The 69464-nt window shown below is 41.6% G+C and overlaps 3 protein-coding genes across 4 annotated transcripts in view; 2 read left to right on the top strand and 1 right to left on the bottom strand.

Moving 5' to 3' along the window:
• Window positions 1-51273: 51273 nt before the first annotated feature.
• On the top strand, window positions 51274-56067 carry LOC142350814 (serine beta-lactamase-like protein LACTB, mitochondrial). 2 transcript variants are annotated; one of them, XM_075402772.1, is made up of 4 exons: window positions 51274-51421; window positions 52957-53350; window positions 54027-54518; window positions 55529-56067. In XM_075402772.1, exons 1-4 carry the CDS (start codon window positions 51278-51280, stop codon window positions 55717-55719), a joined length of 1221 nt encoding a protein of 406 aa, XP_075258887.1. In that variant the 5' UTR covers window positions 51274-51277; the 3' UTR covers window positions 55720-56067. The 2 variants fall into 2 exon arrangements, with proteins under 2 accessions (XP_075258887.1, XP_075258886.1); XM_075402771.1 differs by lacking the exon at window positions 51274-51421 and adding an exon at window positions 52064-52572.
• An 83-nt stretch (window positions 56068-56150) lies between these two features.
• LOC142350818 (putative dimethyladenosine transferase) lies at window positions 56151-61265 on the top strand. The gene is made up of 3 exons (XM_075402776.1): window positions 56151-56352; window positions 60133-60367; window positions 60708-61265. The coding sequence occupies exons 1-3, from the start codon at window positions 56155-56157 to the stop codon at window positions 61235-61237; spliced, it is 963 nt and encodes a 320-aa protein (XP_075258891.1). The 5' UTR covers window positions 56151-56154; the 3' UTR covers window positions 61238-61265.
• A 7873-nt stretch (window positions 61266-69138) lies between these two features.
• The window catches only part of LOC142350813 (uncharacterized), an 8237-nt gene continuing 7911 nt past the window's right edge, over window positions 69139-69464 (bottom strand). The window contains exon 3 of the mRNA XM_075402770.1: window positions 69139-69464. This exon is cut by the window's right edge and continues 340 nt beyond it. Within this exon, the coding sequence (XP_075258885.1) occupies window positions 69220-69464 (245 nt within the window). The 3' untranslated portion in view covers window positions 69139-69219.

The raw sequence follows: 69464 nt of genomic DNA, 5'->3' as shown, positions 1-69464 counted from the left end.
ACTTTTTGATTGCATTGCTTAGCTAATTGTACGGCTAATTGTCTAGTAATATTGATAAGCGCAAGCAAATGACGAATCATATCACGCTAACCCGATATTTTCGGGTGTTAAAGTTTTTCATTTCTGCAATCTGATGCCCTTCAGTTTTTCACTAGCTGAAAGAATATCGATCAAAATCAATGACGACATTTTTAAATTTTTATCATCAAATTTTTTAAAGTGCAAACCCATATTTATGCGGTCCAAAAGTTTGCATCCAAAAAGTTTGATTAATTTTTCTCTATTGTTTCTACTGAAAAGTTGAAAATGTTCAGACACGGATAGTTACGTAGGGTTAGATTTTTAGATTTTGAGTGATTGCATATCTCTTTACAATTTTTTTGGAACATTTTGCCTAAAATGCTAATAAGCTGATTTAAATTACTATTTATTTGAACCTAAACTGATGTTCTTGCTGATAATTTACAATTTCCATTTGATGAGCAAGACCACCCAGGTCGAGGTGGCCAGGCTGAATTGAGCTCTGATTAGATCATTTTTGAGCGCAATTATGTTCTCGGTGCCCTTTAATTTACATGGTTTGAAAAAAGCTTCGAGAGCACTTTTGTCTGGACATTTGTCTGGAAATTGTCTGATCAGGGGTAGTTTCAAGTGGACACTATTCTGATCAGAAACAGATTCTAGCGCACAATAGTCTGATCAGAGGCCACAACGAGTGATTTCTTTTCAAGTTTATTTTACTGACAGATTCTGTCTCTGTTACAAACTAAATAAAGTTAAGGTAAATTTAGCTTAACAGATTTAAGATAAGCCGGTGATACGGTAAAGTTAACGTAAAATTTACCTTAACTTTGCCTTAACTTGCAGAAAGTTTGTGGTGAGAACAGGTGTTGTTCAGGCAAGTTTAACTGAACTTCATTTCGTAAAAGTCAATAATACAGCAGCGCTTTGATTGGAACCTCCGTTGAAAGTCTGATGGAGTTGATCGAAACCCAGGGGCCCAGTGGATAGAAACTACCAGACTCCTCATGAAAAAATTTGGAATCACTATAGGTCAAGACGTTTTTATGCAAGGCTGTCTAAGTTTATTTATTCAGCTTAAAACATGATATAATGGTGTCTCAGTGATTTTTCTGCACATGGGTTTTCTTCTCATAAGCAATACTTTCAAAACCAGTTTTTCTTTAGTAGAATATACCATTCAAAACATCAATATTGATTAAATGAACGTATTATAGCGACATTGCGAGATTTGTTATTTCCTGATCAGATTATTTTGAAGGCATTTTAGTCTAATAAGAGACAACTTGTGGCGCACTTGAGTCCGATGAGAGGCAATGTCGAATACACATTAGTCTGATCATAGGCAATTTCGAGCTCACTTCAGCCTGATCAGAGGCGAATTCGAGCAAACAATAGTCTGATCAGTGGAAGTTTCTGAGTGCACTTTAAGCGCACACAGAGCTTCGAGTGCACGATAGTCAAATCAAAAGAAAATTCAGTCTGGGTCAGTCTAATCAGAGGTCGCGTTTGTCTCTGACGGTCTGATCAGAGGCCATTTCGGTCTGGACCTACAATTGGCTGCCCAGAACCGGTCTTGTTAAAAATGTCTGCTTGTTTCCCTGACCCTGTGACAGCCACAGATATTTGTCATGTGAACGGTTTTTACAGCTTGTTTCTCTTAATGTTTCCAATTTACCTTAAGTAATCGTCAATACAGGCCAAAAATTTTCAAAAATCTTGTTTTTTTTAGTTCTATTTACAGCTTGAGAAATCCTAAGCTCTCCATTTTCTCTTGAGCTAACTTCCTGTTTCATTGTTTTATTTGCTAAATTTGACAGTTCAAAGTTTCCATTAGTTCTACTTGCATTTTCATGAGAATGAAGTTTTTTTATGTTGTGCATTCTCTCTTATTCCACTCTGCAATAACGGAAAACAGTTTGTTTGCAGAACATGGTCAACGACAGCAGATTTATTATCAATTATTTTTGTATGGCTTGTCTTTCAATTCCTGCGGCGGGCATGCGTTTTACTCATTTTTCACATTTTTTGGAGATAGGGTACATTTTGTATCAGTACTGTAAAACAGGAGAAATCGATCATTAAAACAAGCAAGAGCAGGAACTTAAGATATGCAGTCAAATTTTATTCGACGCATGGAATATACACTTTGTTTATGTTCTGTCGAAGAAGGTTTATTGTTTACATCTGCTCTCAAAAAATTTTTGTTGTATTTATCAACATGATTTTTTGCCCTAACTGATTAATTGCTTTATTAAAAGAAATAGATCCCTAAAAGAAACAGTTTTATTAAAAGAAATAGTTTTGTTTGTTTTCAGTCTGCATCTAAATGCACACAAATCTCTAACTACCCGGGTCGAATGTCCTCCCTAAAATCCTCCTATTTTGTTGTAAGAGTGGGGGGTTAATTTGTCTATGGGGGTAAATTGATGTAAGAGTGTGGGGGTAATTTGTTCAGAAGGGGTAAAATGATGTAAGAGTTGGGCTGCAATGGGAGGAGTTTTGAGGAATTACCCCTGACTGAAATTGCCATGTAAGAGTGGGCTGCAATGAGCTGCAATGGAAGGACTTATGAGGAATTACCCCCCTGACTAAAATTGCCATGTAAGAGTGGGCTGCAATGGGAGGACTTTTGAGGAATTACCCCCACCCCCCTGACTGTAATTGCCATTTAAGAGTGGGCTGCCAAAGGGGTGTAAAACGGTTTAACAGTGGGGGGTAATTTGTCCAGAGGGGGGTAAAATGAGCTGAGAGTTGAGCAGGCAAGGGGGGTAAATTGGAGTAAGAGTGGGAGCAATTTGTTCAGAGGGGGTAAAATGATGTAAGAGTTGGGCTGCCAAGGGGGGTAAAATGGTGTAAGAGTGAGGGGGTAATTTGATCAGAGAGGATAAAATGATGTAAGAGTTAGGCTGCCAAGGGGGGTAAAATCGTGTAAGAGTGAGGGGGTAATTTGCTCAGAGGGGGTAAATTGACGGAAGAGTTGGGCTGCCAAGTAGGGTAAAATGGTGTAAGAGTGAGGGGGTAATTTGTCCAGGGGAGTAGAATGATCTAGTAGTTGATCTGCCAAGGGGGGTAAAATGGTGTAAGAGTGAGGGGGTAATTTGTTCAGAGGGGGTAAAATGATGCAAGAGTCTTTGCGGCCAAGGGGGGTAAAATGGTGTAAGAGTGAGGGGTAATTTGTACAGTTGGGGTAAAATGATGTAAGGGTTGGGCTGCAAAGTTGGGTAAAATGGTGTAAGAGTGAGGGTGTAATTTGTCCAGAGGGGGTAAAAGGAGGTAGTAGTTGGTCTGCCAAGGGGGGCAAAATGGTGTAAGAGTTAGGGGGTAATTTCTTCAGAGGGGAAAAATGGTCTAAGAGTTCGGCTGCCAAGGAGCGTAAAAATGTGTCAGAGTGAGGGATACTTTGTTCAGAGGGGGTAAAATGATGTAGGAGTTGGGCTGCCAAGCGGGGTTAAAATGTTGTAAGAGTGAGGGGGTAATTTGTACAGTGGGGGTAAAATGATGTAAGCGTTGGGCTGCCAAGGGGGGTAAAATGGTGTAAGAGTGAGGGTGTAATTTGTCCAGAGGGGGTAAAATGAGGTAGGAGGTGGTCTGCAAGGGGGGTAAAATAGTGTAAGAGTTAGGGGGTAATTTCTTCACAGAGGAAAAAATGGTCTAAGAGTTCGGCTGCCAAGGGGCGTAAAAATGTGTAAGAGTGAGGGATACTTTGTTCAGAGGGGGTAAAATGATGTAGGAGTTGGGCTGCCAAGCGGGGTAATAATGTTGTAAGAGTGAGGGGGTAATTTGCAGAGTGGGGGTAAAACGATGTAAGTGTTGGGCTGCCAAGGTGGGTAAAATGGTGTAAGAGTGAGGGTGTAATTTGTCCAGAGGGGGTAAAATGAGGTAGGAGGTGGTCTGCCAAGGGTGGTAAAATGGTGTAAGAGTTAGGGGGTAATTTCTTCAGAGGGGAAAAATGGTCTAAGAGTTCGGCTGCCAAGGGGCGTAAAAATGTGTAAGAGTGAGGGATACTTTGTTCAGAGGGGGGTAAAATGAGCTGAGAGTTGAGCAGGCAAGGGGGGTAAATTGGAGTAAGAGTGGGAGCAATTCGTTCAGAGGGGGTAAAACGATGTAATAGTTGGGCTGCCAAGGGGGGTAAAATGGTGTAAGAGTGAGGGGGTAATTTGATCAGAGAGGATAAAATGATGTAAGAGTTAGGCTGCCAAGAGGGGTAAAATCGTGTAAGAGTGAGGGGGTAATTTGCTCAGAGGGGGTAAATTGACATAAGAGTTGGGCTGCCAAGGAGGGTAAAATGGTGTAAGAGTGAGGGGGTAATTTGTCCAGGGGAGTAGAATGAGCTAGGAGTTGATCTGCCAAGGGGGGTAAAATGGTGTAAGAGTGAGGGGTTAATTTGTTCAGGGGGGGTAAAATGATGCAAGAGTTTTGCGGCCAAGGGGGGTAAAATGGTGTAAGAGTGAGGGGGTAATTTGATCAGAGAGGATAAAATGATGTAAGAGTTAGGCTGCCAAGGGGGGTAAAATCGTGTAAGAGTGAGGGGTTATTTGTACAGTTGGGGTAAAATGATGTAAGGGTTGGGCTGCAAAGGTGGGTAAAATGGTGTAAGAGTGAGGGTGTAATTTGTCCAGAGGGGGTAAAATGAGGTAGGAGTTGGTCTGCCAAGGGGGGTAAAATGGTGTAAGAAATAGGGGGTAATTTCTTCAGAGGGGAAAAAATGGTCTAAGAGTTCGGCTGCCAAGGGGCGTAAAAATGTGTATGAGTGAGGGATACTTTGTTCAGAGGGGGTAAAATGATGTAAGAGTTGGGCTGCCAAGCGGGGTAAAAATTTTGTAAGAGTGAGGGGGTAATTTGTGCAGTGGGGGTAAAATGATGCAAGAGTTTTTGCGGCCAAGGGGGGTAAAATGGTGTAAGAGTGAGGGGTAATTTGTACAGTTGGGTTAAAATGATGTAAGGGTTGGGCTGCAAAGGTGGGTAAAATGGTGTAAGAGTTAGGGTGTAATTTGTCCAGAGCGGGGAAAATGAGGTAGCAGTTGGTCTGCCAAGGGGGGTAAAATGGTGTAAGAGTTGGGGGGTAATTTCTTCAGAGGGGAAAAAATGGTCTAAGAGTTCGGCTGCCAAGGGGCGTAAAAATGTGTAAGAGTGAGGGATACTTTATTCAGAGGGGGTAAAATGACGTAAGAGTTGGGCTGCCAAACGGGGTAAAAATGTTGTAAGAGTGAGGGGTTAATTTGTACAGGGGGGGGGGGGGGGGGGTAAAATGATGTAAGGGTTGGGCTGCCAAGGGGGGTAAAATGGTGTAAGAGTGGGGGTGTAATTTGTCCAGAGGGGTAAAATGAGGTAGGAGGTGGTCTGCAAGGGGGGTAAAATGGTGTAAGAGTTAGGGGTAATTTCTTCAGAGGGAAAAATGGTCTAAGAGTTCGGCTGCCAAGGGGCGTAAAAATGTGTAAGAGTGAGGGATACTTTGTTCAGAGGGAGTAAAATGATGTAAGAGTTGGGCTGCCAAGGGAGGTAAAATGGTGAAAGAGTGAGGGTGTAATTTGTCCAGAGGGGGTAAAATGAGGTAGGAGTTGGTCTGCCAAGGGGGGTAAAATGGTGTAAGAAATAGGGGGTAATTTCTTCAGAGGGGAAAAAATGGTCTAAGAGTTAGGCTGCCAAGGGGGGTAAAATCGTGTAAGAGTGAGGGGGTAATTTGCTCAGAGGGGGTAAATTGACATAAGAGTTGGGCTGCCAAGGAGGGTAAAATGGTGTAAGAGTGAGGGGGTAATTTGTCCAGGGGAGTAGAATGAGCTAGGAGTTGATCTGCCAAGGGGGGTAAAATGGTGTAAGAGTGAGGGGTTAATTTGTTCAGGGGGGGTAAAATGATGCAAGAGTTTTGCGGCCAAGGGGGGTAAAATGGTGTAAGAGTGAGGGGGTAATTTGATCAGAGAGGATAAAATGATGTAAGAGTTAGGCTGCCAAGGGGGGTAAAATCGTGTAAGAGTGAGGGGTTATTTGTACAGTTGGGGTAAAATGATGTAAGGGTTGGGCTGCAAAGGTGGGTAAAATGGTGTAAGAGTGAGGGTGTAATTTGTCCAGAGGGTGTAAAATGAGGTAGGAGTTGGTCTGCCAAGGGGGGTAAAATGGTGTAAGAAATAGGGGGTAATTTCTTCAGAGGGGAAAAATGGTCTAAGAGTTCGGCTGCCAAGGGGCGTAAAAATGTGTATGAGTGAGGGATACTTTGTTCAGAGGGGGTAAAATGATGTAAGAGTTGGGCTGCCAAGCGGGGTAAAAATTTTGTAAGAGTGAGGGGGTAATTTGTGCAGTGGGGGTAAAATGATGCAAGAGTTTTTGCGGCCAAGGGGGGTAAAATGGTGTAAGAGTGAGGGGTAATTTGTACAGTTGGGTTAAAATGATGTAAGGGTTGGGCTGCAAAGGTGGGTAAAATGGTGTAAGAGTGAGGGTGTAATTTGTCCAGAGCGGGGAAAATGAGGTAGCAGTTGGTCTGCCAAGGGGGGTAAAATGGTGTAAGAGTTGGGGGGTAATTTCTTCAGAGGGGAAAAAATGGTCTAAGAGTTCGGCTGCCAAGGGGCGTAAAAATGTGTAAGAGTGAGGGATACTTTATTCAGAGGGGGTAAAATGACGTAAGAGTTGGGCTGCCAAATGGGGTAAAAATGTTGTAAGAGTGAGGGGTTAATTTGTACAGGGGGGGGGGGGTAAAATGATGTAAGGGTTGGGCTGCCAAGGGGGGTAAAATGGTGTAAGAGTGGGGGTGTAATTTGTCCAGAGGGGTAAAATGAGGTAGGAGGTGGTCTGCAAGGGGGGTAAAATGGTGTAAGAGTTAGGGGTAATTTCTTCAGAGGGAAAAATGGTCTAAGAGTTCGGCTGCCAAGGGGCGTAAAAATGTGTAAGAGTGAGGGATACTTTGTTCAGAGGGAGTAAAATGATGTAAGAGTTGGGCTGCCAAGGGTGGAAAATGTTGTAGGAGTGAGGGGGTAATTTGTACAGTGGGGGTAACATGATGTAAGGGTTGGGCTGCCAAGGGAGGTAAAATGGTGAAAGAGTGAGGGTGTAATTTGTCCAGAGGGGGTAAAATGAGGTAGGAGTTGGTCTGCCAAGGGGGGTAAAATGGTGTAAGAAATAGGGGGTAATTTCTTCAGAGGGGAAAAAATGGTCTAAGAGTTCGGCTGCCAAGGGGCGTAAAAATGTGTAGGAGTGAGGGATACTTTGTTCAGAGGGGGTAAAATGATGTAAGAGTTGGGCTGCCAAGCGGGGTAAAAATTTTGTAAGAGTGAGGGGGTAATTTGTGCAGTGGGGGTAAAATGATGCAAGAGTTTTTGCGGCCAAGGGGGGTAAAATGGTGTAAGAGTGAGGGGTTATTTGTACAGTTGGGGTAAAATGATGTAAGGGTTGGGCTGCAAAGGTGGGTAAAATGGTGTAAGAGTGAGGGTGTAATTTGTCCAGAGGGGGTAAAATGAGGTAGGAGTTGGTCTGCCAAGGGGGGTAAAATGGTGTAAGAAATAGGGGGTAATTTCTTCAGAGGGGAAAAAATGGTCTAAGAGTTCGGCTGCCAAGGGGCGTAAAAATGTGTAAGAGTGAGGGATACTTTGTTCAGAGGGGGTAAAATGATGTAAGAGTTGGGCTGCCAAGCGGGGTAAAACTTTTGTAAGAGTGAGGGGGTAATTTGTGCAGTGGGGGTAAAATGATGCAAGAGTTTTTGCGGCCAAGGGGGGGGGGGTAAAATGGTGTAAGAGTGAGGGGTAATTTGTACAGTTGGGAAAAAATGATGTAAGGGTTGGGCTGCAAAGGTGGGTAAAATGGTGTAAGAGTGAGGGTGTAATTTGTCCAGAGCGGGGAAAATGAGGTAGCAGTTGGTCTGCCAAGGGGGGTAAAATGGTGTAAGAGTTAGGGGGTAATTTCTTCAGAGGGGAAAAATGGTCTAAGAGTTCGGCTGCCAAGGGGCGTAAAAATGTGTAAGAGTGAGGGGTTAATTTGTACAGGGGTGGGGGAGGGGTAAAATGATGTAAGGGTTGGACTGCCAAGGGGGGTAAAATGGTGTAAGAGTGGAGGTGTAATTTGTCCAGAGGGGTAAAATGAAGTAGGAGGTGGTCTGCAAGGGGGGTAAAATGGTGTAAGAGTTAGGGGTAATTTCTTCAGAGGTGAAAAATGGTCTAAGAGTTTGGCTGCCAAGGGGCGTAAAAATGTGTAAGAGTGAGGGATACTTTGTTCAGAGGGGGTAAAATGATGTAAGAGTTGGGCTGCCAAGGGTGGAAAATGTTGTAAGAGTGAGGGGGTAATTTGTACAGTGGGGGTAACATGATGTAAGGGTTGGGCTGCCAAGGGAGGTAAAATGGTGAAAGAGTGAGGGTGTAGTTTGTCCAGAGGGGGTAAAATGAGGTAGGAGGTGGTCTGCCAAGGGGTGTAAAATGGTGTAAGAGTTAGGGGGTAATTTCTTCAGAGGGGAAAAAATGGTCTAAGAGTTTGGCTGCCAAGGGGCGTAAAAGTGTGTAAGAGTGAGAGAAACCTTGTTCAGAGGTGGTAAAATGATGTAAGAGTTGGACTGCCAAGGGGTGCAAAAATGTTGTAAGAGTGTGGGGGTAATTTGTTCAGAAGGGGTAAAATGATGTAAGAGTTGGACTGCCAAGGGGTGCAAAATGGTGCAAGAGTGGGGGTGTAATTTGTCCAGAAGGGTAAAATGAGGTAGGAGGTGGTCTGCAATGGGGGTATAATGGTGTAAGAGTTAGGGGTAATTTCTTCAGAGGGGAAAAGTGGTCTAAGAGTTCGGCTGCCAAGGGGCGTAAAAATGTGTAAGAGTGAAAGATACTTTGTTCAGAGGGAGTAAAAAGATGTAAGAGTTGGGCTGCCAAGGGTGGAAAATGTTGTAAGAGTGAGGGGGTAATTTGTACAGTGGGGGTAACATGATGTAAGGTTTGGGCTGCCAAGGGAGGTAAAATGGTGAAAGAGTGAGGGTGTAATTTGTCCAGAGGGGGTAAAATGAGGTAGGAGTTGGTCTGCCAAGGGGGGTAAAATGGTGTAAGAAATAGGGGGTAATTTCTTCAGAGGGGAAAAAATGGTCTAAGAGTTCGGCTGCCAAGGGGCGTAAAAATGTGTAAGAGTGAGGGATACTTTGTTCAGAGGGGGTAAAATGATGTAAGAGTTGGGCTGCCAAGCGGGGTAAAAATTTTGTAAGAGTGAGGGGGTAATTTGTGCAGTGGGGGTAAAATGATGCAACAGTTTTTGCGGCCAAGGGGGGTAAAATGGTGTAAGAGTGAGATGTTATTTGTACAGTTGGGGTAAAATGATGTAAGGGTTGGGCTGCAAAGGTGGGTAAAATGGTGTAAGAGTGAGGGTGTAATTTGTCCAGAGGGGGTAAAATGAGGTAGGAGTTGGTCTGCCAAGGGGGTAAAATGGTGTAAGAAATAGGGGGTAATTTCTTCAGAGGAGAAAAAATGGTCTAAGAACTCGGCTGCCAAGGGGCGTAAAAATGTGTAAGAGTGAGGGATACTTTGTTCAGAGGGGGCATAATGATGTAAGGGTTGGGCTGCCAAGGGAGGTAAAATGGTGAAAGAGTGAGGGTGTAATTTGTCCAGAGGGGGTAAAATGAGGTAGGAGTTGGTCTGCCAAGGGGGTTAAAATGGTGTAAGAAATAGGGGCTAATTTCTTCAGAGGGGAAAAAATGGTCTAAGAGTTCGGCTGCCAAGGGGCGTAAAAATGTGTAAGAGTGAGGGATACTTTGTTCAGAGGGGGTAAAATGATGTAAGAGTTGGGCTGCCAAGCGGGGTAAAATTTTTGTAAGAGTGAGGATGTAATTTGTGCAGTGGGGGTAAAATGATGCAAGAGTTTTTGCGGCCAAGGGGGGTAAAGTGTTGTAAGAGTGAGGGGTTATTTGTACAGTTGGGGTAAAATGATGTAAGGGTTGGGCTGCAAAGGTGGGTAAAATGGTGTAAGAGTGAGGGTGTAATTTGTCCAGAGGGGGTAAAATGAGGTAGGAGTTGGTCTGCCAAGGGGGTAAAACGGTGTAAGAAATAGGGGGTAATTTCTTCAGAGGGGAAAAAATGGTCTAAGAACTCGGCTGCCAAGGGGCGTAAAAATGTGTAAGAGTGAGGGATGCTTTGTTCAGAGGGGGTATAATGATGTAAGAGTTGGGCTGCCAAGCGGGGTAAAACTTTTGTAAGAGTGAGGGGGTAATTTGTGCAGTGGGGGTAAAATGATGCAAGAGTTTTTGCGGCCAAGGGGGGTAAAATGGTGTAAGAGTGAGGGGTAATTTATACAGTTGGGATAAAATGATGTAAGGGTTGGGCTGCAAAGGTGGTTAAAATGGTGTAAGAGTGAGGGTGTAATTTGTCCAGAGCGGGGAAAATGAGGTAGCAGTTGGTCTGCCAAGGGGGGTAAAATAGTGTAAAAGTTAGGGGGTATTTTCTTCAGAGGGGAAAAAATGGTCTAAGAGTTCGGCTGCCAAGGGGCGTAAAAATGTGTAAGAGTGAGGGATACTTTATTCAGAGGGGGTAAAATGACGTAAGAGTTGGGCTGCCCAGCGGGGTAAAAATGTTGTAAGAGTGAGGGGTTAATTTGTACAGGGGGGGGGGGGTAAAATGATGTAAGGGTTGGGCTGCCAAGGGGGGTAAAATGGTGTAAGAGTGAGGGTGTAATTTGTCCAGAGGGGGTAAAATGAGGTAGGAGTTGGTCTGCCAAGGGGGGTAAAATGGTGTAAGAAATAGGGGCTAATTTCTTCAGAGGGGAAAAAATGGTCTAAGAGTTCGGCTGCCAAGGGGCGTAAAAATGTGTAAGAGTGAGGGATACTTTGTTCAGAGGGGGTATAATGATGTAAGAGTTGGGCTGCCAAGCGGGGTAAAACTTTTGTAAGAGTGAGGGGGTAATTTGTGCAGTGGGGGTAAAATGATGCAAGAGTTTTTGCGGCCAAGGGGGGTAAAATGGTGTAAGAGTGAGGGGTAATTTCTACAGTTGGGATAAAATGATGTAAGGGTTGGGCTGCAAAGGTGGTTAAAATGGTGTAAGAGTGAGGGTGTAATTTGTCCAGAGCGGGGAAAATGAGGTAGCAGTTAGTCTGCCAAGGGGCGTAAAAATGTGTAAGAGTGAGGGATACTTTATTCAGAGGGGGTAAAATGACGTAAGAGTTGGGCTGCCAAGCGGGGTAAAAATGTTGTAAGAGTGAGGGGTTAATTTGTACAGGGGGGGGGGGGGTAAAATGATGTAAGGGTTGGGCTGCCAAGGGGGGTAAAATGGTGTAAGAGTGGGGGTGTAATTTGTCCAGAGGGGTAAAATGAGGTAGGAGGTGGTCTGCAAGGGGGGTAAAATGGTGTAAGAGTTAGGGGTAATTTCTTCAGAGGGGAAAAAATGGTCTAAGAGTTCGGCTGCCAAGGGGCGTAAAAGTGTGTAAGAGTGAGGGATACTTTGTTCAGAGGGGGTAAAATGATGTAAGAGTTGGGCTGCCAAGGGTGGAAAATGTTGTAAGAGTGAGGGGGTAATTTGTACAGTGGGGGTAACATGATGTAAGGGTTGGGCTGCCAAGGGAGGTAAAATGGTGAAAGAGTGAGGGTGTAGTTTGTCCAGAGGGAGTAAAATGAGGTAGGAGGTGGTCTGCAAGGGGGGTAAAATGGTGTAAGAGTTAGGGGTAATTTCTTCAGAGGGGAAAAATGGTCTAAGAGTTCGGCTGCCAAGGGGCGTAAAAGTGTGTAAGAGTGAGGGAAACTTTGTTCAGAGGGGGTAAAATGATGTAAGAGTTGGACTGCCAAGGGGTGCAAAAATGTTGTAAGAGTGTGGGGGTAATTTGTTCAGAAGGGGTAAAATGATGTAAAAGTTGGACTGCCAAGGGGTGTAAAAATGTTGTAAGACTGTGGGGGTAATTTGTTCAGAAGGGGTAAAATGATTTAAGAGTTGGGCTGCAATGGGAGGACATTTGAGGAATTACCCCCTGACTGAAATTGCCATGTAAGAGTGGGCTGCAATGGGCTGCAAGGGGAGGACTTTTGAGGAATTACACCCCCTGACTTTAATTGCCATTTAAGAGTGGGCTGCCAAAGGGCTAAAGTGGTGTAAGAGTGAGGGAGTAATTTGTCCAGTGGGGTAAAATGATGGAAGGGTTGGGCTGCCAAGGGGGGTAAAATGGTGTAAGAGTGGGGGGTAATTTGTACAGTTGGGATAAAATGATGCAAGGGTTGGGCTGCAAAGGTGGGTAAAATGGTGTAAGAGTTAGGGGGTAATTTCTTCAGAGGGGGTAAAATGATGTAAGAGTTGGACTGCCAAGGGGTGCAAAAATGTTGTAAGAGTGAGGGTGTAATTTGTTCAGAGGGGGGAAATGAGGTAGGAGTTGGTCTGCCAAGGGTGGTAAAATGGTGTAAGAGTTAGGGGGTAATTTCTTCAGAGGGGGTAAAATGATGTAAGAGTTGGACTGCCAAGGGGTGCAAAAATGTTGTAAGAGTGTGGGGGTAATTTGTTCAGAAGGGGTAAAATGATGTAAAAGTTGGACTGCCAAGGGGTGTAAAAATGTTGTAAGAGTGTGGGGGTAATTTGTTCAGAAGGGGTAAAATGATGTAAGAGTTGGGCTGCAATGGGAGGACATTTGAGGAATTACCCCCTGACTGAAATTGCCATGTAAGAGTGGGCTGCAATGGGCTGCAAGGGGAGGATTTTTGAGGAATTACACCCCCTGACTTTAATTGCCATTTAAGAGTGGGCTGCCAAAGGGCTAAAGTGGTGTAAGAGTGAGGGAGTAATTTGTCCAGTGGGGTAAAATGATGGAAGGGTTGGGCTGCCAAGGGGGGTAAAATGGTGTAAGAGTGAGGGGTAATTTGTACAGTTGGGATAAAATGATGTAAGGGTTGGGCTGCAAAGGTGGGTAAAATGGTGTAAGATTTAGGGGGTAGTTTCTTCAGAGGGGGTAAAATGATGTAAGAGTTGGACTGCCAAGGGGTGCAAAAATGTTGTAAGAGTGAGGGTGTAATTTGTCCAGAGGGGGGAAAATGAGGTAGGAGTTGGTCTGCCAAGGGTGGTAAAATGGTGTAAGAGTTAGGGGGTAATTTCTTCAGAGGGGGTAAAATGATGTAAGAGTTGGACTGCCAAGGGGTGCAAAAATGTTGTAAGAGTGTGGGGGTAATTTGTTCAGAAGTGGTAAAATGATGTGAGAGTTGGACTGCCAAGGGGTGTAAAAATGTTGTAAGAGTGTGGGGGTAATTTGTTCAGAAGGGGTAAAATGATGTAAGAGTTGGGCTGCAATGGGAGGACATTTGAGGAATTACCCCCTGACTGAAATTGCCATGTAAGAGTGGGCTGCAATGGGCTGCAATGGGAGGACTTTTGAGGAATTACACCCCCTGACTTTAATTGCCATTTAATAGTGGGCTGCCAAAGGGCTAAAGTGATGTAAGAGTGAGGGAGTAATTTGTCCAGTGGGGGTAAAATGATGGAAGGGTTGGGCTGCCAAGGTGGGTAAAATGGTGTAAGAGTTAGGGGGTAATTTCTTCAGAGGGGAAAAAATGATCTAAGAGTTTGGCTGCCAAGGGGCGTAAAAGTGTGTAAGAGTGAGAGAAACTTTGTTCAGAGGGGGTAAAATGATGTAAGAGTTTGACTGCCAAGGGGTGCAAAAATGTGTAAGAGTGAGGGGGTAATTTGTACAGTGGGGGTAAAATGATGTAAGGGTTGGGCTGCCAAGGGGGGTAAAATGGTGAAAGAGTGAGGGTGTAACTTGTCCAGAGGGGGTAAAATGAGGTAGGAGGTGGTCTGCCAAGGGGTGTAAATTGGTGTAAGAGTTAGGGGGTAATTTCTTCAGAGGGGAAAAAATGGTCTAAGAGTTTGGCTGCCAAGGGGCGTAAAAGTGTGTAAGAGTGAGAGAAACTTTGTTCAGAGGGGGTAAAATGATGTAAGAGTTTGACTGCCAAGGGGTGCAAAAATGTTGTAAGAGTGTGGGGGTAATTTGTTCAGAAGGGGTAATATGATGTAAGAGTTGGACTGCCAAGGGGTGTAAAAATGTTGTAAGAGTGTGGGGGTAATTTGTTCAGAAGGGGTAAAATGATGTAAGAGTTGGGCTGCAATGGGAGGACATTTGAAGAATTTCCCCCTGATTGAAATTGTCATGTAAAAGTGGGCTGCAATGGGCTGCAATGGGAGGACTTTTGAGGAATTACGCCCCCTGACTTTAATTGCCATTTAAGAGTGGGCTGCCAAAGCGCTAAAGTGGTGTAAGAGTGAGGGAGTAATTTGTCCAGTGGGGGTAAAATGATGGAAGGGTTGGGCTGCCAAGGGGGGTAAAATGGTGTAAGAGTGAGGGGTAATTTGTACAGTTGGGATAAAATGATGTAAGGGTTGGGCTGCAAAGGTGGGTAAAATGGTGTAAGAGTGAGGGTGTACTTTGTCCAGAGGGGGGAAATTGAGGTAGGAGTTGGTTTGCCTAGGGGGGTAAAATGGTGTAAGAGTTAGGGGGTAATTTCGTCAGAGGGGGTAAAATGATGTAACAGTTGGACTGCCAAGGGGTGCAAAAATGTTGTGAGAGTGTGGGGGTAATTTGTTCAGAAGGGGTAAAATGATGTAAGAGTTGGACTGCCAAGGGGTGTAAAAATGTTGTAAGAGTGAGGGGTAATTTGTACAGTTGGGATAAAATGATGTAAGGGTTGGGCTGCAAAGGTGGGTAAAATGGTGTAAGAGTGAGGGTGTACTTTGTCCAGAGGGGGGAAATTGAGGTAGGAGTTGGTTTGCCTAGGGGGGTAAAATGGTGTAAGAGTTAGGGGGTAATTTCGTCAGAGGGGGTAAAATGATGTAACAGTTGGACTGCCAAGGGGTGCAAAAATGTTGTGAGAGTGTGGGGGTAATTTGTTCAGAAGGGGTAAAATGATGTAAGAGTTGGACTGCCAAGGGGTGTAAAAATGTTGTAAGAGTGTGGGGGTAATTTGTTCAGAAGGGGTAAAATGATGTAAGAGTTGGGCTGCAATGGGAGGACAATTGAGGAATTACCCCCCTGACTGAAATTGCCATGTAAGAGTGGGCTGCAATGGGCTGCAATGGGAGGACTTTTGAGGAATTACACCCCCTGACTTTAATTGCCAATTAAGAGTGGGCTGCCAGAGGGCTAAAGTGGTGTAAGAGTGAGGGAGTTATTTGTCCAGTGGGGGTAAAATGATGGAAGGGTTGGGCTGCCAAGGGGGGTAAAATGGTGTAAGAGTGAGGGGTAATTTGTACAGTTGGGATAAAATGATGTAAGGGTTGGGCTGCAAAGTTGGGTAAAATGTTGTAAGAGGGAGGGTGTAATTTGTCCAGAGGGGGGAAAATGAGGTAGGAGTTGGTCTGCCAAGGGGGGTAAAATGGTGAAAGAGTTAGGGGGTAATTTCTTCAGAGGGGAAAAAATGGTCTAAGAGTTCGGCTGCCAAGGGGCGTAAAAATGTGTAAGAGTGAGGGATACTTTATTCAGAGGGGGTAAAATGATGTAAGAGTTGGGCTGCCAAGCGGGGTAAAATGTGTAAGAGTGAGGGGGTAATTTGTACAGTGGGGGTAAAATGATGTAAGGGTTGGGCTGCCAAGGGGGGTAAAATGGTGAAAGAGTGAGGGTGTAATTTGTCCAGAGGGGGTAAAATGAGGTAGGAGGTGGTCTGCCAAGGGGTGTAAAATGGTGTAAGAGTTAGGGGGTAATTTCTTCAGAGGGGAAAAATGGTATAAGAGTTTGGCTGACAAGGGGCGTAAAAGTGTGTAAGAGTGAGAGAAACTTTGTTCAGGGGGTGGGGGGGTAAAATGATGTAAGAGTTGGACTGCCAAGGGGTGCAAAAATGTTGTAAGAGTGTGGGGGTAATTTGTTCAGAAGGGGTAAAATGATGTAAGAGTTGGGCCGCAATGGGAGGACATTTGAGGAATTACCCCCCTGACTGAAATTGCCATGTAAGAGTGGGCTGCAATGGGCTGCAATGGGAGGACTTTTGAGGAATTACACCCCCTGACTTTAATTGTCATTTAAGAGTGGGTTGCCAAAGGGCTAAAGTGGTGTAGGAGTGAGGGAGTAATTTGTCCAGTGGGGGTAAAATGATGGAAGGGTTGGGCTGCCAAGGGGGGTAAAATGGTGTAAGAGTGAGGGTGTAATTTGTCCAGAGGGGGTAAAATGAGGTAGGAGGTGGTCTGCCAAGGGGGGTAAAATGGTGTAAGAGTTAGGGGGTAATTTCTTCAGAGGGGAAAAAATGATCTAAGAGTTTGGCTGCCAAGGGGCGTAAAAGTGTGTAAGAGTGAGGGATACTTTATTCAGAGGGGGTAAAATGATGTAAGAGTTGGGCTGCCAAGCGGGGTAAAAATGTGTAAGAGTGAGGGGGTAATTTGTACAGTGGGGGTAAAATGATGTAAGGGTTGGGCTGCCAAGGGGGGTAAAATGGTGAAAGAGTGAGGGTGTAATTTGTCCAGAGGGGGTAAAATGAGGTAGGAGTTGGTCTGCCAAGGGGTGTAAAATGGTGTAAGAGTTAGGGGGTAATTTCTTCACAGGGGAAAATTGGTCTAAGTGTTTGGCTGCCAAGGGGCGTAAAAGTGTGTAAGAGTGAGAGAAACTTTGTTCAGGGGGGGGGGGGGTAAAATGATGTAAGATTTGGACTGCCAAGGGGTGCAAAAATGTTGTAAGAGTGTGGGGGTAATTTGTTCAGAAGGGGTAAAATGATGTAAGAGTTGGACTGCCAAGGGGTGTAAAAATGTTGTAAGAGTGTGGGGGTAATTTGTTCAGAAGGGGTAAAATGATGTAAGAGTTGGGCTGCAATGGGAGGACATTTGAGGAATTACCCCCCTGACTGAAATTGCCATGTAAGAGTGGGCTGCAATGGGCTGCAATGGGAGGACTTTTGAGGAATTACACCCCCTGACTTCAATTGCCATTTAAGAATGGGCTGCCAATGGGCTAAATTGGTGTAAGAGTTAAGGAGTAATTTGTCCAGTGGGGGTAAAATGATGGAAGGGTTGGGCTGCCAAGGGGGGTAAAATGGTGTAAGAGTGAGGGGTAATTTGTACAGTTGGGATAAAATGATGTAAGGGTTGGGCTGCAAAGGTGGGTAAAATGGTGTAAGAGTGAGGGTGTAATTTGACCAGAGGGGGGAAAATGAGGTAGGAGTTGGTCTGCCAAGGGGGGTAAAATGGTGTAAGATTTAGGGGGTAATTTCTTCAGAGGGGAAAAAATGGTCTAAGAGTTCGGCTGCCAAGGGGCGTAAAAATGTGTAAGAGTGAGGGATACTTTATTCAGAGGGGGTAAAATGATGTAAGAGTTGGGCTGCCAAGCGGGGTAAAAATGTGTAAGAGTGAGGGGGTAATTTGTACAGTGGGGGTAAAATGATGTAAGGGTTGGGCTGCCAAGGGGGGTAAAAAGGTGAAAGAGTGAGGGTGTAATTTGTCCAGAGGGGGTAAAATGAGGTAGGAGGTGGTCTGCCAAGGGGTGTAAAATGGTGTAAGAGTTAGGGGGTAATTTCTTCAGAGGGGAAAAATTGGTCTAAGAGTTTGGCTGCCAAGGGGCGTAAAAGTGTGTAAGAGTGAGAGAAACTTTGTTCAGAGGGGGTAAAATGATGTAAGAGTTGGACTGCCAAGGGGTGCAAAAATGTTGTAAGAGTGAGGGTGTAATTTGTCCAGAGGGGGGAAAATGAGGTAGGAGTTGGTCTGCCAAGGGTGGTAAAATGGTGTAAGAGTTAGGGGGTAATTTCTTCAGAGGGGGTTAAATGATGTAAGAGTTGGACTGCCAAGGGGTGCAAAAATGTTGTAAGAGTGTGGGGGTAATTTGTTCAGAAGGGGTAAAATGATGTATGAGTTGGGCTGCAATGGGAGGACATTTGAGGAATTACCCCCCTGACTGAAATTGCCATGTAAGAGTGGGCTGCCGAAGGTCTAAAGTGGTGTAAGAGTGAGGGAGTAATTTGTCCAGTGGGGGTAAAATGATGGAAGGGTTGGGCTGCCAAGGGGGGTAAAATGGTGTAAGAGTGAGGGGTAATTTTTCCAAAGGGAGGAAAATGAGGTAGGAGTTGGTCTGCCAAGGGGGGTAAAATGGTGTAAGAGTTAGGGGGTAATTTCTTCAGAGGGGAAAAAATGGTCTAGAAGTTCGGCTGCCAAGGGGCCTAAAAATGTGTAAGAGTGAGGGATACTTTGTTCAGAGGGGGTAAAATGATGTAAGAGTTGGGCTGCCAAGGGTGGAAAATGTTGTAAGAGTGAGGGGGTAATTTGTACAGTGGGGGTAAAATGATGTAAGGGTTGGGCTGCCAAGGGGGGTAAAAAGGTGAAAGAGTGAGGGTGTAATTTGTCCAGAGGGGGTAAAATGAGGTAGGAGGTGGTCTGCCAAGGGGTGTAAAATGGTGTAAGAGTTAGGGGGTAATTTCTTCAGAGGGGAAAAATTGGTCTAAGAGTTTGGCTGCCAAGGGGCGTAAAAGTGTGTAAGAGTGAGAGAAACTTTGTTCAGAGGGGGTAAAATGATGTAAGAGTTGGACTGCCAAGGGGTGCAAAAATGTTGTAAGAGTGAGGGTGTAATTTGTCCAGAGGGGGGAAAATGAGGTAGGAGTTGGTCTGCCAAGGGTGGTAAAATGGTGTAAGAGTTAGGGGGTAATTTCTTCAGAGGGGGTTAAATGATGTAAGAGTTGGACTGCCAAGGGGTGCAAAAATGTTGTAAGAGTGTGGGGGTAATTTGTTCAGAAGGGGTAAAATGATGTATGAGTTGGGCTGCAATGGGAGGACATTTGAGGAATTACCCCCCTGACTGAAATTGCCATGTAAGAGTGGGCTGCCAAAGGTCTAAAGTGGTGTAAGAGTGAGGGAGTAATTTGTCCAGTGGGGGTAAAATGATGGAAGGGTTGGGCTGCCAAGGGGGGTAAAATGGTGTAAGAGTGAGGGGTAATTTTTCCAAAGGGAGGAAAATGAGGTAGGAGTTGGTCTGCCAAGGGGGGTAAAATGGTGTAAGAGTTAGGGGGTAATTTCTTCAGAGGGGAAAAAATGGTCTAGAAGTTCGGCTGCCAAGGGGCCTAAAAATGTGTAAGAGTGAGAGATACTTTGTTCAGAGGGGGTAAAATGATGTAAGAGTTGGGCTGCCAAGGGTGGAAAATGTTGTAAGAGTGAGGGGGTAATTTGTACAGTGGGGGTAAAATGATGTAAGGGTTGGGCTGCCAAGGGGGGTAAAATGGTGAAAGAGAGAGGGTGTAATTTGTCCAGAGGGGGTAAAATGAGATAGGAGGTGGTCTGCCAAGGGGTGTAAAATGGTGTAAGAGTTAGGGGGTAATTTCTTCAGAGGGGAAAAATGGTCTAAGAGTTTGGCTGCCAAGGGGCGTAAAAGTGTGTAAGATTGAAAGAAACTTTGTTCAGAGGGGGTAAAATGATGTAAGAGTTGGACTGCCAAGGGGTGCAAAAATGTTGTAAGAGTGTGGGGGTAATTTGTTCAGAAGGGGTAAAATGATGTAAGAGTTGGACTGCCAAGGGGTGTAAAAATGTTGTAAGAGTGTGGGGGTAATTTGTTCAGAAGGGTTAAAATGAAGTAAGAGTTGGGCTGCAATGGGAGGACATTTGAGGAATTACCCCCCTGACTGAAATTGCCATGTAAGAGTGGGCTGCAATGGGCTGCAATGGGAGGACTTTTGAGGAATTACACCCCCTGACTTTAATTGCCATTTAAGAGTGGGCTGCCAAAGGGCTAAAGTGGTGTAAGAGTGAGGGAGTAATTTGTCCAGTGGGGGTAAAATGATGGAAGGGTTGGGCTGCCAAGGGGGGTAAAACGGTGTAAGAGTGAGGGTGTAATTTGTCCAGAGGGGGTAAAATGAGGTAGGAGGTGGTCTGCCAAGGGGGGTAAAATGGAGTAAGAGTGAGGGGGTAATTTGTACTGTGGGGGTAAAGTGATGTAAGGGTTGGGTTGCCAAGGGGGTAAAATGGTGTAAGAGTGAGGGTGTAATTTGTCCAGAGGGGATAAAATGAGGTAGGAGGTGGTCTGCCAAGGGGGGTAAAATGGTGTAAGAGTTAGGGGTAATTTCTTCAGAGGGGAAAAAATGGTCTAAGAGTTCGGCTGCCAAGGGGCGTAAAAATGTGTAAGAGTGAGGGATACTTTGTTCAGAGTGGGTAAAATGATGTAAGAGTTGGGCTGCCAAGCGGGGTAAAAATGTTGTAAGAGTGAGGAGGTAATTTGTACAGTGGGGGTAAAATGATGTAAGGTTGGGCTGCCAAGGGGGGTAAAATGGTGTAATAGTGAGGGTCTAATTTGTCCAGAGGGGGTAAAATGAGGTAGGAGGTGGTCTGCCAAGGGGGGTAAAATGGTGTAAGAGTTAGGGGGTAATTTCTTCAGAGGGGAAAAAATGGTCTAAGAGTTTGGCTGCCAAGGGGCGTAAAAGTGTGTAAGAGTGGGGGATACTTTGTTCAGAGGGGGTAAAATGTTGTAAGAGTTGGACTGCCAAGGGGTGTAAAAATGTTGTGAGAGTGTGGGGGTAATTTGTTCAGAAGGGGTAAAATGATGTAAGAGCTGGGCTGCAATGGGAGGACATTTGAGGAATTACCCCCTTGACTGAAATTGCCATGTAAGAGTGGGCTGCAATGGGCTGCAATGGGAGGACTTTTGAGGAATTACACCCCCTGACTTTAATTGCCATTTAAGAGTGGGCTGCCAAAGGGCTAAAGTGGTGTAAGAGTGAGGGAGTATTTTGTCCAGTGGGGGTAAAATGATGGAAGGGTTGGGCTGCCAAGGGGGGTAAAATGGTGTAAGAGTGAGGGTGTAATTTGTCCAGAGGGGGTAAAATGAGGTAGGAGGTGGTCTGCCAAAGGGCTAAAGTGGTGTAAGAGTGAGGGAGTAATTTGTCCAGTGGGGGTAAAATGATGGAAGGGTTGGGCTGCCAAGGGGGGTAAAACGGTGTAAGAGTGAGGGTGTAATTTGTCCAGAGGGGGTAAAATGAGGTAGGAGGTGGTCTGCCAAGGGGGGTAAAATGGTGTAAGAGTGAGGGGGTAATTTGTACTGTGGGGGTAAAATGATGTAAGGGTTGGGTTGCCAAGGGGGTAAAATGGTGTAAGAGTGAGGGTGTAATTTGTCCAGAGGGGATAAAATGAGGTAGGAGGTGGTCTGCCAAGGGGGGTAAAATGGTGTAAGAGTTAGGGGGTAATTTCTTCAGAGGGGAAAAAATGGTCTAAGAGTTCGGCTGCCGAGGGGCGTAAAAATGTGTAAGAGTGAGGGATACTTTGTTCAGAGTGGGTAAAATGATGTAAGAGTTGGGCTGCCAAGCGGGGTAAAAATGTTGTAAGAGTGAGGAGGTAATTTGTACAGTGGGGGTAAAATGATGTAAGGGTTGGGCTGCCAAGGGGGGTAAAATGGTGTAATAGTGAGGGTGTAATTTGTCCAGAGGGGGTAAAATGAGGTAGGAGGTGGTCTGCCAAGGGGGGTAAAATGGTGTAAGAGTTAGGGGGTAATTTCTTCAGAGGGGAAAAAATGGTCTAAGAGTTTGGCTGCCAAGGGGCGTAAAAGTGTATAAGAGTGAGGGATACTTTGTTCAGAGGGGGTAAAATGTTGTAAGAGTTGGACTGCCAAGGGGTGTAAAAATGTTGTGAGAGTGTGGGGGTAATTTGTTCAGAAGGGGTAAAATGATGTAAGAGCTGGGCTGCAATGGGAGGACATTTGAGGAATTACCCCCTGACTGAAATTACCATGTAAGAGTGGGCTGCAATGGGCTGCAATGGGAGGACTTTTGAGGAATTACACCCCCTGACTTTAATTGCCATTTAAGAGTGGGCTGCCAAAGGGCTAAAGTGGTGTAAGAGTGAGGGAGTATTTTGTCCAGTGGGGGTAAAATGATGGAAGGGTTGGGCTGCCAAGGGGGGTAAAATGGTGTAAGAGTGAGGGTGTAATTTGTCCAGAGGGGGTGAAATGAGGTAGGAGGTGGTCTGCCAAGTGGGGTAAAATGGTGTAAGAGTGAGGGGGTAATTTTTACAGTGGGGGTAAAATGATGTAAGGGTTGGGTTGCCAAGGGGGGTAAAATGGTGTAAGAGTGAGGGTGTATTTGTCCAGAGGGGGTAAAATGAGGTAGGAGGTGGTCTGCCAAGGGGGGTAAAATGGTGTAAGAGTTAGGGGGTAATTTCTTCAGAGGGGAAAAAATGGTCTAAGAGTTCGGCTGCCGAGGGGCGTAAAAATGTGTAAGAGTGAGGGATACTTTGTTCAGAGTGGGTAAAATGATGTAAGAGTTGGGCTGCCAAGCGGGGTAAAAATGTTGTAAGAGTGAGGAGGTAATTTGTACAGTGGGGGTAAAATGATGTAAGGGTTGGGCTGCCAAGGGGGGTAAAATGGTGTAATAGTGAGGGTGTAATTTGTCCAGAGGGGGTTAAATGAGGTAGGAGGTGGTCTGCCAAGGGGGGTAAAATGGTGTAAGAGTTGGGGCGTAATTTCTTCAGAGAGGAAAAAATGGTCTAAGAGTTTGGCTGCCAAGGGGCGTAAAAGTGTGTAAGAGTGAGGGATACTTTGTTCAGAGGGGGTAAAATGATGTAAGAGTTGGACTGCCAAGGGGTGTAAAAATGTTGTAAGAGTGTGGGGGTAATTTGTTCAGAAGGGGTAAAATGATGTAAGAGTTGGGCTGCAATGGGAGAACATTTGAGGAGTTACCTCCCTGACTGAAATTGCCATGTAGGAGTGGGCTGCAATGGGCTGCAATGGGAGGACTTTTTGAAAAATTACCCCTGACTAAAATTGCCATGTAAGAGTGGGCTGCAATGGGAGGACTTTTCAGGAATTACCCCCTGACTGAAATTGCCATGTAAGAGTGGGCTGCATTAGGCTTCAATGGGAGGACTTTTGAGGAATTCCCCCCCCCTGACTGTAATTGCCATTTAAGAGTGGGCTGCCAAAGGGGTAAAATGGTGTAAGAGTGAGGGAGTAATTTGTCCAGTGGGTGTTGAAATGAGCTAATAAATGAGCCGCCAAGAAGGGTGAAATGGTGTAAGAGTGAGGGTGTAATTTGTCAAGGGGGTTAGATTGAGCTAGGAGTTGATCTGCCAAGGGGGGTAAAATGGTGTAAGAGTCAGGGGGTAATTTGCTCAGGGGGGGCAAAATGATGCAAGAGTTTTTGCGGCCAAGGGGTTAAAATGTTGTAAGAGTGAGGGGGTAATTTGTACAGTTGGGGTAAAATGATGTAAGGGTTGGGCTGCAAAGGTGGGTACAACGGTGTAAGAGTGAGGGTTTAATTTGTCCAGAGGGGGTAAAATGAGGTAGGAGTTGGTCTGCCAAGGGGGATAGAATGGTGTAAGAGATAGGGGTAATTTCTTCAGAGGGGCATAATGGTCTAAGAGTTCGGCTACCAAGGGGCGTAAAAATGTGTAAGAGTGAGGGATACTTTGTTCAGAGGGGGTAAAATGATGTAAGAGTTGGGCTGCCAAGGGGGGTAAAATTGTTGTAAGAGTGAGGGGGTAATTTGTACATTGGGGGTAAAATGATGTAACGGTTGGGCTGCCAAGGGGGGTAAAATGGTGTAAGAGTGAGGGTGTAATTTGTCCAGAGGTAGTAAAATGAGGTAGGAGGTGGTCTGCCAAGGGGGGTAAAATGGTGTAAGAGTTGGGGGGTAATTTCTTCAGAGAGGAAAAAATGGTCTAAGAGTTTGGCTGCCAAGGGGCGTAAAAGTGTGTAAGAGTGAGGGATACTTTGTTCAGAGGGGGTAAAATGATGTAAGAGTTGGACTGCCAAGGGGTGTAAAAATGTTGTAAGAGTGTGGGGGTAATTTGTTCAGAAGGGGTAAAATGATGTAAGAGTTGGGCTGCAATGGGAGGACATTTGAGGAGTTACCCCCCTGACTGAAATTGCCATGTAGGAGTGGGCTGCAATGGGCTGCAATGGGAGGACTTTTGAAAAATTACCCCTGACTAAAATTGCCATGTAAGAGTGGGCTGCAATGGGAGGACTTTTCAGGAATTACCCCCTGACTGAAATTGCCATGTAAGAGTGGGCTGCATTAGGCTTCAATGGGAGGACTTTTGAGGAATTCCCCCCCCCCTGACTGTAATTGCCATTTAAGAGTGGGCTGCCAAAGGGGTAAAATGGTGTAAGAGTGAGGGAGTAATTTGTCCAGTGGGTGTTGAAATGAGCTAATAAATGAGCCGCCAAGAAGGGTGAAATGGTGTAAGAGTGAGGGTGTAATTTGTCAAGGGGGTTAGATTGAGCTAGGAGTTGATCTGCCAAGGGGGGTAAAATGGTGTAAGAGTCAGGGGGTAATTTGCTCAGGGGGGGCAAAATGATGCAAGAGTTTTTGCGGCCAAGGGGTTAAAATGTTGTAAGAGTGAGGGGGTAATTTGTACAGTTGGGGTAAAATGATGTAAGGGTTGGGCTGCAAAGGTGGGTACAACGGTGTAAGAGTGAGGGTTTAATTTGTCCAGAGGGGGTAAAATGAGGTAGGAGTTGGTCTGCCAAGGGGGATAGAATGGTGTAAGAGATAGGGGTAATTTCTTCAGAGGGGCATAATGGTCTAAGAGTTCGGCTACCAAGGGGCGTAAAAATGTGTAAGAGTGAGGGATACTTTGTTCAGAGGGGGTAAAATGATGTAAGAGTTGGGCTGCCAAGGGGGGTAAAATTGTTGTAAGAGTGAGGGGGTAATTTGTACATTGGGGGTAAAATGATGTAACGGTTGGGCTGCCAAGGGTGGTAAAATGGTGTAAGAGTGAGGGTGTAATTTGTCCAGAGGTAGTAAAATGAGGTAGGAGGTGGTCTGCCAAGGGGGGTAAAATGGTGTAAGAGTTGGGGGGTAATTTCTTCAGAGAGGAAAAAATGGTCTAAGAGTTTGGCTGCCAAGGGGCGTAAAAGTGTGTAAGAGTGAGGGATACTTTGTTCAGAGGGGGTAAAATGATGTAAGAGTTGGACTGCCAAGGGGTGTAAAAATGTTGTAAGAGTGTGGGGGTAATTTGTTCAGAAGGGGTAAAATGATGTAAGAGTTGGGCTGCAATGGGAGGACATTTGAGGAGTTACCCCCCTGACTGAAATTGCCATGTAGGAGTGGGCTGCAATGGGCTGCAATGGGAGGACTTTTGAAAAATTACCCCTGACTAAAATTGCCATGTAAGAGTGGGCTGCAATGGGAGGACTTTTCAGGAATTACCCCCTGACTGAAATTGCCATGTAAGAGTGGGCTGCATTAGGCTTCAATGGGAGGACTTTTGAGGAATTCCCCCCCCCCTGACTGTAATTGCCATTTAAGAGTGGGCTGCCAAAGGGGTAAAATGGTGTAAGAGTGAGGGAGTAATTTGTCCAGTGGGTGTTGAAATGAGCTAATAAATGAGCCGCCAAGAAGGGTGAAATGGTGTAAGAGTGAGGGTGTAATTTGTCAAGGGGGTTAGATTGAGCTAGGAGTTGATCTGCCAAGGGGGGTAAAATGGTGTAAGAGTCAGGGGGTAATTTGCTCAGGGGGGGCAAAATGATGCAAGAGTTTTTGCGGCCAAGGGGTTAAAATGTTGTAAGAGTGAGGGGGTAATTTGTACAGTTGGGGTAAAATGATGTAAGGGTTGGGCTGCAAAGGTGGGTACAACGGTGTAAGAGTGAGGGTTTAATTTGTCCAGAGGGGGTAAAATGAGGTAGGAGTTGGTCTGCCAAGGGGGATAGAATGGTGTAAGAGATAGGGGTAATTTCTTCAGAGGGGCATAATGGTCTAAGAGTTCGGCTACCAAGGGGCGTAAAAATGTGTAAGAGTGAGGGATACTTTGTTCAGAGGGGGTAAAATGATGTAAGAGTTGGGCTGCCAAGGGGGGTAAAATTGTTGTAAGAGTGAGGGGGTAATTTGTACATTGGGGGTAAAATGATGTAACGGTTGGGCTGCCAAGGGGGGTAAAATGGTGTAAGAGTGAGGGTGTAATTTGTCCAGAGGTAGTAAAATGAGGTAGGAGGTGGTCTGCCAAGGGGGGTAAAATGGTGTAAGAGTTAGGGGGTAATTTCTTCAGAGGGGAAAAAATGGTCTACGAGTTCGGCTGCCAAGGGGCGTAAAAATGTGTAAGACTGAGAGATACTTTGTTCAGAGGGGGTAAAATGATGTAAGAGTTGGGCTGCCAAGGGTGGAAAATGTTGTAAGAGTGTGGGGGTAATTTGTTCAGAAGGGATAAAATGATGTAAGAGTTGGGCTGCAATGGGAGGACATTTGAGGAATTACCCCCTGACTGAAATTGCCATTTAGGAGTGGGCTGCAATGGGCTGCAATGGGAGGACTTTTGAAAAACTACCCCTGACTAAAATTGCCATGTAAGAGTGGGCTGCAATGGGAGGACTTATGAGGAATTATCCCCTGACTGAAATTGCCATGTAGGAGTGCGCTGCAACGGGCTGCAATGGGAGGACTTTTGAAAAATTACCCCCTGACTAAAATTGCCATGTAAGAGTGGGTTTCAATGGTCTGCAATGGGAGGAGTTTTCAGCAATTACCCCCTGACTGAAATTGCCATTTAAGAGTGAGCTACAATGGACTGCAACGGGAGGACTTTTCAGGAGTTAACCCCCTGAATAAAATTGCCATGTAAGAGTGGGCTGCAATAGGAGGACTTTTCAGGAATTACCCCCTGACTGAAATTGCCATGTGTGAGTGGCCTGCAACAGGCTTCAATGGGAGAACTTTTGAGGAATTACCCCCCTGACTGTAATTGCCATTTAAGAGTGGGCAGCCAAAGGGTTAAAATGGTGTAAGAGTGAGGGAGTAATTTGTCCAGAGGGGTAAAATGATGGAAGGGTTGGGCTGCCAAGGGGGGTAAAATGGTGTAAGAGTGAGGGGTAATTTGTACAGTTGGGATAAAATGATGTAAGGGTTGGGCTGCCAAAGGGTTAAAATGGTGTAAGAGTGAGGGAGTAATTTGTCCAGAGGGTTTTGGAATGAGCTAAGAAATGAGCCGCCAACGGGGGTAAAATGGTGTAAGAGTGAGGGGGTAATTTGTCCAGAGGGCGTAAAATGAGGTAAAAGTTGGGCTGCCAAGAGGGGTAAAAGGGTGGAAGAGTGAGGGGGTAATTTCTTCAGAGGGAGTAAAATGATTTAAGAGATTGGCTGCCAAGGGGCGTAAAAGTGTGTAAGAGTGAGGGATACTTTGTTCAGAGGGCGTAAAATGATGTAAGAGTTGGGCTGCCAAGGGGGAAAATGTTGTAAGAGTGAGGGGGTAATTTGTACAGTGGGGGTAAAATGATGTAAGGGTTGGGCCGCCAAGGGGGGTAAAATGGTGTAAGAGTGAGGGTGTAATTTGTCCAGAGGGGGTAAAATGAGGTAGGAGGTGGTCTGCCAAGGGGGGTAAAATGGTGTAAGAGTTAGGGGGTAATTTCTTCAGAGGGGAAAAAATGATCTAAGAGTTTGGCTGCCAAGGGGCGTAAAAGTGTGTAAGAGTGAGGGATACTTTGTTCAGAGGGCGTAAAATGATGTAAAAGTTGGACTGCCAAGGGGTCTAAAATGTTGTAAGAGTGTGGGGTTAATTTGTTCAGAAGGGGTAAAATGATGTAAGAGTTGGGCTGCAATGGGAGGACATTTGAGGTATTACCCCCCTGACTGAAATTGCCATGTAAGAGTGGGCTGCAATGGGCTGCAACGGGAGGACTTATGAGGAATTACTACCTGACTGAAATTGCCATGTAGGAGTGGGCTGCAATGGGCTGCAATGAGAGGACTTTTGAAAAATTACCCCCTGACTAAAATTGCCATGTAAGAGTGGGCTGCAATGGGAGGACTTTTCAGGATTTACCCCCTGACTGAATTTGTCATGTAAGAGTGGGCTGCATTAGGCTTCAATGGGAGGACTTTTGAGGAATTCCCCCCCTGACTTTAATTGCCATTTAAGAGTGGGCTGCCAAAGGGGTAAAATGGTGTAAGAGTGAGGGAGTAATTTGTCCAGAGGGTGTTGAAATGAGCTAATAAATGAGCCGCCAAGGAGGGTGAAATGGTGTAAGAGTGAGGGTGTAATTTGTCCAGGGGGGTAGATTGAGCTAGGAGTTGATCTGCCAAGGGGGGTAAAATGGTGTAAGAGTGAGGGGGTTATTTGTTCAGAGGGGGCAAAATGATGCAAGAGTTTTCGCGGCAAAGGGGGGTAAAATGGTGTAAGAGTGAGGGGGTAATTTGTACAGTTGGGGTAAAATGATGTAAGGGTTGGGCTGCAAAGGTGGGTAAAACGGTGTAAGAGTGGGGGTGTAACTTGTCCAGAGGGGGTAAAATGAGGTAGGAGTTGGTCTGCCAAGGGGGGTAAAATGGTGTAAGAGTTAGGGGTAATTTCTTCAGAGGGGCATAATGGTCTAGGAGTTCGGCTGCCAAGGGGCGTAAAAATGTGTAAGAGTGAGGGATACTTTGTTCAGAGGGGGTAAAATGATGTAAGAGTTGGGCTGCTAAGGGGGGTAAAAATGTTGTAGGAGTGAGGGGGTAATTTGTACAGTGGGGGTAAAATGATGTAAGGGTTGGGCTGCCAAAGGGTTAAAATGGTGTAAGAGTGAGGGAGTAATTTGTCCAGAGGGTTTTGAAATGAGCTAAGAAATGAGCCGCCAACGGGGGTAAAATGGTGTAAGAGTGAGGGGGTAATTTGTCCAGAGGGCGTAAAATGAGGTAAAAGTTGGGCTGCCAAGAGGGGTAAAGGGGTGGAAGAGTGAGGGGGTAATTTCTTCAGAGGGAGTAAAATGATTTAAGAGATTGTCTGCCAAGGGGCGTAAAAATGTGTAAGAGTGAGGGATATTTTGTTCAGAGGGGGTAAAATGATGTAAAATGTGGGCTGCCAAGGGGGGAAAGTGTTGTAAGAGTGAGGGGGTAATTTGTACAGTGGGGGTAAAATGATGTAAGAGTTGGAGTGCCAAGGGGGGTAAAATGGTGTAAGAGTGAGGGTGTAATTTGTCCAGAGGTAGTAAAATGAGGTAGGAGGTGGTCTGCCAAGGGCGGTAAAATGGTGTAAGAGTGTGGGGTTAATTTGTTCAGAAGGGGTAAAATGATGTAAGAGTTGGGCTGCAATGGGAGGACATTTGAGGAATTACCCCCCTGACTGAAATTGCCATGTAAGAGTGGGCTGCAATGGGCTGCAACGGGAGGACTTATGAGGAATTACTACCTGACTGAAATTGCCATGTAGGAGTGGGCTGCAATGGGCTGCAATGGGAGGACTTTTGAAAAATTACCCCCTGACTAAAATTGCCATGTAAGAGTGGGCTGCAATGGGAGGACTTTTCAGGATTTACCCCCTGACTGAAATTGTCATGTAAGAGTGGGCTGCATTAGGCTTCAATGGGAGGACTTTTGAGGAATTCCCCCCCTGACTTTAATTGCCATTTAAGAGTGGGCTGCCAAAGGGGTAAAATGGTGTAAGAGTGAGGAAGTAATTTGTCCAGAGGGTGTTGAAATGAGCTAATAAATGAGCCGCCAAGGAGGGTGAAATGGTGTAAGAGTGAGGGTGTAATTTGTCCAGGGGGGTAGATTGAGCTAGGAGTTGATCTGCCAAGGGGGGTAAAATGGTGTAAGAGTGAGGGGGTTATTTGTTCAGAGGGGGCAAAATGATGCAAGAGTTTTTGCGGCCAAGGGGGGTAAAATGGTGTAAGAGTGAGGCGGTAATTTGTACAGTTGGGGTAAAATGATGTAAGGGTTGGGCTGCAAAGGTGGGTAAAACGGTGTAAGAGTGGGGGTGTAATTTGTCCAGAGGGGGTAAAATGAGGTAGGAGTTGGTCTGCCAAGGGGGTAAAATGGTGTAAGAGTTAGGGGTAATTTCTTCAGAGGGGCATAATGGTCTAGGAGTTCGGCTGCCAAGGGGCGTAAAAATGTGTAAGAGTGAGGGATACTTTGTTCAGAGGGGGTAAAATGATGTAAGAGTTGGGCTGCTAAGGGGGGGTAAAAATGTTGTAGGAGTGAGGGGGTAATTTGTACAGTGGGCGTAAAATGAGGTAAAAGTTGGGCTGCCAAGAGGGGTAAAGGGGTGGAAGAGTGAGGGGGTAATTTCTTCAGAGGGAGTAAAATGATTTAAGAGATTGGCTGCCAAGGGGCGTAAAAATGTGTAAGAGTGAGGGATATTTTGTTCAGAGGGGGTAAAATGATGTAAGAGTTGGGGTGCCAAGGGGGGGAAATGTTGTAAGAGTGAGGGGGTAATTTGTACAGTGGGGGTAAAATGATGTAAGGGTTGGGCTGCCAAGGGGGGAAAATGGTGTAAGAGTGAGGGTGTAATTTGTCCAGAGGGGGTAAAATGAGGTAGGAGGTGGTCTGCCAAGGGGGGTAAAATGGTGTAAGAGTTAGGGGGTAATTTCTTCAGAGGGGAAAAATGATCTAAGAGTTTGGCTGCCAAGGGGCGTAAAAGTGTGTAAGAGTGAGGGATACTTTGTTCAGAGGGCGTAAAATGATGTAAGAGTTGGACTGCCAAGGGGTCTAAAATGTTGTAAGAGTGTGGGGTTAATTTGTTCAGAAGGGGTAAAATGATGTGAGAGTTGGGCTGCAATGGGAGGACATTTGAGGATTTACCCCCTGACTGAAATTGTCATGTAAGAGTGGGCTGCATTAGGCTTCAATGGGAGGACTTTTGAGGAATTCCCCCCCCCTGACTTTAATTGCCATTTAAGAGTGGGCTGCCAAAGGGGTAAAATGGTGTAAGATTGAGGGAGTAATTTGTCCAGAGGGTGTTGAAATGAGCTAATAAATGAGCCGCCAAGGAGGGTGAAATGGTGTAAGAGTGAGGGTGTAATTTGTCCAGGGGGGGCAAAATGATGCAAGAGTTTTTGCGGCCAAGGGGGGTAAAATGGTGTAAGAGTGAGTGGGTAATTTGTACAGTTGGGTAAAATGATGTAAGGGTTGGGCTGCAAAGGTGGGTAAAACGGTGTAAGAGTGGGGTTGTAATTTGTCCAGAGGGGGTAAAATGAGGTAGCAGTTGGTCTGCCAAGGGGGGTAAAATGGTGTAAGAGTTAGGGGTAATTTCTTCAGAGGGGCATAATGGTCTAGGAGTTCGGCTGCCAAGGGGCATAAAAATGTGTAAGAGTGAGGGATACTTTGTTCAGAGGGGGTAAAATGATGTAAGAGTTGGACTGCCAAGGGGGGTAAAATGGTGTAAGAGTGAGGGGGTAATTTGTTCAGAGGGGGCAAAATGATGCAAGAGTTTTTGCGGCCAAGGGGGGTAAAATGGTGTAAGAGTGAGTGGGTAATTTGTACAGTTGGGTAAAATGATGTAAGGGTTGGGCTGCAAAGGTGGGTAAAACGGTGTAAGAGTGGGGTTGTAATTTGTCCAGAGGGGGTAAAATGAGGTAGGAGTTGGTCTGCCAAGGGGGGTAAAATGGTGTAAGAGTTAGGGGTAATTTCTTCAGAGGGGCATAATGGTCTAAGAGTTTGGCTGCCAAGGGGCGTAAAAGTGTGTAAGAGTGAGGGATACTTTGTTCAGAGGGCGTAAAATGATGTAAGAGTTGGACTGCCAAGGGGTCTAAAATGTTGTAAGAGTGTGGGGTTAATTTGTTCAGAAGGGGTAAAATGATGTGAGAGTTGGGCTGCAATGGGAGGACATTTGAGGATTTACCCCCTGACTGAAATTGTCATGTAAGAGTGGGCTGCATTAGGCTTCAATGGGAGGACTTTTGAGGAATTCCCCCCCCCCCCTGACTTTAATTGCCATTTAAGAGTGGGCTGCCAAAGGGGTAAAATGGTGTAAGATTGAGGGAGTAATTTGTCCAGAGGGTGTTGAAATGAGCTAATAAATGAGCCGCCAAGGAGGGTGAAATGGTGTAAGAGTGAGGGTGTAATTTGTCCAGGGGGGGCAAAATGATGCAAGAGTTTTTGCGGCCAAGGGGGGTAAAATGGTGTAAGAGTGAGTGGGTAATTTGTACAGTTGGGTAAAATGATGTAAGGGTTGGGCTGCAAAGGTGGGTAAAACGGTGTAAGAGTGGGGTTGTAATTTGTCCAGAGGGGGTAAAATGAGGTAGGAGTTGGTCTGCCAAGGGGGGTAAAATGGTGTAAGAGTTAGGGGTAATTTCTTCAGAGGGGCATAATGGTCTAGGAGTTCGGCTGCCAAGGGGCATAAAAATGTGTAAGAGTGAGGGATACTTTGTTCAGAGGGGGTAAAATGATGTAAGAGTTGGGCTGCTAAGGGGTCTAAAATGTTGTAAGAGTGTGGGGTTAATTTGTTCAGAAGGGGTAAAAAGATGTAAGAGTTGGGCTGCAATGGGAGGACATTTGAGGAATTACCCCCCTGACTGAAATTGCCTTGTAAGAGTGGGCTGCAATGGGCTGCAACGGGAGGACTTATGAGGAATTACTACCTGACTGAAATTGCCATGTAGGAGTGGGCTGCAATGGGCTGCAATGGGAGGACTTTTGAAAAATTACCCCCTGACTAAAATTGCCATGTAAGAGTGGGCTGCAATGGGAGGACTTTTCAGGATTTACCCCCTGACTGAATTTGTCATGTAAGAGTGGGCTGCATTAGGCTTCAATGGGAGGACTTTTGAGGAATTCCCCCCCCTGACTTTAATTGCCATTTAAGAGTGGGCTGCGAAAGGGGTAAAATGGTGTAAGAGTGAGGGAGTAATTTGTCCAGAGGGTGTTGAAATGAGCTAATAAATGAGCCGCCAAGGAGGGTGAAATGGTGTAAGAGTGAGGGTGTAATTTGTCCAGGGGGGTAGATTGAGCTAGGAGTTGATCTGCCAAGGGGGGTAAAATGGTGTAAGAGTGAGGGGGTTATTTGTTCAGAGGGGGCAAAATGATGCAAGAGTTTTCGCGGCAAAGGGGGGTAAAATGGTGTAAGAGTGAGGGGGTAATTTGTACAGTTGGGGTAAAATGATGTAAGGGTTGGGCTGCAAAGTTGGGTAAAACGGTGTAAGAGTGGGGGTGTAACTTGTCCAGAGGGGGTAAAATGAGGTAGGAGTTGGTCTGCCAAGGGGGGTAAAATGGTGTAAGAGTTAGGGGTAATTTCTTCAGAGGGGCATAATGGTCTAGGAGTTCGGCTGCCAAGGGGCGTAAAAATGTGTAAGAGTGAGGGATACTTTGTTCAGAGGGGGTAAAATGATGTAAGAGTTGGGCTGCTAAGGGGGGTAAAAATGTTGTAGGAGTGAGGGGGTAATTTGTACAGTGGGGGTAAAATGATGTAAGGTTTGGGCTGCCAAAGGTTTAAAATGGTGTAAGAGTGAGGGAGTAATTTGTCCAGAGGGTTTTGAAATGAGCTAAGAAATGAGCCGCCAACGGGGGTAAAATGGTGTAAGAGTGAGGGGGTAATTTGTCCAGAGGGCGTAAAATGAGGTAAAAGTTGGGCTGCCAAGAGGGGTAAAGGGGTGGAAGAGTGAGGGGGTAATTTCTTCAGAGGGAGTAAAATGATTTAAGAGATTGTCTGCCAAGGGGCGTAAAAATGTGTAAGAGTGAGGGATATTTTGTTCAGAGGGGGTAAAATGATGTAAGAGTTGGGCTGCCAAGGGGGGAAAGTGTTGTAAGAGTGAGGGGGTAATTTGTACAGTGGGGGTAAAATGATGTAAGAGTTGGACTGCCAAGGGGGGTAAAATGGTGTAAGAGTGAGGGTGTAATTTGTCCAGAGGTAGTAAAATGAGGTAGGAGGTGGTCTGCCAAGGGGGGTAAAATGGTGTAAGAGTGTGGGGTTAATTTGTTCAGAAGGGGTAAAATGATGTAAGAGTTGGGCTGCAATGGGAGGACATTTGAGGAATTACCCCCCTGACTGAAATTGCCATGTAAGAGTGGGCTGCAATGGGCTGCAACGGGAGGACTTATGAGGAATTACTACCTGACTGAAATTGCCATGTAGGAGTGGGCTGCAATGGGCTGCAATGGGAGGACTTTTGAAAAATTACCCCCTGACTAAAATTGCCATGTAAGAGTGGGCTGCAATGGGAGGACTTTTCAGGATTTACCCCCTGACTGAAATTGTCATGTAAGAGTGGGCTACATTAGGCTTCAATGGGAGGACTTTTGAGGAATTCCCCCCCCCCTGACTTTAATTGCCATTTAAGAGTGGGCTGCCAAAGGGGTAAAATGGTGTAAGAGTGAGGAAGTAATTTGTCCAGAGGGTGTTGAAATGAGCTAATAAATGAGCCGCCAAGGAGGGTGAAATGGTGTAAGAGTGAGGGTGTAATTTGTCCAGGGGGGTAGATTGAGCTAGGAGTTGATCTGCCAAGGGGATAAAATGGTGTAAGAGTGAGGGGGTTATTTGTTCAGAGGGGGCAAAATGATGCAAGAGTTTTTGCGGCCAAGGGGGGTAAAATGGTGTAAGAGTGAGGCGGTAATTTGTACAGTTGGGGTAAAATGATGTAAGGGTTGGGCTGCAAAGGTGGGTAAAACGGTGTAAGAGTGGGGGTGTAATTTGTCCAGAGGGGGTAAAATGAGGTAGGAGTTGGTCTGCCAAGGGGGGTAAAATGGTGTAAGAGTTAGGGGTAATTTCTTCAGAGGGGCATAATGGTCTAGGAGTTCGGCTGCCAAGGGGCGTAAAAATGTGTAAGAGTGAGGGATACTTTGTTCAGAGGGGGTAAAATGATGTAAGAGTTGGGCTGCTAAGGGGGGGGGGGGTAAAAATGTTGTAGGAGTGAGGGGGTAATTTGTACAGTGGGCGTAAAATGAGGTAAAAGTTGGGCTGCCAAGAGGGGTAAAGGGGTGGAAGAGTGAGGGGGTAATTTCTTCAGAGGGAGTAAAATGATTTAAGAGATTGGCTGCCAAGGGGCGTAAAAATGTGTAAGAGTGAGGGATATTTTGTTCAGAGGGGGTAAAATGATGTAAGAGTTGGGGTGCCAAGGGGGGAAAATGTTGTAAGAGTGAGGGGGTAATTTGTACAGTGGGGGTAAAATGATGTAAGGGTTGGGCTGCCAAGGGGGGTAAAATGGTGTAAGAGTGAGGGTGTAATTTGTCCAGAGGTGGTAAAATGAGGTAGGAGGTGGTCTGCCAAGGGGGGTAAAATGGTGTAAGAGTTAGGGGGTAATTTCTTCAGAGGGGAAAAATGATCTAAGAGTTTGGCTGCCAAGGGGCGTAAAAGTGTGTAAGAGTGAGGGATACTTTGTTCAGAGGGCGTAAAATGATGTAAGAGTTGGACTGCCAAGGGGTCTAAAATGTTGTAAGAGTGTGGGGTTAATTTTTTCAGAAGGGGTAAAATGATGTGAGAGTTGGGCTGCAATGGGAGGACATTTGAGGATTTACCCCCTGACTGAAATTGTCATGTAAGAGTGGGCTGCATTAGGCTTCAATGGGAGGACTTTTGAGGAATTCCCCCCCCCCCTGACTTTAATTGCCATTTAAGAGTGGGCTGCCAAAGGGGTAAAATGGTGTAAGATTGAGGGAGTAATTTGTCCAGAGGGTGTTGAAATGAGCTAATAAATGAGCCGCCAAGGAGGGTGAAATGGTGTAAGAGTGAGGGTGTAATTTGTCCAGGGGGGTAGATTGAGCTAGGAGTTGATCTGCCAAGGGGGGTAAAATGGTGTAAGAGTGAGGGGGTAATTTGTTCAGAGGGGGCAAAATGATGCAAGAGTTTTTGCGGCCAAGGGGGGTAAAATGGTGTAAGAGTGAGTGGGTAATTTGTACAGTTGGGTAAAATGATGTAAGGGTTGGGCTGCAAAGGTGGGTAAAACGGTGTAAGAGTGGGGTTGTAATTTGTCCAGAGGGGGTAAAATGAGGTAGGAGTTGGTCTGCCAAGGGGGGTAAAATGGTGTAAGAGTTAGGGGTAATTTCTTCAGAGGGGCATAATGGTCTAGGAGTTCGGCTGCCAAGGGGCATAAAAATGTGTAAGAGTGAGGGATACTTTGTTCAGAGGGGGTAAAATGATGTAAGAGTTGGGCTGCTAAGGGGGGTAAAAATGTTGTAGGAGTGAGGGGGTAATTTGTACAGTGGGGGTAAAATGATGTAAGGGTTGGGCTGCCAAAGGCGGGTAAAATGGTGTAAGAGTGAGGGTGTAATTTGTCCAGAGGTGGTAGAATGAGGTAGGAGGTGGTCTGCCAAGGGGGTAAAATAGTGTAAGAGTTAGGGGGTAATTTCTTCAGAGGGGAAAAAAAGTCTAAGAGTTCGACTGCCTATGGGCGTAAAAATGTGTAAGAGTGAGGGATACTTTGTTCAGAGGGTTAAAATGATGTAAGAGTTGGGCTGCTAAGGGGGGTAAAAAAGTTGTGGGATTGAGGGGGTAATTTGTACAGTGGGGGTAAAATGATGTAAGGGTTGGGCTGCCAAGGGGTGTAAAATGGTGTAAGAGTGAGGGTGTAATTTGTCCAGAGGTGGTAAAATGAGGTAGGAGGTGGTCTGCCAAGGGGGGTAAAATGTTGTAAGAGTTAGGGGGTAATTGCTTCAGAGGGGAAAAAACTCTAAGAGTTCGACTGCCTATGGGCGTAAAAATGTGTAAGAGTGAGGGATACTTTGTTCAGAGGGTTAAAATGATTTAATAGTTGGGCTGCCAAGGGGGGTAAAAATGTTGTAAGAGTGAGGGTGTATTTTGTACAGTGGGGGTAAAATGGTGTAAGGGTTGGGCTGCCAAGGGGGGTAAAATGGTGTAAGAGTTAGGGGGTAATTTCTTCAGAGGGGAAAATGGTCTAAGAGTTCGGCTGCCAAGGGGCGTAAAAATGTGTAAGAGTGAGGGATACTTTGTTCAGAGGGGGTAAGATGATGTAAGAAATGGACTGCCAAGGGAGATAAAAATGTTTTAAGAGTGTGGGGGTAATTTTTTCAGAAGGGGTAAAATGATATAACAGTTGGGCTGCAATGGGAGGACATTTGAGGAATTACCCCCTGACTGAGATTGCCATGTAAGAGTGGGCTGCAATGGGCTGCAATGGGAGGACTTATGAGGAATTACACCTGACTGAAATTGCCATGTAGGAGTGGGCTGCAACGGGCTGCAATGGGAGGACTTTTGAGGAATTACCCCCTGACTAAAATTGCCATGTAAGAGTGGGCTTCAATGGGCTGCATGGAAGGAGTTTTCAAGAACTACCGCCTGACTGAAATTGCCATTTAAGAGTGAACTACAATGGACTTCAACGGGAGGACTTTTCAGGAATTAACCCCCTGAATAAAATTGCCATGTAAGAGTGGGCTGCAATAGGAGGACTTTTCAGGAATTACACCCTGACTGAAATTGCCATGTAAGAGTGGCCTGCAATAGGCTTCAATGGGAGGACTTTTGAGGAGTTACACCCCTGACTGTAATTGCCATTTAAGAGTGGGCTGCCAAAGGGGTAAAGTGGTGTAAGAGTGAGGGAGTAATTTGTCCAGTGGGGGTAAAATGAGGTAAAAGTTGGGCTGCCAAGGGGGGTAAAAGGGTGGAAGAGTGAGGGGGAAATTTCTTCAGAGGGAGTAAAATGATTTAAGAGTTGGGCTGCCAAGGGGGGTAAAATGTTGTAGGAGTGAGGGGGTAATTTGTACAGTGGGGGTAAGATGATGTAAGGGTTGGGCTGCCAAGGGTGTAAAATGGTGTAAGATTTAGGGTGTAATTTGTCCAGAGGGTGTTGAAATGAGCTTAGAAATGAGCCGCCAAGGGGGGTAAAATGGTGTAAGAGTGAGGGGGTAATTTTTCCAGAGGGCGTAAAATGAGGTAAAAGTTGGGCTGCCAAGGGGAGTAAAAGGGTGGAAGAGTGAGGGGGAAATTTTTTCAGAGGGAGTAAAATGATTTAAGAGTTGGGCTGCCAAGGGGGGTAAAATGTTGTAGGAGTGAGGGGGTAATTTGTACAGTGGGGGTAAAATGATGTAAGGGTTGGGCTGCCAAGGGGGGTAAAATGGTGTAAGAGTTAGGGTGTAATTTGTCCAGAGGTGGTAAAATGAGGTAGGAGGTGGTCTGCCAAGGGGGGTAAAATGGTGTAAGAGTTAGGGGGTAATTTCTTCAGAGGGGAAAAAAAGTCTAAGAGTTCGACTGCCAAGGGGCGTAAAAATGTGTAAGAGTGAGGGATACTTTGTTCAGAGGGTTAAAATGATGTAAGAGTTGGACTGCCAAGGGGGGTAAAATTGTTGTAAGAGTGAGGGGGTAATTTGTACAGTGGGGGTAAAATGGTGTAAGGGTTGGGCTGCCAAGGGGGGTAAAATGGTGTAAGAGTGAGGGTGTAATTTGTCCAGAGGGGTTAAAATGAGGTAGGAGGTGGTCTGCCAAGGGGGGTAAAATGGTGTAAGAGTTATGGGGTAATTTCTTCAGAGGGGAAAAATGGTCTAAGAGTTTGGCTGCCAAGGGGCGTAAAAATGTGTAAGAGTGAGGGATACTTTGTTCAGGGGGTAAAATGATGTAAGTGTTGGACTGCCAAGGGATGTAAAAATGTTTTAAGAGTGTGGGGGTAATTTTCTCAGAAGGGGTAAAATGATGTAACAGTTGGGCTGCAATGGGAAGACATTTGAGGAATTACCCCCCCCCCCCCGACTGATATTGCCATGTAAGAGTGGGCTGCAATGGGCTGCAATGGGAGCACTTATGAGGAATTACCCCCTGATTGAAATTGCCAAGTAGGAGTGGGCTGCAACGGGCTGCAATGGGAGGACTTTTGAAAAATTACCCCCTGACTAAAATTGCCATGTAAGAGTGGGCTTCATGGGCTGCATGGGAGGAGTTTTCAGGAATTACCCCCTGACTGATATTGCCATTTAAGAGTGAGCTACAATGGACTTCAACGGGAGGACTTTTCAGGAATTAATCCCCTGAATAAAATTGCCTTGTAAGATTGGGCTGCAACAGGAGGACTTTTCAGGAATTACCCCCTGACTGAAATTGCCATGTAAGAGTGGCCTGCAATAGGCTTCAATGGGAGGACTTTTGAGGAATTACCCCCTGACTGTAATTGCCATTTAAGAGTGGGCTGCCAAAGGGGTAAAATGGTGTAAGAGTGAGGGAGTAATTTGTCCAGAGGGTGTTGAATTGAGCTAAGAAATGAGCCGCCAAGGGGGGTAAAATGGTGTAAGAGTGAGGGTAAATTTGTCCAGAGGGCGTAAAATGAGGTAAAAGTTGGGCTGCCAAGGGGGGTAAAAGGGTGGAAGAGTGAGGGGGAAATTTCTTCAGAGGGAGTAAAATGATTTAAGAGTTTGGCTGCCAAGGGGTAAAATGGTGTAAGAGTGAGGGTGTAACTTGAATATAGGGGGTAAAAAGATGTAAGAGTTTGGCTGCCAAGGGGGTAAAATGGTGTAAGAGTTAGGGGATAATTTGGCCAGAGGGTGTTGAAATGAGCTAAAAAATGAGCTGCCAAGGGGATATATAATGGTGTAAGAGTGAGGGGGTAATTTGTCCAGAAGGGGTAAAATGATGTAAAAGTTGGGCTGCCAAGGGGTGTAAAATGGTGGAAGAGTGAGGGGTAATTTCTTCAGAGGGGGTAAAATTATGTAAGAGTTGGGCTGCCAAGGTGGGTAAAATGGTGTAAGAGTGAGGGGGTAATTTGTCCAGAGGGGCGTAAAGTGAAATGAGAGTTGAGCTGCCAGGGGGGGAGGGGGGGTAAATTGGTGTAAGAGTGAGGGGGCAATTTATTCAGAGGGGGTAAAATGATGTAAGAGTTGGGCTGCCAGGGGGGTAAAATGCTGTAAGGGAGAGGGGGTTATTTGTTCAGAGGGGGTAAAATGAGGTAAGAGTTGGCTGCCAAGGGGTGTAAAACGGTTTAACAGTGAGGGGTTAGTTTGTCCAGAGGGGGGTAAAATGAGATGAGAGTTGAGCAGGCAAGGGGGTAAATTGGAGTAAGAGTGAGGGGATAATTTGTTCAGAGGGGGTAAAATTATGTAAGAGTTGGGCTGCCAAGGGAGGTAAAATGGTGTAAGAGTGAGGGGATAATTTGTTCAGAAGTGGTAAAATGACGTAAGAGTTGGGCTGCCAAGGGGGGTAAAAAGGTGTAAGAGTGAGGGGGTAAATTGTCCAGGGGGTGTTGAAATGAGCTAAAAATTGAGCTGCAAAGGGGATATATAATGGTGTAAGAGTGAGGGGGTAATTTGTCCAGAGGGGGTAAAGTGAGGTAAAAGTTGGGCTGCCAAGGGGGGTAAAATGGTGGAAGAGTGAGGGGTAATTTCTTCAGAGGGAGTAAAATGATTTAAGAGTTCGGCTGCCAAGGGGTAAAATGGTGTAAGAGTGAGGGTGTAACTTGTCCAGAGGGGGTAAAATGATGCAAGATTTGGGCTGCCAAGGTGGGTAAAATGGTGTAAGAGTGAGGGGGTAATTTGTCCAGATGGGCGTAAAGTGAGCTAAGAGTTGAGCTGCCAGGGGGGAGGGGTAAATTGGTGTAAGAATGAGGGGGCAATTTGTTCAGAGGGGGCAAAATGATGTAAGAGTTGGGCTGCCAAGGTGGGTAAAATGGTATAAGAGTGAGGGGGTAATTTGTCCAGAGGGGCGTTAAGTGAGCTGAGGGTTGAGCTGCCAGGGGGGGGGGGGTAAATTCGTGTAAGAGTGAGGGGGTAATTTGTCCAGAGGGGGTAAAGTGAGGTAAAAGTTGGGCTGCCAAGGGGGGTAAAATGGTGGAATAGTGAGGGGTAATTTCTTCAGAGGGAGTAAAATGATTTAAGAGTTTGGCTGCCAAGGGGTAAAATGGTGTAAGAGTGAGGGTGTAACTTGTCCAGAGGGGGTAAAATGATATAAGAGTTGAGCCGCCAGGGGGGGGGGGGGTAAATTCGTGTAAGAGTGAGGGGGTAATTTGTCCAGAGGGGGTAAAGTGAGGTAAAAGTTGGGCTGCCAAGGGGGGTAAAGTGGTGGAAGATTGAGGGGTAATTTCTTCAGAGGGAGTAAAATGATTTAAGAGTTTGGCTGCCAAGGGGTAAAATGGTGTAAGAGTGAGGATGTAATTTGTCCAGAGGGGGTAAAATGATGTAAGAGTTGGGCTGCTAAGGGGGTAAAATGGTGTAAGAGTGAGGGGGTAATTTATTCAGAGGGGGTTGAAATGAGCTAAGAAATGAGCTGCCAAAGGCTGTAAAATGGTGTAAGAATAAGGGGGGTAATTTCTTCAGAGGGAGTAAAATGAGGTAAGATTTGGGCTGCCAAGGGGTGTAAAACGGTTTAACAGTGAGGGGTAGTTTGTCCAGAGGGGGGTAAAATGAGCTGAGAGTTGAGCAGGCAAGGGGGGTAAATTGGAGTAGGAGTGAGGAGGTAATTTGTTCAGAGGGGGTAAAATTATGTAAGAGCTGGGCTGCCAAGGGGGGTAAAATGGTGTAAGAGTGAGGGGTTAATTTGTTCAGAGGGGGTAAAATGAAGTATGAGTTGGGCTGCCAAGGGGGGTAAACAGGTGTAAGAGTGAGGGGGTAAATTGTCCAGGGGGGTAAAATGATATAAGAGTTGGGCTGCCAGGGGGGTAACAAGTTGTAATAGTGAGGGCGTAATTTGTTCAGAGGGGGTAAAATGATGTAAGAGTTGGGCTGCCAAGGGGGGTAAAATGGTGTAAGAGTGAGGGGGTAATTTGTTCAGAGGGGGTAAAATGATATAAGAGTTGGGCTGCCAGGGGGTTAACAAGGTGTTATAGTGAGGGGGTAATTTGTTCAGAGGGGGTAAAATGATGTAAGAGTTGGGTCGCCAAGGTGGGTAAAATGGTGTAAGAGTGAAGGTGTAATTTGTCCAGGGGGGTAGAATGAGCTAAGAGTTCAACTACCAGGGGTGTAAAATGGTGTAAGAGTGAGGGGGTAATTTGTTCAGAGGGGGTAAAATGATGTAAGGGTTGGGCTGCAAAGGTGGGTAAAATGGTGTAAGAGTGAGGGTGTAATTTGTCCAGGGGGGTAGAATGAGCTAATAGTTGAACTACCAGGGGGGTAACAAAATGTAATAGTGAGGGCGTAATTTGTTCAGAGGAGGTAAAATGATGTAAGAGTTGGGCTGCCAAGGGGGGTAAAATGGTGTAAGAGTGAGGGGGTAATTTGTTCAGAGGGGGTAAAATGATATAAGAGTTGGGCTGCCAGGGGGTTAACAAGGTGTTATAGTGAGGGGGTAATTTGTTCAGAGGGGGTAAAATGATGTAAGAGTTGGGCTGCCAAGGGGGGTAAAATGGTGTAAGAGTGAGGGGGTAATTTGTTCAGAGGGGGTAAAATGATGTAAGGGTTGGGCTGCAAAGGTGGATAAAATGGTGTAAGAGTGAGGGGGTAAATTGTCCAGGGGGGTAAAATGATATAAGAGTTGGGCTGCCAGGGGGGTAACAAGTTGTAATAGTGAGGGCGTAATTTGTTCAGAGGGGGTAAAATGATGTAAGAGTTGGGCTGCCAAGGGGGGTAAAATGGTGTAAGAGTGAGGGGGTAATTTGTTCAGAGGGGGTAAAATGATATAAGAGTTGGGCTGCCAGGGGGTTAACAAGGTGTTATAGTGAGGGGGTAATTTGTTCAGAGGGGGTAAAATGATGTAAGAGTTGGGTCGCCAAGGTGGGTAAAATGGTGTAAGAGTGAAGGTGTAATTTGTCCAGGGGGGTAGAATGAGCTAAGAGTTGAACTACCAGGGGTGTAAAATGGTGTAAGAGTGAGGGGGTAATTTGTTCAGAGGGGGTAAAATGATGTAAGGGTTGGGCTGCAAAGGTGGGTAAAATGGTGTAAGAGTGAGGGTGTAATTTGTCCAGGGGGGTAGAATGAGCTAATAGTTGAACTACCAGGGGGGTAACAAAATGTAATAGTGAGGGCGTAATTTGTTCAGAGGAGGTAAAATGATGTAAGAGTTGGGCTGCCAAGGGGGGTAAAATGGTGTAAGAGTGAGGGGGTAATTTGTTCAGAGGGGGTAAAATGATATAAGAGTTGGGCTGCCAGGGGGTTAACAAGGTGTTATAGTGAGGGGGTAATTTGTTCAGAGGGGGTAAAATGATGTAAGAGTTGGGCTGCCAAGGGGGGTAAAATGGTGTAAGAGTGAGGGGGTAATTTGTTCAGAGGGGGTAAAATGATGTAAGGGTTGGGCTGCAAAGGTGGATAAAATGGTGTAAGAGTGAGGGTGTAATTTGTCCAGGGGGGTAGAATGAGCTAAGAGTTGAACTACCAGGGGGGTAAAATGGTGTAAGAGTGAGGGGGTAATTTGTTCAGAGGGGATAAAATGACGCAAGAGTTTTTGCGTCTTCCTGTGACTTTGTAGGGTGCTAGTTGTATTGCTCAATTAACTCTAGAAGTCATTATTTTAACAAAAAAATATATGTTATCCATATATGAAAAAATCCACTTTTCTCCTAAATAACTGTAGACTATATTTTTCAAAGAGTGCATATTTTTCCCGCAATTGCAGAGTTCTTCTTGCTTAACGTACTGTAAAAACGAATACCGTGTTATTTGCGGAGGATTTTGAGTAAATCGAGGAAATCGGTACCCTCATAAAAACAAACGCCTTTAGATCGGTTACTTTTGATCATCTTTTTGAAGGCATCTACTCTTTTTTTAGCATATTTGGTTTCAATGACTCAACCCTGACATACATTGACGAACAATCAAATGCCACAAGCAAAACCTCTACGCCATGGTTATATTTTGAAATTTTGTCTACAAATGCTAAATCTACGGACCAGATCTCATTAATGTCATTTACAATTACTTTGATCCTTTGAAACCTGAAGTGACGTGAACCGTATTGGGTGAAAAATACTTTTGTTTGCAGATGCATCTTTATTTGTTTCATTGACAAGCTGTACTCTTTTTGCAAAATCTGGATTTCTAAATTACACAGGACCAATTGAAAAAAGCTTGTTAACATCTCACACATCAACATTAAAAATCTCAGTCTTTCCTACGAAATTTTGTCTGCCTTCTTTTTCATTTTTGTCGACAGTTGGCTTTCCGTTTTTTTTTCCTTTTTCTCAGATTTTCTACCGTCATGATGTTTCGTCTTTTTTTCTTTTTGGTTTGGTTGTTTTGGCAGGGTTTCTTCTTTTTCCTCTTCACTGTACATCTCATTTTTTTACGTGCTTATTACAAACCAGGTTGGTTGACATATCAAGTTTCCCCAAGGTTCTGGAATACTTTGGCAAGCCAATTTTTTAGAGGTTGTTGTAAATTGTACAAAAAACCTGTTTTATTCACTCGTTGAGGCTCATTGTTTATATGGAGAAATTTAGAAACATTATTAGAATTGAAAACAACTTCAATTAGACTCGTTGCAGCTTTCTTTGTTTCTCTCCACTAATTTTAGTTCAAACCTTACTGATTCAAATGCTCATTCTTTTCGTTTTTTCGACTATTGGCTCTATGTCACTGTCGCCACTAACAAAAGTGTCGATTCTCATCTTGTCTGAATCGCATCTTGCATCACCAGTGCTCCATGTTTTCATGAGCAAACGTTAAGACTGAGTGTCTTTGTCTTGTGTTCTTCTCATTGTTTTATCGAAAATGGAGGATCCTATCGCCCTGATGAGATTTGTTTTTTGTAATCGTTTTGGGCGAATGTAGATAAAAAATGTTGATTCTTATTGTAAAATAATTGAACAATAACCCAAGGAATCTGAAGTCTTTGAATATAAGTCAATGATTAGGTTTCCAAAATATTGTTTTGCTGCGAGCTCATAGATTTTTTTCGAAAAAATTGTGATGTCTAACTATTCTCCAGCATTGGTGATCTGCTGTATATCTGTAGGTGATTTGAACAAAATATTGTATGTTGTTTCATGAACAATTGTTTGTGACCATTTGATATGTTAAAAAAAAGTTCTGCTAAACAAAAATTAAACGAATATTTCTATGGCCTCCGGCTGTTGCAAGTTTTGAATATTTTTGTCGTTAGAATTTTAATCACAATAATCGTTAAACATAAGCGGATAGTTTTCAGCTACGAAATTAACCAAAATGCTTTATGTTGGTTGAAAAAAAATATGTTCAATTTTCAATCTATTGGGCTATACTTTCGTTACTTTGGTTGCTCATGTTGATAGATGTAATAAACTGTTTTTGACATACAGTTAAACAGTGGTTTTCAGTTCTTTCTTTTAAAACAAGAATTCTGTCTGTCTGCATCATAAAGGACCACAAACAACCATTAGAAAAACATTGTTCTTTGAAATTGTAATGTCCATAGCTTTGATTTTGGATAAACGTATCCAACTGTGCATGAAAGAAATGAAAACCGAAACTTTGACCCTTTGGAATCAAGATCACATTAAAGAGAAATTCAATCAAAGAAAGAACAATTAGAAACAGTATAAAAAATAGTTAAGCAAAGTGGACAACTTTTAAACATGGTAGTCACCAATTATATAGTTTTCATGATCGTCTCTTTTTTTCTTCATCAGAAAAGAAGTCTTTCAAAACTACTCGAACAAAAAATCTGTCTGATCTTCTTTTTCACTCATTTGAAACAAGCGTATTATAAATTTGAAAAAAGGGGCGTAAAAATGTGTAAGAGTGAGGGATACTTTGTTCAGAGGGGGTAAAATGAAGTTTGAGTTGGGCTGCCAAGGGGGTAAACAGGTGTAAGAGTGAGGGGGTAAATTGTCCAGGGGGGTAAAATGATATAAGAGTTGGGCTGCCAGGGGGGTAACAAGTTGTAATAGTGAGGGCGTAATTTGTTCAGAGGGGGTAAAATGATGTAAGAGTTGGGCTGCCAAGGGGGGTAAAAATTTGTTCAGAGGGGGTAAAATGATATAAGAGTTGGGCTGCCAGGGGGTTACAAGGTGTTATAGTGAGGGGGTAATTTGTTCAGAGGGGGTAAAATGATGTAAGAGTTGGGCTGCCAAGGGGGGTAAAATGGTGTAAGAGTGAGGGGGTAATTTGTTCAGAGGGGGTAAAATGATGTAAGGGTTGGGCTGCAAAGGTGGGTAAAATGGTGTAAGAGTGAGGGTGTAATTTGTCCAGGGGGTAGAATGAGCTAAGAGTTGAACTACCAGGGGGGTAAAATGGTGTAAGAGTGAGGGGGTAATTTGTTCAGAGGGGATAAAATGACGCAAGAGTTTTTGCGTCTTCCTGTGACTTTGTAGGGTGCTAGTTGTATTGCTCAATTAACTCTAGAAGTCATTATTTTAACAAAAAAATATATGTTATCCATATATGGAAAAATCCACTTTTCTCCTAAATAACTGTAGACTATATTTTTCAAAGAGTGCATATTTTTCCCTCAATTGCAGAGTTCTTCTTGCTTAACGTACTGTAAAAACGAATACCGTGTTATTTGCGGAGGATTTTGAGTAAATCGAGGAAATCGGTACCCTCATAAAAACAAACGCCTTTAGATCGGTTACTTTTGATCATCTTTTTGAAGGCATCTGCTCTTTTTTTAGCATATTTGGTTTCAATGACTCAACCCTGACATACATTGACGAACAATCAAATGCCACAAGCAAAACCTCTACGCCATGGTTATATTTTGAAATTTTGTCTACAAATGCTAAATCTACGGACCAGATCTCATTAATGTCATTTACAATTACTTTGATCCTTTGAAACCTGAAGTGACGTGAACCGTATTGGGTGAAAAATACTTTTGTTTGCAGATGCATCTTTATTTGTTTCATTGACAAGCTGTACTCTTTTTGCAAAATCTGGATTTCTAAATTACACAGGACCAATTGAAAAAAGCTTGTTAACATCTCACACATCAACATTAAAAATCTCAGTCTTTCCTACGAAATTTTGTCTGCCTTCTTTTTCATTTTTGTCGACAGTTGGCTTTCCGTTTTTTTTTCCTTTTTCTCAGATTTTCTACCGTCATGATGTTTCGTCTTTTTTTCTTTTTGGTTTGGTTGTTTTGGCAGGGTTTCTTCTTTTTCCTCTTCACTGTACATCTCATTTTTTACGTGCTTATTACAAACCAGGTTGGTTGACATATCAAGTTTCCCCAAGGTTCTGGAATACTTTGGCAAGCCAATTTTTTAGAGGTTGTTGTAAATTGTACAAAAAACCTGTTTTATTCACTCGTTAAGGCTCATTGTTTATATGGAGAAATTTAGAAACATTATTAGAATTGAAAACAACTTCAATTAGACTCGTTGCAGCTTTCTTTGTTTCTCTCCACTAATTTTAGTTCAAACCTTACTGATTCAAATGCTCATTCTTTTCGTTTTTTCGACTATTGGCTCTATGTCACTGTCGCCACTAACAAAAGTGTCGATTCTCATCTTGTCTGAATCGCATCTTGCATCACCAGTGCTCCATGTTTTCATGAGCAAACGTTAAGACTGAGTGTCTTTGTCTTGTGTTCTTCTCATTGTTTTATCGAAAATGGAGGATCCTATCGCCCTGATGAGATTTGTTTTTTGTAATCGTTTCGGGCGAATGTAGATAAAAAATGTTGATTCTTATTGTAAAATAATTGAACAATAACCCAAGGAATCTGAAGTCTTTGAATATAAGTCAATGATTAGGCCTCCAAAATATTGTTTTGCTGCGAGCTCATAGATTTTTTTTCGAAAGTTGTGATGTCTAACTATTCTCCAGCATTGGTGATCTGCTGTATATCTGTAGGTGATTTGAACAAAATAGTGTATGTTGTTTTATGAACAATTGTTTGTGACCATTTGATATGTTAAAAAAAAGTTCTGCTAAACAAAAATTAAACGAATATTTCTATGGCCTCCGGCTGTTGCAAGTTTTGAATAATTTTGTCGTTAGAATTTTAATCACAATAATCGTTAAACATAAGCGGATAGTTTTCAGCTACGAAATTTAAAAAAATGCTTTATGTTGGTTGAAAAAAAATATGTTCAGTTTTCAATCTATTGGGCTATACTTTCGTTACTTTGGTTGCTCATGTTGATAGATGTAATAAACTGTTTTTGACATTTAGTTAAACAGTGGTTTTCAGTTCTTTCTTTTAAAACAAGAATTCTGTCTGTCTGCATCATAAAGGACCACAAACAACCATTAGAAAAACATTGTTCTTTGAAATTGTAATGTCCATAGCTTTGATTTTGAATAAACGTATCCAACTGTGCATGAAAGAAATGAAAACCGAATCTTTGACCCTTTGGAATCAAGATCACATTAAAGAGAAATTCAATCAAAGAAAGAACAATTAGAATCAGTATAAAAAATAGTTAAGCAAAGTGGACAATTTTTAAACATGGTAGTCACCAATTATATAGTTTTCATGATCGTCTCTTTTTTTCTTCATCAGAAAAGAAGTCTTTCAAAACTACTCGAACAAAAAATCTGTCTGATCTTCTTTTTCACTCATTTGAAACAAGCGTATTATAATTTTGAAAAAAAAATTCTAATTTTAAAATTAAATCATTGTTTTGTTTGTAACTCAGCCAATCAACAAAATTATAAGTAAAGTATCCAAAGTCTTTGTCTTTCTTTTTCTGTGTCATTTAGTAGTTTGCCTGACGCCATAATCATTTGCATAGCGGAGAATTGACTAAACACTGATTTTTTTGGCTACCGGCTTGTTTTCACCATAGAAATTTTTTTTCGCCAGGATAACTCACAGAGGTACTGGGGACTTGTGAATAGGCAAAGGGATTAGTGACAGAATATTCATATTCTCCTGTACATAGATGGTATTTTTGAAACGCTTCATGTAGTAGAAGATATATTCCAGCAACTAAATCTTAATTAAATTGCACAAAAACTGCTATTTCCCTAGAATAGTACGTCTTCATCATTCTCTTTTCTTTTCTTTGATCGATGATAAAGTAAGCTGATTTAATTGGTTCAGTAATTGCCTATTGTCAAAATTCGAGATAAATTTAATGGAAGAAGATTTGAAGCAGCTACCTTTTCCGGTCTTTATCGGGCAGTGTTAGCTAATAGAAATACAACTGTGCTTTTATTTTAGCATAAAGTTTTTTCTTTTTTGTTTCTTTTGTAAAAACGAATGAGTGCAAAGCTCAGGTAAATTGTTTAATCAGATCATAAACTGTGGGGAACAAAAAAGTTTCAAAAGGTACTCTTCCTCCTGCAAACAGGTCTGCAGCAATTCCGATTTCTCTTTTCATTTTGAAAGAAATTTTCTGGATAGAAACCAAAGTTATTTTTGCAATATACATTTAAAATGTGGGTGGAAACTCGTAAGAGTAGGTGCCAGTAATCAAAGGTAAACGGTTTCAAAAAATTTCTAACCCAATCACTCGCCGAAAGGGAATTATACGGCATTGGTGTTAGAAAAAATTATTGTGGGAGTATTTGTTCAAACATTTTGACAATTTTTTTTTAATGAAAGGTTCTTTATGTCGAAAAACCTCCCAAATCTAGAACAACAACTTCGGAGTTCAGCAATGAATCAAATTCAATAAATTCCATTCGAGCACTTTTGCAACCAAAAAGAAACTTTAGGCCAATCAGGTGACCAATAAAAGCGTTTGTGGTATGACAAGCCAAAATAAATGAATATCCAGAACCTTTTTGACTGTATTCTCCAATAAATCTTCAAGCTTTATGACGTATTGCAAGTAATCAAAAGAATTTATGCAAATCGAGGTGTCTAACGAAGAGATGTCGATACCTATTAAATCACAATATGGTCTCAATTTGAGGGCAGTTTTCAAGTTGATCTCGGCTTCTAAACAAAAACATGATGCCAAAAATCTATAAACATTTCACTGAATTCGATATAGTGTAACCTTGTGATTTGTTCATTAATTGTTTTTGAAATCAATGTCTGCAATAATTGTCAGTCTGTTTCTGGATTGGCTTTATTTGAAAATGAACAAGTACCTCTCAATATCGAGAAGCAAAGTGAATTGAAGAATGATTTTTCTCAATTTTTAGATCCCTAATTAGTAATGCATGCAGTTCAAAGGATAATTGTATGGTACTAGATGAATGGTACTTATTTAAGCAAAGTAACCGTGTCGTACCCGTATTGGTTGCTTGAAGACAATTGTCCCCACGACAGTGATTGCCCAGAAAAACACATCAGTACTTACAAAACGCAGCAAATATGATCTGACTCATATGATTCATGAAACAGCTGTTCCAGGGCACTATTTAAAAATCAGCAATAATTGCCACTGTTTTTCAGGAAATTGTTTTGGTTTAACCCTACTTTCTCCTCCATCAATAAACTGGCGTCTGAGTATAGTTTAATTTCCGTAACACCAATTTTTGCGAAAAACTTTGAAAGACGTTTATACATCAGTTAAAGCAAAATCTTGAAAAATTTGGGCTCATGAACGGGAAACAGCCCAGTATCGAATCTAGAAAGTCGTCTACTGATGCTGTGCTTTATTTTACTGAAAAAATACAATGAAATTTGGAACTTAACAGCCACACAGGTGCTGCGTTTTTGGATCATGCAAATGCTTTCAATTTAATTTTACATGAGATCATTTCCGAGAACGTTAAAAAAAATCTCAATCTCTCTAAATCAAGAATTTTACTTCCAAAATCTTTTCTCACAAATCGAAGAAAAAGCGTAAAGTTGGGCATTGACTTATCAGATAAAAGAAATATTAATCATGGTATTCCACATTGTACTGTGTTACGAACTCTTGTTTATACGTCAACAATTTTTCTGAAAAATTGGATGGCAAAAATGATTATGTTTTATTTTTTTATTTGCGAATGACACTAGTATTATAGGCAAACTTGTAAGTAGTGAAAATATTCCCTTAAGTATTGAAAAAATACAAGAACACACAAACAAATGCCGGACAATGAATGAACTCACTTTAATTTCCGATAAAACAGAGGTGTTATTCTGTACAAATATATTAAATCGGACCCAACGGTAGATCCAAAATTTATTTTTAAAGCTGAAGTTATCAAACCAGCACATGTTTCTCGTTATCCTGGAATAGAAATTGCTTCAAACCTAACCCATCAAAATTGCTTGACTTCAGTTTTATTCAAAATGGCTAAAGCAATTCGTTCTTTGTATCTTGTGGGAAATCAAATTGCTTTAGAAGTAAGTGTTGATGTTTTCAAATCATATATACTCTCTCATCTTTCTTTCAGTGGCATTTCACTCAAACTCTTTCAGCAAAAATAACATAAACCACCTAAATTGGTAAATTAACTGGAGAATAGATGTTTGTTATTTTCGACAACAAAAAATTAACCACTCCACTGATCTTGTCAATAAGGATGGTATTGTAGTGACCCTACAAACATGCTCATGAAATTTTTAATGCGGAAGCTTTCGAAAATTACATTTTAAAGGCTGTAAACAAAAAAAACACTTGAAAGTGACAGCTAAACAAGCTGATTTATGGCTTATTATTTATGAGACAGTATCTGTAACCAAGGATTTATGGTTTAAACATTAGAACCGAGATTGTGTCAGTGAATAAATATGATGTTCAACGCTATCGTTGGGACCAAACACTGCGTTTGGGAAAAACAAACAGAGCAAGGACTCTGGGACAAATTATCTTGGTGAACGCAAATATAGATAAAACCGGGGTCTAAACGGTTAAATTCGAGTATCACGATTCATAATAACTTTTAACGCAATTTTTGAAGCTGCCTTCCCTACTTTACACTTTTATAAAAGTTAGCTTGTATTAATTCTTCTTTGAGCTGAAATTTGCTTTTAATTTCTGAATTCAATTATTTCACCCAATTCGAATTTTTCGCAAGAATTCGGAGGACACTTTAGAATCCAAGTTAATCCGAAGGGATTCTATAGTATCTTGTCAGCCGAATTGTTTATCTCAAAAGTTGACCTAATGAAGCTACAAAACAATATAGGAAACTGGGAAACATTCGGAATTGGCGAAGTGCTTACTAGTAGCCAAAACGCTAGACAGAACAAGAGATCAATTTCATTCATCTTGAAAAGCGTTCAAAAATGGAAGAAATTGCAGACTTCAGTAAGAACTTTTAACTGTAAAACTTGCTTTAAAAATTTTTGAACCGACATTTTGCTCGTTCAGCACAAGAAAGTACGCGTATATGGACAAATAGGAGCCTTCAAACGCTATTTTTACCTACTAGAACGAACAGCCACAATTGTTCAAGATTATTATATTATTAACAATTCTGATTAATTTATTTAACATTTAAATGCATGTAAATATCAAACCGTAGGGTTATGATCTGAACAATTTACATGTTTCAACAAAAAAAAACAAAAACGTCGTCTCTGCGTTTGGGTTAACCAGCGACGTTGTGCGTAAATTTTGTCTTGAGTAAGCATCCATTTTCACCATAACGGTTCTGGCAGCTCTTGGATTATTTTTCGGATCTATTCTGTTTTGAACCCCTAGCTTAGTGGGTCTGTATCTTTTACGCCCTCAGGCGTACCTATTTTTTACATAGTAACGCGCTATATAAATAATTTGTAACCGGGGGGGGGGGGGCAAAACCGAATAGATCCAATATGTACCCAGTCTGTTTCTTTTCAAGGAAACCAATCGTTTGGGGCTATGCGTTATATGACCGCTAAACTTCGGGGGGGGGGGGGGCTATCATGAGAAGGACGTAATTTTTACAGTGTAATTTCTTCTTTAAGTTTCATCTTTTTGTGGAAAGCACAATTATTCTTTTTTATTACCGTCACATTGATTTTTGAAGAAAGTTTGGGCGCAAATATTCCACCTACTGGGGAAAAATATAGCTTCAAGAAGCTTTTTCAGACCAGGTGCTTCTATGAGAAAAAATGATCGGCAAGCAAACATATTCAAGGCAACTTTTCCAGAGAGCGACAAGATTTATCTCCGCTTATAAACAATTTTATCAGCGGTCTTCCAGTATTAGTCATCGTATAAAAGGGTTTCCCATCATAACGCCTGGTATCGCAGGCGCAGCTTTAGCTTTAATGGGACTGTATCAATTGTCGCCTTGGAGGAAAAAGTCAGTTCATGCTGAGACGGAGAGAAATTCGATAGAAAGAATGGAAAATTTACCGAAAATGAGTAGCAAATGCGATAAAAAGCGGCTTTTTAAGGTGTACAAACAAAATATAAGAAGGACGATTGAACTTTACCGGGTGACAAACGCAATTCCTGGAATGATTTGCCGGGTGAGTTCAGAATATGCTATGAATCTAAGAGTTTAAGAATTGCTTTTGAGTTTGTTCGTGCCCGTAATAGACAAAGTTAAAGTTATGAACGTCGATGGACAAAGTTAAAGGTTTGAATATTTTATGGTAATGAATATTTGAGATATGATTTAATTGCTCTCAAACAAAGTTTTGTGGCAAATATTTGGACCCTGTTAAGTTTTTCATGCGATTTTTTGCTTGGTTTTTCACCTAGCCGATTTGGCGTTTTCTCACAAACGGGATATTTTGATAATTTGGGCAATTTTGATAGAACCCTCTCGAGCTTTTTGCCCGTTCCGTTGCGACACTCGTTATCTGACAATTATTAATGAAAGAGTAATGACAAATTGTTTCTCTGAGTAGGTGCAAATAGGGACTCAACCCGTGTTTGAGAAAGGATTCGGCTACTGTAACGTAGAGCAGCTTTTGTCATGCGACCCTACACAGTCAGTATTCAGAGTGGCAAGCATCAGTAAGCTTATTACGGGTGTACTCACTCTCAAACTAGCCAGTGAGGGCAAAATAGATTTAGACGACAGTATTTACAAGCATCTGAAAGACTTCCCGAAGAAACGAATCGATGGACGGGAGGTAGACATTACAATTAGGCAGTTGTTGAATCACACATCTGGAATCAGAGATTATCTGCCGGTCGGCTCTACACTCACTGGTGAAGAAAGAACTGCTGAAATTGCGAAGAATTCGCAGAGAAATGACGAATTCGTATCTTTAAGTGAATCCATCAAATTTTTCAAAGGTCGGTTTAAAGAACGTGCAAGTATACCAAAGAGAATCAAATATGTTTCTGATCATCCAACTTGGACAGTATTGTGTGTCGTTGGTTTGATAGAAAGTTGAGAAACTATGTGATTTTGATATTGAGAAACTTTTAATGGACAGTGAACTTAAACAGTTTGCTAATAAAAATATGGAATAAGAAAAGTTCCTTAAATTAGCGGAACAAGTAAATAATCATCATTGATTTTGAATAGCTCTGTAATAGTTTGAGCAGGAAGAATGCCTGGCATCTGTTTTGTACTCCACTTACTCATTATTATGTGTCTAATTTAGCCTATTGTATTCTACTACTACTATTGAAAACGGAATTATTATACAAAGAAAAACATTGACTTCCATTCGAACGTGATGCAGTTGTATCTATCAAAGTTGGTTGAGATGATGAGAGATGTATTGTTTTTTTTCTCTTAAAAAAATAAAAAAAGGGCCGTGTACACCATCCGGCATCGATGGATGTAGGTCGAAAAATAGGGTATGATGAGTAGCACTTAGTAGCCGGATGCTGCACTCCAAGCTGTTCCCCTCCAGACAGTGTAAAGACGGCCCAGTCACAAAAATAAATAAGTGGAGAGGATGTATTGTACAATTTGCTAATAATTTTGAGTATTTTCATCACGTGCATTTCATTGCTTCAGACGATGACCTTCTCCATAAACCAGGCTCTAAGTTTCACTACTCAACGTATGCCGTTGTCCTTCTGAGTGCGGTTCTGGAAAAAGTTATTGACAAGCCTTTCCACGAGTACATTCATGACTTTGTGCGTCAATTGGGCATGAATCATACGATGCCTGAGCCAACTCCCAAGTCACGAGAGATAGTTCTCAACAGATTGCCGTGCTACTTGTTCAATACTAAAACTGTGTCTTTGACTTTAGCGCCAGAAATTACCATAATGCATAAAACTGCCGGCGGTGGCATGCTGTCGACTTTATCCGATCTTTGCCGATTGGGTACTTTATTAGCTGATCAGTTTGCGGGGACAAAAAAAATGTCAGGTGTGAAGGAGGAAGTTTTCGATCAGATTTTGAGACCACCTAAGGGTAAAGAGGTTCCAGTGCCTGGGCGCCCAAATGTGAAGTACTCTCTTGGGTTTGGAGTCTACGAAGAGGATCCCAGTTTTCCCGCAGGTGAGGCCTGTTTCTCAAACACTAATATCTTAACAAAATATTTGTTTTCATTGGCAAATGTGAGCAAATTGATGCCCGTTTTACATTTGTCTTGGTAACGAGACTATTACAGTTAATATTCTAAACATCAGATTAGAACCCCCCCTAGTTTTATGAAGTAAAAATTTTTGAGGCAATATTGCTCTAACTCAAAATCACATTTTGAAAACAATTGTTTCTCTACGCTAGTGGTCTTGCGTGTATATGAAGTTCAGATAATATGCAATAATAATTAATTAGCTACCAAAATGTAAACTTGATGAACTCCATCCAATTTTTACAGTAGAAAAAGTTGTCAAGAGATCAAAATTTATTCGCATCTTTTCTCTCTCTCTCATGAACACAAGTCCAAACATAGCCATAGTTGAACTAACCTGAAAACGTATCACATCTTGTGGCAACTTTCCCTTTTCTGTGAATTTTGGATCGAGTTCAACTTTACTTCGGGGTTTATGTTAAGTTATCATAGCAAACTATCTGAATTTCATAGGTAGACAAGACCACTTCTTTTGGTGAATAATGGCGTAAATTTTGTTTTCTAAATTTGATTTCAGGTTGAAAAATTATTGTCTCAAAATTTTAATTTTTACTTCATAAAACTAGGGGGTGCTAACTTGCTTTTGATGATTAGTATATTTAGCATCACGCAATTAATGTACATCATTATAAGGATTTTAAATATGTATATTATATTACCATAATATGCTTACTAATTAATGGATCCAAATCTGCTGATAATATATGGGCGGCGCATTTATGCCATTTAAATTGCCAAAAAAGAGTTGAACTCTATAGGATGCTTTTGCATATATTAGCCATACTCTTGTCCAAGTTCTTTCAACCAACTTTCTTCTAGTTAGGCTAAATTTATTAAATTCATATTAGGTGTAAGTTCTCAAATAGAATTGTAAGCAACTTTTAGTGTTGCATTTGTAAAGTAGTATTAATTTTTACAGGTTTTACATTTTTAGGTACAGTAATGGTGGGTCACAGTGGAGCCACTACAGGTATGTGTTCATACCTTTTAATCTGTGCACCCAAGGGAGACTGGAGTACACCTATCATAGTGACAATCGCTGCTAACATGGACAACAAAGTTACCTACCTTCTTGTGAAACACATCGTTCGTGAAACTATCAATCTAATGGAGGATCAAAAATAGCTCCTCGAACCTATTTGACAATCTCACAACGCTCTAACTCCTCTTTATGTTGCTATATTGTTGTCATATCAAAATTTGTAGCAAAACTTTAAATCTGATTATTATCACCAGCATCATAAAAAGTGATAATGATATAGTGTATATGTTATTATGATGGAGCAGCTCGCCGAGATCAATTCTGCCTTTTGATAAAACTCAATAGCTCTAAACTGTCGATTAACATTTTCTAAATTTGTTTACTGGTTTTATGATACCGAAGTAGATTATTAGTGGAGATTTGTAAAAATTGCATTACGTGTGTTAAGCATATTTCAAAATACTACTGATGTAAAAAAATATTTGAGTTAATATCTCTTGGTAAATTTTTTTGGGCACTGGTTACTGTCCGATTGCTACTCTCATCGTAGGGTTACTTGTAAATTTTCAGTGTGAGAAATGGCCCCTATCAGGAAGAAGAAAGATAAGTTACAGCAACTGTCCGCCAAGAATGTCAAGAAGAAGTCAATTATTAAAGAGTCTGTGAGTCAGGCGTCGAACGTTCGCTTCAATAAAGACTTTGGTCAGCATATTTTGAAGAACCCACTTGTGATTACTTCCATGGTGGAAAAAGCAGCTCTTCGGCCTACTGATGTGGTGAGATAATTAAGTTATAATAAGCGTTAATAGATCTGCTCATTGAAAGTTCCGATAAACGGCTGACGAGGCTGTGATGAGCTAATAATTTCTCAAACGATTTTTTTGGCTTTGATGTTAGACTCTTCTTTTAGAGCGATTTTTTGCTTGATTGATTTTTCGTCGACGTTTTGAGTGTTTTTTTCGCGCTTAGCTTCTTAAATTTTGCGTGATCTAAATCGCCCTCATTGAGAATTTAAACTGTCAATTTTCGTAAAAACTACCAAATTTGTGTTCATTTAAAATCTAAGATTAGTTCTATAATAAGCTGTAATGCCATCATTTGAAGCCATTTAGTGATATCCCTTCCTCCTAAAGTAAGGCAACCCCGCTGTTGTTTGAAATCAATTTGACCGACCGTAGTGAGGTATGTTTCCTGCTGTTGGTGTCCTAGCTTTTAACTTGTATTTAAAGTTTGCGATTGTTATCAATTCCTCTCAATCGATGTCTCTACCAATTATTTGGTCACGTTGGTCTTCTTTAGGCAATTTTTGTCTCACTGACGAATCTTAATGTAGAGAATTGTGATAAACTGGTAAATCACGATAGTATTCAGTCAATGTGCAGTTATTAGCTGCTCTTGAACAAGTTTGAAGCAATTTAAAGTCATGTGTCTCTTTTCTGCAGAATTTCTGCTTAGTTTTTGACATTTAGACTGAGTTTCTTCTCACTTAGTTTCTTGTCTTTGGGTAATCTAAAATGTTTTCGCAATTTTAAGCTGCTGAACTAAGTGGTACCAGTTTACGAGAAGCTTAAAAATTTGTGGCGGCAGTTCATGAAGCCTAAAAATTCGTTTGCTAAACGCTCAAATCACTTTCTTTGTTATCAAGAAGTTTGATGTATACAGGAACAATATAATCGTATTGAAAGTAAAGTGTTTCATTACTTAACCAACTTAGTTACTCAAGGGTTACATGACAATGTACCCAATAACATTATATCCAATATACTTTGATATTTTCGTTCAATAATCGGACTGCAAATTAGCCGTCGCTATTACACGTAAGTTCTAACATACTCAAGTGGATAATTTAATCCCATATGCGGTTGTGATAATTTGATGTCAAGTCACACTGGCCGCTGAGATTTGGCCATAGTTATTAAGTATGCTAACACATTACGTCTAATAGCGGTGCTAATTTGTAGTCGCATTTTTGAACGAAAATATCAAAGTGTATTGGGTATAATGGCGTTGGGTATATTGTCCTGACTCCTACAGACAGTCAGCTCAACTATAGACAAAAATGTGAATTAGAAAATCCAATTAGAAACAAATAGTTTCAATTTCACGTCAAAGGCGTCCATTTTTGGTCAATTCGTCGTTTCGACAAAGAGAAAAGGCTGCTTGATCTGTTTGCAGAAATAGCCATCTGGTATTGAAATATCGTATCGCTCCGTTTTTTAGTCTCCCTTCTCAAAGTCATTTTAAAAGGGTTCTTGTTATCTGCTTTTGAGCTACAATGCAAAAATAAGTACAGTTGAGTTAATGCTATACCTAGCAGCTATGTCATCGTTTGCCATCGTTTATCCACAAATTCTGTTAGATTAATCTTTGTTCAAGTATTCCAAGATACGAGTGGTTTAAGTATCTCTGGGTACTCGTAGTCAATGATTTTGAATTGATCAAGATAATTTAACGCTCGCATAATGATTTACTGTTTTTGCCTGCTGTAAGACTGATTTGAATCCGGCTGACTTCAGATGAGACGGACGTCCAAACGTAATGTAATCTCGTGCACTTGAGTTAATTTTTGGGAACAAGTAATCTTGAGCTCTACCACTTTTGAGATTTTTGCGTGTTCTGCAAATGTTTCCGTGTTTTTGCTGTGAGAAGAGTAGTCGTCGTATTTAGACCTAATTATTCAGATTCAATTGACGTGATGATTTTTGCATGTGTTGTTTGGTTTTTAATGGATATGTTGGCTCATGTATAATTCATAGTGTCGGGTTTTCTTTGTCCTGAGATAAAAAGGTGTTAGAATTAGCAAAAGTAGAATACGGAAGCCAAACCTGTTGATATATAAAAAAATGCAGCCTTTATAATGCTTCTGAAAATCATTTGATGAACACATGAAACGTTTATAAAAATAATAAATTGCTCTAAGACGAAGTTGGTGGCAATTATGTTAGTCCAGTTGGTTTTTTTAATTCGATTTTTCACTTGACCGATTTTAACGTATTTCGACTTTTTTCGTATTTTTTACGACTTTTCGTCCTCAAAAACGGATAAACTGGTAGCTCTTAGAGCGATTCAAATCGTTCAGGCCATAAGGGCCCCGTGTAGCCAAAGACACCTCCCACTGTCTCTCCCCCCCCCCCCCCGCTGCTCACCTCACGCCCCTTCAATTAAGCTAAAGCTACATTTTAAAAAATTAATGCCAATTACAGATCAGTCAGTTTTTATTATAAGGTTCAATTAATGAGAGATCTCATTTAAGTTCAAGTGAAGGCCAATGGAGATTTATTATTTTTAGAGCGCAAAGCTCATGGTTTTTATGGCATCGAGAGTGGTTTCGTTAGCTTTGTAGACTTATGACTCAGTAGAGTTGTGAAAGAGAGAATTGGCTTCCTTAAGAGGTATTAATGAAACTATTTAATGCTTTCATTGATACCTAATGTTTCTTCTGACTTTGACTTTTGAAAAGATGTCAGTGAATTTTTGAACTTATGACTTTTTAATCTTCTGTCAAATTGTAGCTTAGTGTTATCAATGGCAAGGGCTATCGCCTTTCAAGTGAACTAAATATTTTTCTCTTCATGAGTTTTCAACCAATTGTTTTTTAACTGAAAATACAGAGAGTTCATTAAAGTGTGATCTTCGGATATTTCCTATTTGTTTTTTTGCGCTTGTCATCACATTAATGACGCATTATCTTGAAAGAGGCGCGATTTAACTTATATAATGTTTTTAGTGAATAGCTTATCTTTTTAATGGCTACGACATTTTCACAAATTTAAATTTTCGTTTTTTCTTGGAGGTTCTTTTTTCTTTTTTTGTTTGTTCTTTAGTCTTCTTTTCTTTTTTGTTTGTTCTTTAGTCATGAAACATTCTGAGTATGACAGGTCTCAATGCCTTCCTATGGAAGTTCATGTAAAGCTATTGAGTGTTTTCAGGTGATAGCTAATTGTTTTAATGATTTGTTTATTCTGATGATTTCCGTTGTTTTTAATTGTTCCCAAACAAAGTTTGTATTAGTTATATTAGTCCTGTTGGTTTTAATTAATTTTTTGCGCTACCATGTTTTCGTCTGAACATTTTTTTTGTGCGTTCAACTTTTTGTCTTCAAAAATACAATGACGGCTAAAGCCCGGTGGGTTTTAAGTTTTCCGAGAGCCTTACGTCTCACTAAGCTCTTAGTATGCGAATCAGTGAAACTGTTGATCACATTTTCCGTAATGTTTGCTCAAATTTGTTTGCTTGAAAATGTCTTATTTTGTCATCGGTCTCGTTGTCGTATTAATGGCTGGTCCCATCGGTCCCCTAATGCGGTATTGTTTGAATCATCTACTGATTTGAGTCTAGAACAATCTTTTTGCTCTTACACCAATTGTTTTCCAACAGTATGTATTTCTGAAAATTTTCGATCGCCTCCTCATTTGGTAGACAATTAAGTTAAAATGTGGATGAGTGAAGTGGGAACATTGTGCAAACGCACAATACTGAGTCTCCTTGTAAATTTTAAAATAAGTGGCCAAAAAGTATAGGTTCCAACAAGGTTTTCTCGAGATCGTTGTTTGAAGGTGTTGGAGATTGGGCCAGGAACAGGGAACTTAACAATGAAGCTATTAGAGAAATGCAAACAAGTTGTTGCTTGCGAAGTAGACCCTCGATTGGTTGCAGAGTTGCGAAAGAGAGTGCAGCCAACTGCTTATAGTCAGAATCTCAACATAATTGTGGGAGATGTTATCAAAGCTGAGCTGCCCTTCTTTGACCTATGTGTGGCAAACATCCCCTACCAGATATCTTCACCTCTTAGTTAGTTATTTGCTTTCATTTTACAGAAACCATTGTAGCTTATGCGATTGGTATAAAAGAATGTTTTCTATATTTTATATTACGTTACGGAGAGTGCATATTTTAGCGGCAAGGAAATAACAATTCGTATCGGCATTATTTTTTGGACACTGGTTGTCCTGTCATTTTCGCTCAAACATATAAATCAGAGTTAGAAATGAAATTATGGCGTAGAATATAAGAAGATTTGTAGCCTATGGGATAAGAACCGTTGTCAAATTGATATTAAACACTCCAAATGTTGAGAACAAACGTAGAAAAAAAATGATAGAAAGAGATACTATGTTTGTTATTGTTTCAGTCTTCAAGCTTCTTCTACACAGACCACTATTTCGATGTGCAATCATTATGTTCCAACGTGAATTTGCATTGCGACTGGTTGCAAAACCAGGAGAAAAACATTATTGCCGCCTATCAGTCAACACACAAATACTGGCCAAAGTGGACCACATCATGAAGATTGGCAAAAACAACTTTAAACCCCCACCTAAAGTCGATTCCTCAGTTGTCAGAATTGAACCTATAAATCCGCCCCCTAAAATCGATTACAACCAATGGGATGGATTGGTCAGGATCTGTTTCAGTCGCAAACTCAAAATGCTCAGAGCAATTTTCAAAGGCAACAAAATTGCAGACATGCTTGAAAAAAATTACAAGACTTACTGCGCGACTCAAAATAAAACTGTTGATGATAATTTGAATTTTAAACAGTACATTGAAGATATTTTGGTCGAGTGTAAGCTTGCTGATAAACGTGCTCGTACATTAGACTTGGATGACTTTCTTAATCTTTTGTTGGCATTTAACTCAAAGGGGATATATTTTGCTTAAGGCGTTAATTGAAATCTTTAAAAAGGTAGTTTTACTAAATCTGTGTATGCTCAGTGAAACTTCAAGTCTCGGTAATAGGTTGAGTAGTATATTGTTTAGTGCGTCTTGTTTTTTCATCAATTTTTGTAATTAGAATTTTAGCTATTTAACTTGTGTATGCATTTTAATCTCGACTGTCTTGTGATGCCCGGTTTGAAACAATTCGTGGTGAGCGTTGTTGAAAGTGCGTGGCAATCTGTGAATTAGGTGCTATAAATACCGGAAGTTGAATGTTTCATCCTAACATTTGAAAGTTCAATTTTCTTAATCCGTAAGATCAACGGGGCTTTAAATAAATTTTAAAAGTAATTGGAATGTAATAACAGACTATGCTACAGAAATTGAATTGATCTTCGCTGGTTTCAGAACGAAAAACGCCAACGTCTTTGAAATTAGCAAAATTAATATATACTTTTCAGAAGTTCTTCGATGCTTGCAATAGCCATAAAGGCATCAGTCAAAAGCAAACTAGTACACACTTAATGACTCTTGGAAATTTTTATTCTGGTCACATGCATTTAAATGCATTTTAAAAAATTGCTCTTAAACAAAGTTTGAAGCAATTATTGTACACTGGTGTGTCTTTTACTAATGCCAAATTTTTGCTCGACTCTTTTTGTGCCTTTATTATAGAACATTCTTTGACGTCTCGACTAAATTTTTCACGCTTCAGTTCTTATTTTTTGAGCGATCTAAGTTGTTTTCTCCCTGATTTTGTTGCTGATGTGAGGCAATTGTGAGCGAAAGAAGCAACGCCTGTGTAGCTTTGGTTAAGTTATTGTTGGAGTGGCATCCGGGAGGTCTGGGGCTCAAACCCCCTTAAGGGTGTGGGGGGGGGGGGGGGGGGGGTTGCACCCATAAAAGATTGCCCCGTCTGTTATTCGAGTGCAATTCATCCCAGTCGGTTTGTTTGAAATTTAATTCTTATGCTTAGTTGACGCTCTTTAACTTAAAATGGGCAGCTCTAACAATTGCGTTCCAAGCAGATATCCTCTTTGTACTCGGGAAAAATTTTGGCGAGCAAAAAGAAGCAATGAAATAATAGTTATTTCCAATAATATCGTGGTCACGATAGAAAGGAGTAATACTCTATTTTGAAACTTTCAAGAGAAAAACGGCAGTGTAGACAAAAGAAGGTAAAAACTCATATCAAACTTGTGTGCCTCAACTTTGCAATACGTTTTTGAGATTTAAATGTCATTTTAAAGGAAACAATTTATTCGGAGTTCCGAGTAATCCAAAAGCTAAAGAATTGCTTTCAAACGAGCGCTTTGCTTCAGTAGTAGTCAGCAGGGGCTTAGGGATGCTAGCATTAGTGGGGGGGGGGGGTAGTCAAGCGATTGGGGAGGTAAGTTTGAGAGGTCTGGACGAGAGGAAAGTGCAAATCACCAGGTGGAGGCGATTGAGAGGTTGGACGGGAGAGACTGGGGGGAGGGGGGGATGGTGCCAAACTGATAGTGATAGAGGGTCAAGCGTAAAGACGCCTCCAAATGAAACTTTTAACGTTAAGAACCGCCATTCAAAGAAGTTTTGTTGAATCGGAGACTCGTAAGGCGCTGAGAGATCTGCTCATCGATTTAATGCCCTCCGGACGTTATCTCGTTATCTTTTGATCCATTTTTTGGGACAAAAAATAAGTGTAAATCGCATGAATAAAACTAAACGACAACAATTGCGACAAACTTCAATTGAGAGCAATTAATTAATTATTCTGGGTAAAAGAATATTTGGGTTCAAAATCTTTCGACAAAGGAATGTTTTCAAATATCACAACAGTTGTTTTTTTGTTAGTATTTTTATTTCATTTCATCCAATAATTCGGTTCAAGTTTAGTGGATTTTCAAAACGGAGATGTAAACAAGTATATATTCGAATCTGATGTAGCACTTCAAAAATAAGTGACCATTCTTGTTTCAGTGAAAAATGACAAAATACGCACATTTAATGCTCATGAAGCTATGAGGTGTTAGCCGTATGTATTGAACATTCTAGAATTACGGAAATGAGAAATAAATAAATGGAAATTATTCGGCCAGCCATGCTGCCAGAATTATTATAGCTCTCCGCCCTAAAAATGTTTGCTTATCCCATTTTAAATATAAGGTAATGCAGTAAAAAGAAAAAAGTACATACGGAATCTATAAATTGCTATGTGCGGTTAAAGCGTAAAATGTTAATAATTTGAAGATATGAGCATCTCATGCATCTGTAAAAAAAATCTCAGAAAGAAAACGTTAAAGCATAAGTATTACGCACTGCATGAATTTATATTTTGTTACTCCAAAATTTCTTCCATTGAAAAGCCAAAAATTTTCCAAGGCTGAATCCAATTTATAAAACTAGTAATTTTCAACAATAAAGTAAGCTTCTAATGAAGCAGTTTTAGTTGAGTGTGTTAAAATTAATCAAAAAATTCGATTCTGGAGTAATGTTTCATGAGTTTAGTTAGATATCTCCTTCAAATTTAGTGCGATGATATTTTTAAATATATTAACAAAATTTTTGCAACTTATTGCAATTAAATGGAGTAAATTGAAGTATTGCAAGTAAATAGAAACTAAAACACTGCAAAAAATATACGGTTTATATGTATAGGTTACGTGACTTCACTGAAGTCACTGAGAAAGTCTGTCAGTAAACAAGAGCCACGTAAATGTTTGTGAATCAAGTCACTTTTTCAAACTTACTTGAGCAGCGTCTCGTACTTTGCTTGAAACAAGAATATGCCGTGTTTAAGTCTTGGAGCTGAGAAGAATCGTCATATCTAGCCTGCACATGCATTTCATATACATGTAAAAACATGCAACAATTTACAAGCTATGTGACTCTGCTAGAAATCATTGAAATTTTGCGGCGTTTCTCCGGATCCGCGTAGCTAAAATTTCACTATTAATTTTGCAAAGTCACGTATCTTTGGCACGTATCACGTAATTTTGCAAAGTCAAGTTTATATAAAAATATATCTGGCGCCGCAGAGGTTCGGCCTGTTAATAATGTTCCAATATACATTATTTTAAGTTGTTCACGAGGATGTATTCCTATAGACAATAGTCGATTTTTTTATTGGAGAAACATGATCATAACAACGTTTATGGCCGAGATGAACAGTTTGAGAGGTCTGGACGAGAGGAAAGTGCAAATCACCAGGTGGAGGCGATTGAGAGGTTGGACGGGAGAGACTGGGGGGAGGGGGGGATGGTGCCAAACTGATAGAGTGATAGAGGGTCAAGCGTAAAGACGCCTCCAAATAAAACTTTTAACGTTAAGAACCACCATTCAAAGAAGTTTTGTTGAATCGGAGACTCGTAAGGCGCCGAGAGATCTGCTCATCGATTTAATGCCCTCCGGACCTTATCTCGTTATCTTTTGATCCATTTTTTGGGACAAAAAATAAGTGTAAATCGCATGAATAAAACTAAACGACAACAATTGCGACAAACTTCAATTGAGAGCAATTAATTAATTATTCTGGGTAAATAAATATTTGGGTTCAAAATCTTTCGACAAAGGAATGTTTTCAAATATCACAACAGTTGTTTTTTTGTTAGTATTTTTTTTCATTTCATCCAATAATTCGGTTCAAGTTTAGTGGATTTTCAAAACAGAGATATAAACAAGTGTATATTCGAATCTGACCTAGCACTTCAAAAATAAGTGACCATTCTTGTTTCAGTGAAAAATGACAAAATACGCACATTTAATGCTCATGAAGCTATGAGGTGTTAGCCGTATGTAGTGAACATTCTAGAATGATGGAAATGAGAAACAAATAAATGGAAATTTTTTGGCCAGCCATGCTGCCAGAATTATTATAGCTCTCCGCCCTAAAAATGTTTGCTTATCCCATTTTAATTATAAGGTAATGCAGTAAAAAGAAAAAAAGTACATACGGAATCTATAAATTGCTATGTGCGGTTAAAGCGTAAAATGTTAATAATTTGAAGATATGAGCATCTCATGCATCTGTAAAAAAAATCTCAGAAAGAAAACGTTAAAGCATAAGTATTACGCACTGCATGAATTTATAATTTGTTACTCCAAAATTTCCTACATTGAAAAGCCAAAAATTTCCTAAGGCTGAATCCAATTTATAAAATTAGTAATTTTCAACAATAACGTAAGCTTCTAATGAAGCAGTTTTAGTTGAGTGTGTTAAAATTAATCAAAAAATTCGATTCTGGAGTAATGTTTCATGAGTTTAGTTAGATATCTCCTTCAAATTTAGTGCGATGATATTTTTAAATATATTAACAAAATTTTTGCAACTTATTGCAATTAAATGGAGTAAATTGAAGTATTGCAAGTAAATAGAAACTAAAACACTGCAAAAATTATACGATTTATATGTATAGGTTACGTGACTTCACTGAAGTCACTGAGAAAGTCTGTCAGTAAATAAGAGCCACGTAAATGTTTGTGAATCAAGTCACTTTTTCAAACTTACTTGAGCAGCGTCTCGTACATTGCTTGAAACAAGAATATGCCGTGTTTAAGTCTTGGAGCTGAGAAGAATCGGCATATCTAGCTTGCACATGCATTTCATATACATGTAAAAACATGCAACAAATTACAAGCTATGTGACTCTGCTAGAAATCATTGAAATTTTGTGGCGTTTCTCCGGATCCGCGTAGCTAAAATTTCACTATTAATTTTGCAAAGTCACGTATCTTTGGCACGTATCACGTAATTTCGCAAAGTCAATTTTATATAAAAATATATCTGGCGCTGCAGAGGTTCGGCCTGTTAATAATGTTCCAATATACATTATTTTAAGTTGTTCACGAGGATGTATTCCTATAGACAATAGTCGATTTTTTTATTGGAGAAACATGATCATAACAAGATTTATGGCCGAGATGAACAGAGTTTATGTGAGGCTGAGTTTACTGCTTCATTACGGAAAACTGGCTATGATCTAACTGCATTTTTTCCGGAAGTATTTTCATTTTCTAGTGTGGAATTGATATAAATGATGGGTCCTTAACCCCTAGTTGAGAGAGAGACTTAGCTTTCCAAATAGTACTTAATTTGCAAAGTTTCGAAGTTTATCTTGAGCGTATTTGATAAGTAAACAAAAGGAGCGGACTTGAGCGATTTAGGTTGGTGTGAAATCTTATGTAAACAAAAGGGAGATTAGATTTGCAAAGCGATCAAGTTGTCAGAAATAGTCAGAATCAAACTCCAAGGTCATTAAACGGAAGAAACCAAGTACGAATATACCAAAAAAAAGTATGGAAGGGCTTGGTAAAAGCAATGATAATTTAATAAATAAATTCCCCGAAATCCCAAAAATGCATCCTCTAATAGCCATTTTGGTATGATAAATGCAAGTATTTATTACCTATAAGTAACTAAAAGTTTGAGGTTACTGCTTAGTGTTTTCAGGAAGTATATAATAGGTTTGTTAATTAGGAAAAATTACTGCTAAAGAAGGGAGAAAAACAAAAGGAATGCTTTGAAGAATTTGTCGGCCAAATTTATTGTATTTTTCCAACGAAAAACATGTTTGTTAGCCTCCAACAGTTACCCACAGCATGGGGAAGACCAATTAAAGACAGAGAGGTAAAGTTGTTGTCACAAACTATACTCTGTGAAAAAACAAAGCAAATTATATGTGAAAAAAAAGCACTTACCAATATTTTGTTTTTCAAATGGTAGAAAAGAGACTTTTAATCGTTAAAAACTGATACTTTTATGGTGTAATTCAACAAGTGTTCGGCTTTTCTGCACAAAAATCAAACGGCTTGAATCCATATTAAAATTAAGTAAAATAAAAAGATGGTTGAAGGGACACGCATGAAGAAATGATAAGGAAAATAAACCGGTTTGAAAAAGTGTTAGCTTTTTATTGCAATAGTGTTTTGAATCCAAACTCGGTAACCCCATTTTAGGAGAACTAGTGAGAGTATTATTTCAGTAGTGTTTTATTTTTGCAGGAGAAAATTGGTAGAGATCTTGGGAATTGTTGCAATTAGTTGTTGGAGTTCTTATATCCAAATTTTGTCAGTCAGGTCGCATGTAGCGGGGGATTTTCGGTTAAATCATAGTGTCTAGTTAGAATCAGAGCTCGGAAAAAGTTACACTACTATCGGTTTGGTAATTACACATTGTAGGAAATCATTGTTGTCAAGGAAAAGCGGTAACTAAAGTATTAGAGGTTCAAAAGGTCTAAACATTTGCAAAAGAGAATTTTTGGTGGAAAAAACGAGTTATGAAGTGAGTTCAATGTATGAGATGGGACTAATTATTGCCCTGAAGTGTTCTAGAAAATAGATTGATAAGTCCAAAAGAGCCCAATGGCTGTTTGAAGGAATTTCTGATAGAGAGAAACTCCAAAGTTACAAAAACAAGCGTCCTTATTTTTGCGACCCCCCCCCCGCAAGTCCTGAAAACCCTACTTCCTCAAGTCCGATCACCATGAAATTTTAACTGATCACTCCTCGGACAATTCCTTGCACATTGAAAAAAACAACGGGCTTTTTCCGGTACCCGAAACCGCCTTTTTGGCCTTTAAAGAAAACAAAGAAAAAGGCAGAAAGAACTATGTTTTCCCTGATTTTTAAATAACTGCCAGATCATTAAAACACAATATTCTCAGAACCATAGGGGAGCAAACGTATTCTTGGGTTAAATCAGGCAAGTTTTAGCAACATGAAAAAGGATAAAACAGAGTGTATGTACTTGTATAAGAACTGTTGAACATGAAACATAAGTTTTGTTGCATCTTGAACTTATGAAAGCGAGTTGTTCACAACTTTCCGGTCATATTAGGCAAACATTTATATAAGATAAACTGCAGCGCGTGACCACACCTCTACGCTCACTAATATACTTATACGTTAGGTCAAATTGTTCGAAAAGGAACGACACGTTACGTTTTACTGATAAAAACTGATAAGGTTGAGTACCCTTAAGAACAAGAAAAACCATCAGACGCGAGAGAGCGAGTCTGAGAGAAAGACTTACGAGGCTGAGAAACAGCAGTTTGTCAGTCAAAACGTGAGAGAGAAAGCTCGAGTGGAGCAGTTGATTCTCAGAGTGATAAAATTTTAGTTGTTTAGCGAGTTCTTTGCGAAAGAACATAGTTTAGCAGTTGCAGTGAGTGAAACTGCAAAGTTATTCAAAATTGCTGGCTGGGAATATTATAAGTTTTTGGCCAGTAACATAGCTACTGGGAGGCAGAACTTATTTTAGTTATCACGGATAGGAAACGAAGTAACGGATTTGTGGTTACTTGCGGAGAGAGTGATTGAATTGGTTTGATTTGGTGTGGACCATTAATTAGTTTTGATAGAAAAATTCCTTTTGATTGTTGAATTCACTCAATTAATTGTCTCTGGCTATAACATTACTTGTTGCTGGTATTACATATTTTGATTATTAATTCAATTATCCAGAGTGAAGTTTTCAAGCAGCCGATAGAGCAACATTTTTTGTGGACAACACGGTACACTCCCTACAACAAGAGGAACCACCAAACAAATCTTTTGGAATTTTGATAGAGTTTTGGACGCTAGCCAGTCCCCAGCTAGAAGCCTTCTAACGACAAAAATACAAAATTCTACATCTAGAATTTTCAACAATTGAATTTTTTATTTCCAGTCAATCCATATAAAATTTATGGTAAACAAAAGTCGGAATGCTGCCGAAAGTGCCTTTGAAAGGCAGGCTGTTATTGTGTAATATTGCCTTTCAAAAGTTTGATTTTGTTAAATTTGTTGATATTAATATAATTATTTGCCTCATATGAATGATATAGCCCGCAGCAAAATTCTACCAACCCCTACCCCCCCCCCCCCCCACACACACACACACACACACACATCACAGGCATACGCGCAACTATTATAGTACATTTACGTTAACTGAGAGGTATAAATTGCACGCTGGGGCTATAACGGGAAAAACTCTTTTTTGTTTCCATTAATGCTTCCGTGATAATCTAACCGAGACGCTCGACAAGCTTCGGGAAATTCTGATCAAAGTTTTCAGGCGTTGCAAGATCAAAGTAAAATTTTCCTGCAACAACAGCTCCGAGGTTTCCACGAGGTTTATAGTCGGATTCCGACGTTTCCACTCTTACGAACACCATATTCTTTTTGAAGTCACATGAATAGTTAAACTCAGTCATGCAGTTCTCGCTTTCAGCATAGGCTTTAGAATAACAGCAGATTACGAAATCGGCAC

This window comes from Convolutriloba macropyga, chromosome 12 (assembly GCF_964194025.1).
Source record: "Convolutriloba macropyga chromosome 12, txConMacr16.3, whole genome shotgun sequence".
Lineage (NCBI taxonomy): Eukaryota > Metazoa > Xenacoelomorpha > Acoela > Convolutidae > Convolutriloba > Convolutriloba macropyga.
The sequence above is the reverse complement of the archived record's forward strand: the minus strand, read 5'-3'. Positions and strand labels throughout refer to the sequence as shown.

Excerpts from the sequence above, each read along its gene's own strand:
- LOC142350814 (XM_075402771.1), top strand. The coding sequence starts at position 52,210 with ATGATCGGCAAGCAAACATATTCAAGGCAACTTTTCCAGAGAGCGACA. Across the intron at positions 52,573-52,956 it reads TTCCTGGAATGATTTGCCGG|GTGCAAATAGGGACTCAACC; the intron begins GTGAGTTCAGAA and ends TTCTCTGAGTAG. Across the intron at positions 53,351-54,026 it reads ATCCATCAAATTTTTCAAAG|ACGATGACCTTCTCCATAAA; the intron begins GTCGGTTTAAAG and ends TCATTGCTTCAG.
- LOC142350818 (XM_075402776.1), top strand. The coding sequence starts at position 56,155 with ATGGCCCCTATCAGGAAGAAGAAAGATAAGTTACAGCAACTGTCCGCC. Across the intron at positions 56,353-60,132 it reads CTCTTCGGCCTACTGATGTG|GTGTTGGAGATTGGGCCAGG; the intron begins GTGAGATAATTA and ends CGTTGTTTGAAG. Across the intron at positions 60,368-60,707 it reads CCAGATATCTTCACCTCTTA|TCTTCAAGCTTCTTCTACAC; the intron begins GTTAGTTATTTG and ends TTATTGTTTCAG.